This window comes from Protobothrops mucrosquamatus, unplaced genomic scaffold (genome assembly GCF_001527695.2).
Source record: "Protobothrops mucrosquamatus isolate PMUCROS unplaced genomic scaffold, P.Mucros_1.0 scaffold464, whole genome shotgun sequence".
NCBI classification, from domain to species: Eukaryota; Metazoa; Chordata; class Lepidosauria; order Squamata; family Viperidae; genus Protobothrops; species Protobothrops mucrosquamatus.
This window is the reverse complement of record NW_015386785.1, coordinates 892,186-944,318: the sequence shown is the minus strand read 5'-3', so window position 1 is coordinate 944,318 and position 52,133 is coordinate 892,186. Positions and strand designations below refer to the sequence as shown.

The 52,133-nt window shown below is 41.2% G+C and overlaps 1 protein-coding gene across 1 annotated transcript; it reads right to left on the bottom strand.

The window, feature by feature from the left end:
* Positions 1–12,030: 12,030 nt before the first annotated feature.
* LOC107287987 (E3 ubiquitin-protein ligase SH3RF1) lies at positions 12,031–42,258 on the bottom strand. The gene is made up of 7 exons (XM_015816559.1): positions 42,223–42,258; positions 39,308–39,465; positions 37,969–38,139; positions 37,640–37,890; positions 36,321–36,676; positions 21,204–21,538; positions 12,031–12,432 (listed from the first exon to the last, which is right to left on the bottom strand). The coding sequence occupies exons 1-7, from the start codon at positions 42,256–42,258 to the stop codon at positions 12,264–12,266; spliced, it is 1,476 nt and encodes a 491-aa protein (XP_015672045.1). The 3' UTR covers positions 12,031–12,263.
* Positions 42,259–52,133: the final 9,875 nt, after the last annotated feature.

Here is a 52,133-nt window from a genome sequence, read left to right as displayed (position 1 = left end):
ATGAGATATCTCAGTGGATGGGGAGGAGGCCTTGGATGGTCAGAGGCAAGTGGTCTTGTTCCTGCACTAGACCCCTCCTCATCCACCCTTGAGGTACCTCATGTGCACCTATTGACCCATGCATTCAATTAACACATTGGGGAGAGGAGGGATGGGGCTCGTTCATTTAAAGTGATTTAATTCATGTTACTACCATAATGGACAGGCACCATTATGGTCATAACTCGAGGACTACCTGTACTTTAAGTTCATTAAAAATCCTAACTGACATTACGACTCTTTATATTTAATACTATTAAGCCAGAATTTCATTTTTATTCCTAATAAACTCCTCAGGAGTGTGTTTGTGAACGAAATGAAATAATGGACAGCATTGGTTTCCTTCTTAGTATTTCCCATGTTCATCACTGCTACTGTTTTCTTTAAGGTGGTTCATGATGACGAAATAAGAAAATTTAAGAGTGGTTTATAGACCTGTTGCCATTTTCTTAAGGTTTTTGCAACCTTCTGCCTACTCTTAAAATACAGTGGGTCTGGGAGGTATTCATCCCAGAATTTTGAGGAAACATCTAGGTGTGATTGCTGGACTATTAACTGATCTGTTTAACCAATCTCTTCTAAAAGTGAAGTTCCTGAGGACTGACAAAAGCTAATATTGTACCCAAGAAGAGAACAAAGGGAAGAAGCTGGAAACTATAAGCCAGTGAGCTTAACATTTGTAGTAGTAATTAATGGATTAATTACTGAAAAAAAGGATTAACAAACATTTAAAAACACACAATTTGATGACTCAAAGCAGCATGCTTTGAGGGCAGACCATGTCAAACTAATCTGACTTTTTAATGTCAATTTTTAGAGCTGTGGTGGAACAGTGATTAGAATGCTGTATTGCAGGCTAACTCTGCTCACATTGCCAGGAGTTCGATTCCTTTGATCCTGACTGGCTCAAGGTTGACTCAGCCTTCCATCCTTCCAAGGTCAGTAAAATGAAGACCCAGATTGTTGGAGACAATATGCTGACTCTGTAAACTGCTTATACAGGGCTGTAAAGCACTGTGAAGTGGTATATAAGTCTAAGTGCTATTGCTATTTAACTTTGTCACAAATGTATTGGATGAAGGTGGTGTTTTGGACATAGTTTATCTTGATAGTGCTCCACATAATGAGATCATAAAGAAGTTGTACAGGCTAGGGCAGTGATGGCAAACTTTTTGGAGACCGAGTGTCCAAACTGCAACCCAAAACCCACTTATGTATCATCAGGTGCCGGGTGGGCATGGCCCATTGGGTGGGTGTGGCCTATTGGGTGGGCGTGGCTGTGGTGGTAACGGCAGACTGGGTGGAACTAAAAAGTTCAGTCAATTCCAACTTTGCGAGAAGTTGAAATTGATTGATTGAACCTTTTTTTTTGCACATGGCGGCGGAGGCCTAAAGCGAAAAGGTTTTATAAAACCCAGCTGAAGGCCTAGGACTGGGGCGACGGTGTGCGTGCCCACAGAGAGGGCTCTGCGTGCCACCTGTGGCACACGTGCCATAGGTTTGCCACCACGGGGCTAGGGCTTAACCACCGGGTGGTTCAGTGGATATGAAGTTGACTCTGGGATAGATCCCAGTGTGTGATTTTAATAGGGTATTGTGTGAACAGAAACCAATCACAAGCTGTGTACCACAAGGCTGAGTCCTAGGTCCTGTTCAGTGGGTTTGCAAATAATATAACAGAAGGATTGCTAGGTAAAATTTGTCTTTTTGCTGATGATATAAAGGTGTGTAATAGGGTTGATGTTCTTGTTGGTATTCATAACGTGAAAAACGATTTGGCATTGCTGGAAAATTGGTCAAAAATGTAGAAAATGTAGTTCAATGTTTCTAAATGTAAGATCATGCACCCTCTGGTAGGGTACAGTATTGGGAGTATAGTGTTAGACAGAATAACAAAGAAAAGGATTTAAGTGTGCTCATAGTAGATGATTTCAAAATGAGCAAACTGTGGCTAGGCAGTTGTGAAGGCAAACAAAATTCTGGAATGCATTACTAGAGGGATCACCAGCAGGAAAAAAGAGGTCCCTTTATATATGGCTCTAGTCAGACCCCATTTGGAATATGTGGAATACTCCAATTCTGGAGACCTCATTTAAAACAGATATTGATAAGATTGAGTAAGTCCAGAGATGGACAACAAAAATGGTGCAAGGTCTGAAGAACAAAACATATCAGGAGAGATTTGAGGAACTGAATAGGTACAGCGTGGATAACAGAAAGAAAAGGGGGCCATGATTGAAACTTTTCAATATATTAAGGGTATGAACAAAGTTCTAGAAGGCAGTTGTTAAATTCTTCGTTCGCATGTGAATGATGAAGACACATGGTGACAAGTAACAAACACTTTATTCTCCAACACCCAAGCAATCTGCAAAAAGACACGCAGGCCTTTTATAGCTTTCCAACCCCCAGGCAGTCCAGCCAATAGGAATCCTTCTTTCTTCACGCCTTGCACATGCGCACAAAGCTGGCGCCGCTCTGTCTGGTCCCGGGCAGCTTTTAGAATGCCCGGGACCATTTGCAACATTTCTGAGCCTCTTGAGTTTCCTCATCAGGCCCAGCACACAACACCCCTTTCCCCTGGATAGAACACACACAATTCCAATTTTCTTTACAATAATAATAAAAGAAAAGAAAAGAAAATAATATTCTGCTCACATGCAGACAATCTTCTTATAACTAATAGGGTTAGCTAACCAACCCACCCTTTAATGTGGACTTCATGTGTCTATCTTCTACCCAACATAGGTCCCATCTCCTCAACCTAGACCTGTAAGGTCCCTTGTACTGACAGGAACCTCACATATTCGCCTAGATGCTTAGGAGGGGCCTTAGCCCGTTGTGACCTACGCAAGGTTAGGGAGGGTGCCTGGCCTGTCAGCTCACCTGCCCGGCTAGGCAGACCAGGACTTGTACTTAAGGGCGCCTGGCCTACCGGCCCATCTGGTGGGCTCGCTAGACCAGGACTTTTACGCACAAATTTTGCAGGTGACCCGTGGTGAGGCGTGCTGGCAGAGTTGCCAGGGCTCTTCCCAGGCTCTGTTAGAGCAGCTGAAATTCCCCAACCCTCTGAAGTGGCTGAGGATTCCCCAACTACCCTGGATGGCTCCAGGGAACTTAGTCCCTCGAGCCCGCGACCAGTCTCGGACATGACCTGCGTTGCAGGAGTGCCCCAATAGTTCCAGTCCCCTATGGCTGAGGTGCCAGAGTCAGGAGCCGCCTCTATGGCAAACCCCTCCTCAGGTGAATCCCTGTTTGGAGCTCTTGTGGATACGCATGACTCCCTGTTCGGCGCAATAGCTGAACTGTGATAATATCCTTGCTCCACCCCTGGGAAATCCCTAGCGCCCTGCGGTAATTCCCAGGAGCAATGAGGTGGGGTCTCCAAATGTTGACCTGAAGTGCGATCTGGCTCCTGAGCCCCCTCCCCCCGAGAGCGGAGGCAGGGGCGGAAACAACATGGGAAAACCGCCAGCGCAGTTGATCGATGTGACGCCGCAGGACGCAGCCATCTCCCAAGGTCACTTCGTATGATAGAGGTCCAGAGATCTTACAGATGACAGTGGGGACCCAGAGATGTCCAGGACCATAGTTCCTAGCCCAGACCAGATTGCCCACCTGAAGTCTCCTAGGTGCCTGCGGCTGTGACACCTGTGAAGCCACCCGGTCTGGATGCAGTCTATCCAACTTAGTAATGAGGCGGCGACCCCAGCAGAGTTCAGCTGGGCTCTTCCCGGTGGCAGTGCATGGTGTGGTGCGGTGTGCAAGAAGAAAATCTGCTAACCTGTGATGCCAGCTGCCATGATAGTCGTTTGAGTGCATCTTTGGTGGTGCGCACCATTCTTTCCGCTTGCCCATTGGTGGAAGGGTGAAAGGGAGCTGACATTGCATGCCGGATCAGGTTGGCCTGAAGGAAAGCCTGGAACTCACAAGATGTAAATTGAGGACCATTGTCAGAAACAAGAACATCCGGAAGACCATGGGTTGCAAAGATTCGTCTTAGCACCTGGATAGTCCTGGCAGTAGTAGTGGAGGAGACAGGTACAATCTCTAGCCACTTGGAATGGCTATCCACAAGGATAAGGAAGAATTGCCCCTGGAAGGGCCCAGCATAATCTAAATGTACCCTTGACCAAGGTGTGTGTGTCTCCTCCCACTTGTGTACAGGGGCCTGAGGCATTTCAGGCCGTGATTGTTGGCACACTTGGCACCCGTGCACCTGAGCCTCGATAGCTTTATCAAGCCCAGGCCACCAAAGATGGCTACGCGCAAGCGCTTTCATGCGCACAATGCCTGGATGTCCCTCATGCAGAGAGGACCCTAGACCTCAGTGAGGCTGGGATAACTACTCTACTCCCCCATAAAAGGCACCCATTAAAGGTAGACAGTGCATGTCTCCTTTGCCAGAAACTTTGAAATGTCGCATCTGGACACATGTCAGGCCATCCTGACAACACCCATGTCAGCACGCGTGCAAGCGTGTGATCAGTGGCAGTTTCTGCAGCCATGTCCCTAGCATTGAGGGGATATTCAGGCAACTCCTGAATGGAGAGAATATTAATAGCCGGAGCAGGATCTGCCTCTATCTGTTTTAGAGGTAATCTGCTGAGGCCACCCGCATGGCCCATTTCCTCCCAAGGTTTGTGAATTAAAGAGTAGTCATATGCTGACAGGAAAATGGACCATCTCAGCATACGAGGAGAAATGATATGTGGTGTCTGTTTGTTAGTGGTAAACAAACCCAGCAGAGGCTTATGGTCTGTATAGACCGTGAAGTGGCGGCCATATAAGAAATCATGGAATTTCTTTATGCCAGCCACTATGGCCAAGGCTTCTCTGTCAATCTGAGCGTAATTTCGCTCTGCAGATGACAGAGTCCTTGAGTAGTAGGCCACAGGGACTTGTGTCCCATCAGCCTTCAGATGGCTAAGTACTGCTCCCACTCCATAAGGAGATGCATCGCATGCGATGCAAACAGGCAATTGCTCATTGAAATGCGCTAAAACAGCATTAGACGTGGTAAAAATGTAAGAGCCCCAAGAAGGCTTGCAGCTCACTCTTGGACTTAGGGCTTGGGGCCTGCTGAATAGCTTGCAATTTGGTTTCAGCAGGGTGAATGCCTTGGGCATCAATCCTGAAACCTAAGAAGTCAGTGGAAGTGACTCCTATCTTGCATTTATCCTTCTTTAATTTAAGGCCTGCTTTTCAAAAACGAAGCAAGACAGCCCTTAACCTTTCTGCTAAATTTTGAGATGACTCCCCAGCAATGAGGACGTCATCGAAGTAGGGACAGACCCCAGGAATACCTTGAAATGTGCTCTCCATGACACTTTGGAATATTCCAGGGGCTACATTTACCCCAAATTGCAGTCTTTTGACCTTGAAGGCCCCCCTGTGAGTTACAATAGTCTGGGCCTCTGCAGCTGCCTCATCAACAGGTAGCTGTTGATAGGCCTGTGCCAGGTCACGTTTCGCAAAAATGCGCCCCCCCCTTGAGGGAGGCCAGAATGTGGCTTACAACAGGCACTGGATAAGCGTGCTGTTGCAACGTCTTATTCAGTGTGCACTTATAGTCTGCACATATACGTATTTCCCCATTAGCCTTTAGAGGCGTTACTATGGGTGTTTCCCATGGACTAGAATCCACAGGTTCTAAAATGCCCTGCTGGAGCAATTTGTCCAGCTCAGCATCTATCTTACTTTTGAGGGCAAAAGGTACCCTTCTAGGCTTGACCCTGATGGGCTGATAGTTGGGTCTAACCGTAGCGCAATGGGGGGCCCCTTGTAGGATCCTAGCTCTGAACTAAACACATCTGCAAACTCCTTGCAAACTTCTGCAAGGCCCAACGTTTGCAAGTTGTGCAGCCTAGTTACCTGGATTCCCAGAGCCTCGAACCAATCGAGTCCAATAAGACTCATACGTTCACCCCCAACTACCACCACATCCAGGAAACCTTCAAAATCCTTATGCTGTACCTTGAGTGTGGCCTCCCCCTTACACAGACCTTAGAATTTTGAAAATCAGTGAGTATTAGATTCGATGGCCTGAGTTTAACTCGAAGGCCACTACTGCTGCAAATCCTTTTGAAGGTGTTAATTGAAATAGCGGACCCTGTATCCAACTCCATCAATAAGGGAACCCCTTGCAACCTCATGTTAATTGAAAGTTTCTTCTTAAGGGGCTTGTGTGTCCCTGTCCTCAGAATACTCCTGCACAATGCGCAGAAACCCACCCTGTGTTGGCTGGGGACCCTGGTACCTTTCTGAAGCAATTCTTCCCGAGGTTGGACCTTCTGGCGACCCAAACAGACGGAGGCGATGTGGCCTTGCCTGTCACATGCCCTGCAAATGGTGGAGCGGAACCTGCAGTCAGCTCGCTTGTGGCGTCCTCCACACCCAAAGCATTGAAGAAATGCTGGGGCCTTGTCCGATGTCCCTTCGTCCTCCTCTCAGCTGGCTGGTGAAGTCTGTCCACCTCCTCTTCAGGATCCGCTTCTGATTCTTCTCGAGCGTCTTCTTGATGGACGGTAGCTGTGTCTGGAGGGTTCCTGGCGAGCCGCAAGGCCTTCACAGCCCCGACTGCTGCTTCCTCAGCTGCCACCTCTCATAACGCGTCTTGGAGGGGGACATCTTCTTTTGCAAAAATCTTGTTGTAAGTCTCTGCTTCTTAAGACACGTACGAAGCGATCTCGCAGCCTCTCTTCCAGATCCTTGAACTCACAAGGCCTGGCTGCTTGCCTTAAGGCAGCAATAAAGTCCGCAGCAGATTCACCCAGCCTCTGGTCTTTCTGCTCGAACGCATACCTCCAAGCAATAACGGATAACTTCGGCTGGAAGTGTTCCTTCAACATCTTTTTCAAGTCAGCATATGTTACTGAGTCCAGAGGTGCAGGGGCCACCAGATTTTCTGCGATGTCAAAAGCTTCTTGTCCACAGGCACACAAAAGAGTTGCTGCCTTCAGGCCGTCTTCCCTTATCTGATTTACTCTAAAGTAGTTCTCCACCCGTGCTATGTAGGAATTCCATTTCTCTGGGTGGGAGACATCAAAATCAGTCAAGCGGCCAATCTTCGACATCGTAAAGTTTACGACCTTCACCAATCGCCTCCTCTGCAAGCTGATGTTTGGGAAAGGGTCCTTTAGCCGAGCTCACCCCCCAGCGATGCTGTACTGGCAGGCTGAGACGCTGATGCAGACGCCGTCTTCCCCTCGTCAGGACTTCCTGGGTGAGTCCTTAAATCATTTTCTTAGGCTTGCAGAGGATCCCACCCTCGTCACCAGTGTTAAATTCTTCGTTCGCATGCAAATGATGAAGACACATGGTGACAAGTAACAAACACTTTATTCTCTTTCTCCAACACCCAAGCAATCTGCAAACAGGCACGTAGGCCTTTTATAGCTTTCCAACACCCAGGCAGTCCAGCCAATAGGAATCCTTCTTTCTTCGCGCCTTGCGCATGCACACAAGGCTGGCGCTGCTCTGTCTGGTCCCGGGCAGCTTTTAGAATGCCCAGGTCCATTTGCAACATTTCTGGGCCTGCTGAGTTTCCTCATCAGGCCCAGGACACAACAGCAGTCTTTTCAATATTAAGCAAAAATCAAGAACACAGGGGCATAATCTCAAACTGACAGGAGGAAGATTCAAAAGTAATGTGAAAGGTTCAAAAGTAATAAAGTCAAGTTATCTCACTTAGTGATGGTTCAAAGTTACGACCCCCCCACAAAAAAAACTTACAACTAGATCTGGAAGTTATGTATGTTGCAGAACCATGGCAGTCATTTGCTCTTTTGACTGACCCCAGAGACACTGCAACATGCCTCCTACTTATTCCCCCCCCCATCCTACCTTGCCGGGTCTACACAGGCATTGGGTCTGCTTTGCTATTCCACCACATCCCACATGCTCCTCTCCACCCTGTCACCTATTGCTCACTTATCTTTCAAAGATCTCCAGAGCTCCAGAACAGACTGGGCCACATGGCAAAAAGTGGTTCTCTTTTTCTCAAATACTGCCAAAGCTGTTTTCCTTAGATCTTGAGTTCTTACACACATTCATTTTTGTGCAAAGGACAGAATCATCTATAAAAGCGAGATCTATTGTGTCTCTGCAGGCCTTGTCTGGTCCCAGCCTGGGCATTCTCAGTGTGCTGCTGGGAGGTTGGGTCAAATGAACCATTTGGGGGATTGTGGTGTGAAGGCGGTGGTGGTAGGCAATCAACATGGGTCATTTTTCGTGCTGGTTTTGGCTGGAGGAGGTGGGATCACAAGGCAGTTGGGCAGCTGGTCAGGGTGGGAGGAGGCCCTGAGTGGCCGGAGGTAAGTGGACTTGTTCCTGCACTAGGACCTCGATAGCCTTTCCCACTTAACGACCCATGCATTCAATTAACAAATGAATTGGGGGGAACAGGGAGGGGGCTCATTCATTTAACATGATTCACTTAACCTTGCGACCATAATGGGCAGGCTCCATTATGGTCGTAACTCAAGAACTACTTGTATTATTTCACAGAAAGAGTAATGGAAGCTTGGAACCAACTTCCAGCGGAGATAGTGAATCAATCATAACCAAATGAATTTAAACATGCTTGGGATAAATACATGTCTATCACCTGACAAAAAATAAAAATAAATAAATATAATATCAATAAAATAAATAATCAGACATGTCAAACGTGTGACATCACATGACGTTGCGCGATGTATCGGAGCTTTTTTCCCGTTGCCGACAATGGGGTGGGTGTGGTTTTGTCATGACGCGTCCAGCCCGCGGGCCGGAAGTTTGACACCCATGATCTAGATCATCTGCACATTTCATCATATTCTACTGAAAAATAAATTACAGTTGTTTGAATTTTATCTGTGCTAAAATACAGGAGAATGGAGTTTCTCTAGATCTGGGGATCTGATCAGCATGAGCTACATATATAAAAAATTGGAACTAAGCCACTTTCTAGAACCCTGGATCTGCACCTCAGTGAAGATTGTGTGTTCTTTATATTCCTCTACTGTTCACCCCCTAATAACTACAATTCCCGAAATACAACACAGTGCATTTAAGTGCTTTGCTAAGAAAATATTTATTAGAAATGAAATTTAACAGATAAAAACATGTAACATTCACTGGACCTCAAATATAGACATTAAAATTTTCCACAGAATTTCTTTAAGAAAGTATTCCAAAATTAGTGTAAAGGTTTTTTGTTCATAAATTCAATTACATGCAACCCTAAAAACCAACCCAAGTCCCACAAACTGTATAAAGTCACATGACTTGAAAACTGCATTTTAAAAAATTGTTGTATCGCCTATAACAAGCCCTTAAAATAAAAGATGATCCATTTTCTTAAAAAGTTATTAGAAATGTATTATACTGTAAGAACACTATCATATTAATTTATATTTCTCATAGACATTATATAATACAATCTTGAATAGAGGTACCTGTGTCACACAAGTATACTACCATATGGAGAACATTCTTTGTAGTAGTCTCTCACATATAAATCTACTAATACATGAAAATAAGATTGGCACATAAGTGTCAATAGGTGCTGATGAAAGTTGATGCCAGCATTTCCTTATTAAAGTTCATTTCAAATAGTTTGTACATCATATGAATATTCAAGTAAACCAAGCTTTTTAAATTCCACAGAATTGAATTGTTCAGTGTATCATTTAAGGAATGTTTTCAATATATTAAAATAATAATGAAACCATTTGATATTGGAAGAAACCACTTCAGCTACCAATTATTTTCTCTCCATTTACAAATTTTAAAAAATCATTTACATTTTACATGAAAATTATTAGTTAATGATTCAATTAATTTGAATTCTTCACCTTAAAACAACAGGCATTTCCTTTAACAAAGTTTCATTCTTATTGGGAAACAAAGACTTTTAAAACTTGCACTACCTGGTTATTAAAGAAAAGGTATTGAGTTTAAGGTTACCCACTATTTTGGTAACTGAATTCTTAATCTCGAGCAGTTGCACAATAGGCAGAAATTTACAGGTCAATCTTTCCCAAGGGTAGAGTATCTATTTCAAGGTAATTGCCTACAGAATTTCTTCCTGTTATATAATTAAAGAAGAGATCTGCCAAAGTAATCTAAATGTTATACAGAAATTAGGTGAGCTAAATGTAACAAGATTGTCACTGTCAAGCAATGGTATGAAGATAATCTTGTACATAGCATCCCCTGTGCCAATAATAACAGTAATAATAACTTGAATATGCAATACTCTCAAATTGTATTTTCCTGAAGAATCATGTACAGAATAAATTACAGTTCCAAGTCCGCTAAAAGGTCCAATGTAACTATTATAAACTCACTCCCTTCCCAGCAACTAAATCCATGAGATTTGACATTTTTTGTTGGATAAATTCAGTTTGGGAAGGGGTCAAAAGACTTCACAAGAAGATTTTTTTTTTTAAATCTTGCTAATATGCTTCTCTTTTTTAGGACTAACTAGCTTGAAGAGGGAAAGGCAAAGTAATGTCCATAAATGTTAGCAGATCACTGGAGAGTAAGAGATGTCTATTAGTTCACCTCAACATATTCTAAGGTTTAAAAGTTTATAATTTTTAAATATTTTATCAGAAAAGAGAGATGTAATACAAGCCTTAAATCATCAGAATACCATCATTCCCCTCCCCCCATACTTTAGGTCTTGAATATGTGAGAAAATATCCCAAGTCCGATGCCCTGGAAGACTGGTGAACATTACCAATGTACATTGTTTAGGAGGAAATAGCTTCTGAGCAGGATATTCAGCAGAGGATAATAAAAAAGTTATATGGCAGCTTTCCTTCCTTAGAAAATTTATTTCCAAACTAAGATTGCAAAAATAATAAAAGAGGGGAAATTGAATGTTTGAACCTTCTTCAAGGCCTGAAATTAAGTAGAGGATATGCTCCACAAAACTCTTGTGCTTTAAAATATCCATGGCTGGAATTATGCTGAACAGTGAGAATATTCTTTATACAGTGGTATCCAATTACTCACTAGTTTTTGATCAGTGGCTTTCACACTTGCAGGTAACTGGTTATTTAACCTCCAGTTCATTGTAACAGTACAGTATAATAAACATTATAGTCAGTTATGTGCTGTTTTGTACGCCTGTATGAATGTGATAATGCATGCAAGACACTGACAACTTAAGATATATGAAAATAGCAACAGTTACAAAATTTGCAAAAATGTCACAGTGTTCTTACAGCCTTTACTTTAAAAACACAAGTATATCACTTACCACCACTATTGCTCAAACAAGATAATTTGTCTCTCAACCATGCAAATTAGTTTGAAAAGGTAAACAAGCCAACATTTTTGGCATATTTAGACAGTGAGAGCAACCTGAATTTAAAATTTGATCCTATCAATTATTACAATTATTTTCCATTCTTCCAGTTGTTTTGCATTAAATCTATCTTAACACATTTACATTCTGTATATTATGTGCTTAAAAATCTAGCCAAATCTACAAAGGGAAATCTCGACACATATCCAAAAATACTGGACAAACAGATGCTAGTCAAAGTTGATATTCCTCATTTCTGGTATATTTTATATATTCTATTCTCAGCTTGAAAAATGCTAACAATGCTGCACAGCTGTTTCATTGCCTTTTAGAAATATCTGTGACATTAAGACTTATTATTGACAGATAGTTTCTCACCCTAAATAAAACAAATCCATAATTTTACCGCAGTGTGCATGGTTCAATCTGATACCACATCACTATTGTTATAGCCAACATTAACCATTAAAAAAAACGTACTTCACTGTCACAGTTGGAAAAAGGCATCTATCAGACACTATATCTTTTTGTAAGAAAAGAATCCAGCTTCTCCTTATTTTATAAATAACTTGTTAATCATAATCACCAAACTTTAGTTATTAAACAGAATTCAAGTTTAGAAAAATGAATAAATTAGTTACAGCCTTGTAAACAATGAACTTTTATGGTACGTACGTATGTATGTATGTACACACACACTTAAATCCTCTGAAGAATAAATCAGACATTACAAGGCACACATTACACTCAAGAATTCAAAATCATAAAAAAGCAACTATTTTACTCTTCTTTGCTGGCAGAATTGTGCTGTAGGATACTGAAAAACAAATGTAAATTTGTTTATACTACAGCCTTCCATGGCTGCAATCTCTCTCTTTGTTCTATAGTGCTGTGAGACTTGAAATATTTCAAATTAGTTTTCTTAGATACTCTCCACAAAGCTTCCAGGGAAAAGGCCAGTTTTTCCATTTCGCTGCAATGTGCCTTTGAACCAGCCATCTTCATGTTTTTTATGAACAAAAACAACATCTCCTTCTTTAAGTTCAAGTTCAGCTTCACTCTGAGGAGGATAGGATACCACAACTCTGTATCTGCAGAATAAGATTTTTTAAAAACATTTAGACTTTCACTGTTTAGAAAAAAAGGCAAAAGAATCAGAAAGCTTCTTTGAACTATTTATAATTATAAATGAACTATAAATTCAGAATTAATAACAGACAACTTGTACTTTGTATCTTTTATTTTGTATATTTTGTAAATTTCATTATTCATTTTCATTTTGTAAATAAATTTTCTCCATATCAGTTTAGATTCCAATAGGAATCTTCTGCAAATTCTATCATGAATTTGGGATAGAAGAAATAATACTGTGCTAGGCCTGATATTTTGCTATTGAAAGTATGCAGTAAAACCAATCTTTCTTTCTTTAATGAAGGGAACTATTCTTCCTTTTATGCCAGACATTAAAAAAACCCCACAATATCCAGTTTCACAGAATAACAGTGTCAAGCTCTGAAGAATGCCTATGCTGTGTTAGCTATTATTGCTTCTTAGCTTGCCTATAGCAGGGCTTTTCAACCTTTTCACCCATTGTACCACTTTTATGATATGGCAACATTCGAGTACCACCAGTCGCCTAGCACAGGGCTTTTCAACCTTTTCATCCATTGCACCACTTTTATGATATGGCAACATTCGAGTACCACCAGTCGCCTAGCAAGGTGTCAAAAACTTGATGACCAAAAAAAAAAGGAAAAAAGTGATAAAGTACTTACAACAGTTCGCTTAGTGACTGTTTGAAGTTACAATGGCACTGAAAAAAGTGCCCCCCAACCACAGCCGAGCAAGACAGCGCCCGGTGGCGCTCTTCCTCCTGTCCAAGGTTTTCATTGTTGTGAGCATTTCTGTTGAGGATTGGCAACGGGGCTGGGGTGGGGGGTGTTTGGTTTTTATTCCCCCCGTCTGCTGGGTGGTTGCAGCAGGTTTTGGTCACTTCTCATGACCCTGGGACACTGTGACCGTCATAAATATGAATCGGTTGCCAAGCAGCTGAATGTAAATCACCAGACCCTGGAGATGCTGCAACATTCCAGCTGATCGGCGCTTCTTTTGGGCTCAGCAGAAGCGTCAGGATCAGTGCTGCTTTCCAGCTGATTGGTGCTTCTTCAGGGCTCAGCAGAAGCACCAGGATCAGCGCCGAGCTCCAGCTGGAGCCTGGCGTTGATCCTGGTGCTTCCACTGAGCCCTGACAGCCCCGAAGCGCTAATCAGGTGGAAAGCGGCACTGATCCTGGTGCTTCCGCTGAGCCCTGACAGCCCTGCAGCTCCAGCCATCTCTCGCTAAGGCTTGTGCGGTGCTGCCACCGGTTCAGCTCATTCCCCTCCCCCGCTACCACTTTTCTAGGATGGTCGCGTACCACCTGCCATGTGCCAATGTACCACAGGTGGTACCCGTACCACTGGTTGAAAAGCCCTGGCCTATAGGCTCGGGGAAAGGGCAGGAAGAATGGAATTCAGACTTCTGATATCGAGAGGCCAGTCCATGAGAACCAAGGACTTTCAAGATTTGTTTACTGAGAACTAAAGACATTCTCATAATGATTCTGACTTACAGTATAATAGGATAATTTGACCTGCACTAATAAGAGGAGGTAGGTTTTTATATTTTTAATATAGCAATTTAGGTGCGAAATAACCAGAGCTGGCTTTCCTTTCATCTGTGCCAAAATGATGTGCTCAATAAAGTTTTGCCTAAATGTGGAACCTTATTTTTCTCACCACTGAATTTCATTTTGTTAGATAGGGCCCAGCATTCCATTCTGTCAAGATCCTTCTGTATCTTTTTTTTTTAATCAAATTTTTATTAATTTTTTAAATAAACAAATAGATACAATTATGGCATACATTAATACAAAAAAAATATAAGACATAAAAACCTCCTATTCCAAGATGCTCAGCAGCCTCCCAGGACCACATTCACCCTCTCTTAACCTACCTACCTACTTCCCTCCTCCTCCTTCCTTCTTCCTCTCCACCCTCTCAACAACTCTACCCTACACATCCCCCCTCCTTCTCTCCTCCTCTTTCAGATGTGGTCCTGGAGGTCGACTGAGCCTCCTTTCTTCAATAAATACATTATATCTCACTACCATTCTAGTATACCAAAATATAACTATACATAAGAAATCCCTTTCCCCCCTCCCCCCCTGGACTTCCCGGAACCAAATACAGGATTAAAGCTCATCCCATTCCATATCTAAATTACAATTTAACTAAACAAACATAATACAATCAATATTTACATACTTTAACTCTAATGTAAAACAATGAGTAAAAACAATATATCTACTCAAAAACTATATGATATTTATTCATTCCATACTTTCTCTGAGTATAATCTATCCAACATTTAAGCTGTAAACTAAAATACATACAAGACAATTTTTAACGATCTAAATATTATCTATAAAACATCTTATATAAATTTTCTCTTAAATTTTACACTTAAGTTTTTCCTTCACTTTCTTCACTCTTAAGTCAATACTTTCAAAGAAATCTTCTTATCTTTCATTGGATCAGCAACAGCATTCCAGTCTCCAAACATATGGAAAAACCTATAAAATTGTTTTTGTTGTTGTTGCTGATATAGTGCATATAAACCAATGCCTCCTTCTTCAAAGCTGGAGAAATAAGATAAAATCCCAATCTTAAGTTTATCAAATATTATGAATCTTTCAAAGTAATATGAGTTCCTTACAAGCATATAATCCTTTTTATATTATTTCAAATATTAAAATAATTTCTTCCTTTTCCGTTCAGCGCCGTCAACTTAACCATCCTTTGGCTTGTGGAGCTTATTAAGCATTCCCTGCAAATCTGTCGTTACAGATCTCTTTGGCCTCGCCCCTCCCACTGGCTCCGAAGTCGGTGAATATGTTATGGATACAATTTCTTTTTGTTGTTGCTCTCTCTCTTTACGCCTGTAGGCAGCACGGGTCATTCTTTGCTCCTTTGAGTTCACTCCCAACTTTTGTTGATTCTGAGGATCTCCTGCAGATGATGACATGGCCCCAGGCAATTCCACAACAAGTTGCTCCATCAAATCTTCCTTTGCTTTAGATGTCGATGATGATGATAAATCAGCTTTCAGGACCGATAAATAAAAATCTTTAGCTTTTTGAACAGTATTTAATCTATATCTGGTCCCCGCATAATTTACCACAATTCCAAAAGGAATCTCCCATCTAAAAGGCATCTGCCACTTCTTTAACTCCTGAGCCAAAAAAGTAAAATCCTTTCTTCTTCTTAAAATCTTAGAAGGTATTTCTTTTAAAAGTATAATATCTTGTGCAGCAATTTGAAATCTTTGCTGATAAAAAAGCTGTATAATTTCATTACGATGTACTCTTGTGGTAAAGTAAACAACCACATCTCTAGGTATGTTTCTCTGACGTGCAACCCAGGAGTTTACTCTAAAAAAAATTTCTATTTCTCCACAGATCACCTCTGGGTTGCAATCCAAAACCAGGGCCAAAGCTATAACAATTTCTTCCTTAAGTTTCTCTTGTATGTCCTCCTTAAGACCCCTAATCCTCAGAGCAAATTCCATTTCTCTATATTGTGACATTACCATATCATTTTGAAGAATTTCCACACCTTCTTCTACTTTCTCAAGTCTGTCCTCTGTTCCTTCCATTTTCTCCACTAACTCATCCACCCGTCCCTCTATACGATCAACATGAACTGCTAGTCCTTGAAAGATGTGTGATATATTTTCACAAAGTTCCTGATTTTTCTTGTCAAGAAGTTCTTCTGTTTGTTTCACAGTCTGCAATGAGGACTTAGCTAAAGCCTCTTGTAGATCTTTAAGTGTAATGGAAGGAGGAGGTGATGGTGGGGGAGATCTAGGTTTTTGTTGTGAAATTTGCACAACTGGAGAGGAAATAGCTGTTTTAGGCAATGCAGAAACTCCAGTACGTTTTGAAGCCATTCTGCCAAATTTTCCTAAGTATAGTTGTAAAACTCACAACAACTATAAACTCAAAAAAGCTTGACTTAAAAAAAATATCTTTAAAATCCTTTAAAATGTATCATTCCACAACCAGAAGAAGAGTGAAAGTTTTCCTTTTGTTACAAAGAAGCAGCGCTTCCGTGGCCATTTTCTTCTCACTTTCACTTATAGCAAATAGCAAAACTCCCAATAAAATCTTTGAGTTAAAGTCACAATTTAACTAAAGTAAAAATCCCCTGTCTGGTTCCGTCTGTTTAAAAGTTACTCACAAGCAGATACAAAGTAGCAGCAGTGGCAGCGACGTCTAGCTTCGCTCCGAGGAGCGAAGACACTCCGAGCTGTGGAGAGAAGTCTGGACTCTGGGGGAGTTCATCACCTTCATCCCCCCAGGATCGTTCCTGGGGGGACTAGGGAACTCAACCCCTATCCAGACCGAACTCACTTTCTCCCCTTCGCCCGGGGAGAAAGTTCCGAGCCGCAAAACAGCTAATCCGCGCTGTTTTGACAGCTTTGACGCAGTCCCGGGCGGGAAGCTAAGAAAAAAGCCTCCTTCGGCAAAGCCTCGCCACCGGAAGTCCAAGATCCTTCTGTATCTTGACGCTATCTTCTGGAATGTTGACTATTCCTGTCGGCTTGATGTTGTCTGCAGTTTTGATGAGTTCTCCTTCTATTCTCTCATCTAAATTGTTTATGAAGATATTGAAGAGTACTGGGCCTACCCTACTGCATACATTCCTCCATGTAGATGCAGTTCCATTAGTGCAGTTCAAAGTCACTAGACTTTGAGTGCGGTTGGTCAGCCAGTTATGAATCTATCTGGTAATGATGCTGACCACTGAATTTCATTCTGTTAGATAAGGCCCACACTTTTCTGTCTTACTAAATAGGTTGTAGTCAAATGCCTTACTGAAATTCAAGTATATGTCCACAGCATTTCGCTGGTCCACTAATTTCATCACTTTCTCAAAGAACGAAATGAGATTTGTTTGGCATGATCTGTTTAGTAAAGTAAACGTTACTTTTAGTAAAGTAAAATTGTTTTCATTTCATCCATATTGTATACTAAACATACTGTAAATTTGCCTTGGGAGGATTTTGTGAAATAAACAGAATACAGGAAACCCTTAATTTAAAACATCTTCTTTAAACCTTTGATTTAGCTGACCTTAGAGCAATAATGTACACTGAATAGTTCTATGCATTTGTAAAATGCCATTTGCAATTATACATATACATAAAATGCGTAGGAAAAATCCCATTTCCATTTACTTTTTATATATAATGTGATGAAATCCCATTTCTATTTTACATGTCTGTAAATTTTGCTTTAATGGAGAGCCTTTTTCTTCTCCTACCTGTCTTTCTAGCAATGCCACAACTTGCATACTCTTCCATTTCCAGAGACCATGAACAGTTTATAGTATTGCTATAAGATTAAAAACAAAATTAATGCCTTTTTTTGAAATGTAATAAAGAGAGTGCTGGTCCAAGTATCTTAAGGAAAGCTGTTCCAAAGAACGACATCACCAGAACTCAATTTAGTTGAGGGTTTACTGTAGTGTAGAGGAATTGATTCACTGAGTCTTCCCAGTAGCACATGTATGTATGTATGTATGTATGTATGTATGTATGTATGTATGTATGCATGCATGCATGCATGCATGCATGCATGTATACAAGTTGTCTTCATTTAGCAACCACAATTGGGACTGGCAACTGGGTCATTCATTAAATGAACTGGCCACTAAGTGAAATCACAACTGTGTTTATGATCTTACTTCAGCTTTCCATTGTTTTAAGGACTAGCGAAGGTTGTAAATGTGAAGATTGATTATAAAGTGAGTTTTTCATCATTGTTATAATGGAAACAGTTGCTAAATGAAGACCACAGTAATCCTTGAGATACGACCATAATTGAACTTGTCCATTAGGGTTGAAGTCGGGACATTAAATGAATTGCCTCAAGTAACAACCAGTCATCCCTGGAGCTCAGGGATGAGGGAGTGTCAACTGTCCAGTTGGCAGATCCAAAAAAAGAAACTCCTGGGACATTATTTTACCAAGAGTATAAACCATATTGGCACAAATGAAGCGAAACCAGCTCTGGGTTTCCCACGCAAAAGCTAGCATAGTTAATCCCCCCATTCCCTATGGGCCACCCACAGTCCATTACGGCCACCAATCACTTCTGTTCGTTTTGTTATGGGAACCAGCAGCCACGCTAGTCCACCTGCTCGATGTGTCCTTGGTTTGGAGCATTCTCACGAACAGTGGATGCTCAGATACAATTACTCCCACCCTTGCATTCCATATCCCCTCCTTCCTTTTCTTCGTCAAGCTGCAAGCAAAGTGGAATATAGGTGAATGTGCAAATCAGTCTTGACAGGGAGATCCTGGGAGGCCTAGTCCAGGCACAAGTCCACCTACTTCAGGCCTCAAGAGCTTCCCCAGGCCCTTGATGCCCCTTGGATGCCTTGCAAGAGAAAAGTTTGGGACACTTGTTCTGAAGCTCCCACCTTTTATGCAGGGGCCAGTTTTTGCAGAAGAGCTTTGCAGCCTCCCAATGGCCAGCTCATTGGTGCAGAAAGCATTAAAAGCATCTGTCATTTCATTCATAAGAGCGCATGACTACAGGGTTATTGCAGCTGTCAGAACTTTCAAACAGAGTCACATGTAGTTTTGGGCTGTCAGTCGTCTTTGAATCATTAAGTGGCCTGTCATTCCTTGAGGACTACCTGTACACATATACCTAAAACACTGCAAAAAACCATTGTTGAATGAGCTTAAAAAATTGGTAAGTTCCCATCACTATAACTGCATATACAAATAAACTTCACATATTTAAACTGATGTTGCAGTATATCTTAACTGTAACCACATAAGCTTACAATAAAGCAAACAGTTAAAATAGACAGACATAATCTTCTCATATGCTTGCTGGCTGAAATATTACCAATTTAATTATATTGCTATTTCTCTAAAACAACTGGATTATATATATAATTTCTAGGGAAACTGAATAAGAGGCAACTGTTTTCCAGATTGAAAGGGGGACCATTTTTCTCAATTGTAAACACATATTCTGGTTCACCACGAGTGTTCATTTCAGAGATTTTTTTTTTTTACTTTATTTTATTCATGTACATAGCATGGAAATATCTCCATTTTCATTTCACTTTCTAATTTCAAAATCTGTTAAAACTCAGTATAATAAAATTAGTGTAACATTATCACTAGGAATAGCAAATTTAGTTATACAATCCTATACACATAGTTACCCAGTAACTTTGACATGGATCTGATTTCACCTGATCAAAAATTAACAGCAGGAAAAATATGTTACTTTATAACTATCTCTCTCGCTCCCTCCCTCCCTCCATCTCTATCTCTCTGTGTATGTGTATATGTGTGTAGAAATTGAATTAGAAATTGAAAGACAATAATATATTCAAGTTTGATTTTAGAAAATCAAAATAATGTAAAGTTCAGGATTATCTGATTGGCTACATCAGGGGTGTCAAACTCGATTTCATTGAGGGCCCCAGCATTGTGGTTGCCCTCAGGGGCAGGGTGGGCGTGGATGACTGGGTGGGCATGGCCAGGTGGACGTGGTCAGCTTGACGTCGCTCACATTGGGGTTACCTGTGGCGGCTGGGTGGGGCTGTGGGGGAATCCAGGGGTCTCTGGCTGAGGGGGACAAGACTGGGGCAGATGCCAGGGCTTGGTCCACCGGAGGAGCCTTGCCGTCCCTCTCGGGCTACGCGGAGGTCCCCAGATGGTGGCATGGACTTCTCGAGGCCCTGGACGTTGGCAGGTGCCTGGCCCAGCCTTTGATCTCCCAGGGCACCGACATCCTGTGACCCGGCCTGGCATTGCTTCCCAGGAGGAACCTGGCAGCATGTGGGAAACCTCCAGAACTGGGCTCGGGAAGAGTGGAGAGGGGAGTCCCAGCTTGCTTCTGGGGAAGGGGGGATCCTTGCCCTTCCCATTTGCTGGGACCGTCGGGGGTATGGCAGTAGGCAGGAGGCTCGTCCTGCATGTGTGGCAGACCTGGAGGATGAAATTGGATAGCGAGAGTCAAGTGGGCATGGAGGTGATGGCAACTGGCCTTGCTGCGGCCCCACCGTACATCTTTGCTTGCCCGTGCCACAGCTGGGAAGGGCGGGTGGTCACTTGGCCTCCCAGCACATCTGGCATGCAGGATCACATACCTTCTTTCTGCACCTCTGCCTCCACCTGCCATTTGGAGGGCTGGCCTGATGGCCATGGCGTTCGGACCCACCTGCGCTGCAGGGGCTGCGGGATCCTGGGGTACACTGACCAATGGATGGCCGAGGGGCCGGTGGGCTGCGGCTGCTGGCAGGCACTGCCAACCCTCGCACACTCGCTGCCTCCTGTGTATGCACCTGGGGGGGCACCCAACCGGGCTAAGATGAGCCCGGCCAGGGCAGCGGGAGCCATTCCCTCGCTGTCTCCGGATGGCCCCACAGGCCAGATCTGGGCCTCTCGCAGGCCGGATCCAGCCTGTGGGCCTTGAATTTGACATGTCTGGGCTACATCATTCTTCCACCTCAACAGTTTAGGAATCTGCTTTAGGAGTTAACCTGACATGAAAAAGTTATTGGATGTGATCCAAGAATCAATTATATATGGCCTTCTGATCACCGTCCAACAAGCAATATATTAGAAATAACTCCTGTTTTATATAATATATTAGAAATAAATGAACATTTCAAACAGAAATCAATTCAAAGAGAATACTAATAGAAAATTTCTTTCACCATTTTAAAAAAATAGCATTTCTTGATGAAATGTAATAAAGAACACATTTTTATCCAGGAAAATGACTTACCGTTCATAGATTACACATCTGGATTCATTTGACACTGGAGCCAATGATGAGCATGGTTGTCTTGGAGGGGGAACTATAGGGATATTAGAATCCAAAGAACTTGCTTTGCAGTGAATACTCTCCTGCACAATTGTAGGTGATTCACTGTCCATGGGGCAAGGGTCTGCTCTTCCCTGACTAGAAGTTGATGAAATTTCTGGCCCTATAGCACCCTGAAGGGAGAGTTCTGTAGTTGCCAGCTCAACTTCGAGAGTTGGGGATGATGGTGGTGATGCTCTAAGTTTACGCTTAGTAGATGCTCCTGAAAGTAACTTCAGTAACCCCTTTTTTTCTTTCTAAAAAAGAGATATTTTTTTTCAAAAAAAAAAAAAGGAAATATGAATGTGGAATTTTACATTTGACAAACAACTAATCAACATTGTATTTAAAGCCACTGAGGGTAGCTTCAATAGTAATATTGGCAGCATATAAATTTAATAAATAAATAAAATACCATAAATTTAAAGTGCCTCACATATATCGGGACAACAAAGTGGTGGTGTGATTCAATGGAACCATTTGTAAAAAAATATTTTCAAGAAATTAATCTCTCTGTACTATAAACTTCATATAATTTACACACCTACAATCCTTAGGATTATCCTGCAAGGGAAATGAGGTTATAATTTCCACAAAATATGTTATATTTATTATGTGTTTCAACTTAAGCTTTAGCTTAAGTTGAAACACATATGTTAATACTAAATGTATTAATACTGTAGAATACTTTAAAATGTAAAAAACAAGAAAAAAGTTAAGGAAATGATTGGTCCATTAGTGGGAGAAAGTGGCAAGAAGGTGACAAGCAGCACAGACAAAGCAGAACTACAGGTAATCCCAGAGATATGAGCGTTCACTTAATGCTCGTTCGAAGTTACGTGATCAGTGCCCCCTAGTGTTTATGAGCAAGTCCCAAAATTCCAAATATTGCAGCACCACGGCAGTCATTCGCCCTTATGAACAACCGCAGAGGCTCTGCAGTGTTCACCCTATTCCCTCCGCTCCCCACAATTGCTTCCCCCTCCCTTCATGCTGAATCACTCATTTATCTTGCAAAATCTGTCTCTTCTCTGCTGCGGTTTCTTTCTCTTTTAAGGGAGAGGAGAGTCGGCTTGGAAATGCTTTTCGCGCTGACAATGGAAGCTCCTGGGTGCCGTAATATTGCGCGAGTTCAAACACAAATTCTCTGCAAAAGAGATCATGGCCCCTGGAAGTTTCCATTGGGGGGGAAGTGTTTGCTTCGTTTGCATGCCTATCGGGCAAAGCGTGGAATCAGAGTCGACCGAGCACAAGAACTAATGCCATCTGTGGCCCGGGTGTGCTGCTCACGAGTGTGCGCCGGACTTAGTTTGAGGCCAGGAACGAAGCCTTCAACTGAGGGGGGAGGCATCTCAGGGCGAGTCCCTTTGCACCTGTGTTCAAGCTCCTGGAGATGGCATGGCAACAGTCACCTGAGTGGCCACAATCTCCCCTCCCCAACCAGCCAGCCAGCCAGCCCGACCCACTCTTTGCCTGACCGGCCGGTGGTACAAATCCTGACCGGCCGGTGGTACAAATCTTCTCCTTGTCGTCCTCCCTTGTCGTCCTCCCCACTCAAGCGGCAGTAGCTGCTTGAGTTTCTCCGCTGTCTGAAAGGAAGAAAGCGGAGGTGCAGAGCAGGATTGCTCTCAAGAAGAGACGGGTGCGCTGCTCGCTCGCTTGTGTGCGCGCCGGCCTTATTGAGAGCAATCCCACTCTGCGCCTCCGCATCTTTCCACTCAGATGGAGCGGAGAAAATCAAGCCTCTGCTGCTCAAACACTTTTATCCAAAGGAGAACTGAGAGCTGGAAGTTCCGTGTGATTGCTAATGGAGTGCTTCAGAAACAGAGCGTTCCTTTCCGTGCAGTAACACAATGCTTCAAAACGCAGCAAATCATGCTCAGTTTCTGAAGCGCTCCAATGCCAATCACACGGAACTTCCAATCTCTCTCAGCTCTCCTTCAGATAAAAGTGTTTGTGTTCCTATAGGGCTGCCCTCAAACTAAGGCGCACGCGAGCGAGCAGTGCACCTGGCCCATGGATGGCATTGGTTCCTGGTTGTCTCCGATTCCATGCTTCGCCCTATAGGCATGCAAATGAAGCAAACACTTCCCCCCCCCCCAGAATGGAAGCTTCCAGGGGCCATGATCTCTTTTGCAGAGAATTTGTTTTTGAACTCGCATGACATTACGGCATCCAGGAGCTTCCATTGTCGGCACGAAAAGCATTTCCAAGCCTACGCTCCTCTCCCCCAAAAGGAAAGAAACCATGGCAGAGAGAAGACAGATTTTGCAAGGTAAGTGAGTCTGGCACAGGAGGAAGGGAGAGGGAAGCATGAGGTATCTTAGTGGGTCAGGGAGGCCTTGTTGGCCTGTTCCATCACTAGGCCCCCCATGGCCTTCCCCACCCTGAAATACCTCATGTGCACTTAACGAGCTGTGTGCATCTTAATGAGCAATGAGTGATCTCGTTCGAGGTATGAGATTCACTCCCAAGAGTTTTCGAGTTACGAATGGAATGGGCAGGCTCCATTACACTTGTAATTCGAGGACTACCTGTACTTAACTTGTTTTTTGCATCCGTCTTTATACAAAGGGAAAAAACAGTCCAACCTATCAAAAACAGTACCGTAAAAAACAGATTAGAAGCACAAGTTAAAATAGGCAAGAAAATGGTAAGTGAGCACCTGTCCACCCTAGACGAGTTCAAATCACCATGACCAGATGGATTACACCCCAAGGTTCTGAAGGAATTGGCAGACGTGATCTCAGAACCATTGAACTATATCTTTCAAAGATCCTGGAGCACCGGGGAACTACCAGAGGAATGGAAAAGAGCTGATGTAGTACCCATCTTCAAAAAAGGGGGAAAAAAGGGATCCAGGAAACTACAGACCTATCAGCCTGACCTAAGTACCTGGGAAGATTCTGGAAAAGATAATCAAGCAACAAATCAGTGAACACCTAGGGGCAAAAAAGTCATAACCAAAAGCCAACATGGGTTTATCAAAAACAAATCATGCCAGACAAATTTTATTGCATTCTTTGACAAGGTGACAAAATTAGTGGACCAGAAGAATGCTATGGATATCATTTACTTGGACTTCAGTAAGGCATTTGATAAAGTAAACAATAACCTACTGCTTGATAAGAAAAATATTAGATAGCATCACCACCAGATGGATTCGTAGCTGGCTAACTGGCTATACTCAGCGTGTGGTCCTCAATGGAACCGCATCTACATGGAGGAAAGTGTGTAATGGGGTGCCACAGGGGTCTGTTCTGGGCCCAGTGCTCTTCAACATCTTCATCAAGGATTTGGATGAGAGAATAGATGGGGAATTCATCAAATTTGCAGATGACACTAAGCTGGCAGGAATAGCCAATATTACAGAAAATAAGCTTAAGATACAGAAGGATCTTGACAGACTTGAACGTTGGGCGCTATCTAACAAAATAAAATTCAATGGTGAAAAAAGTAAGGTTCTACATTTATGCAAGAAAAACCAAATGCACAACTACAGTATAGGTGGTACTTTGCTCAGTAGTAGTAACAATGAGAGGAATCTCAGAGTCCTAGTGGACAATCACTTAAAAAAGAGCCAGGAGTGTGCTGCAGCTGCCAAAAAAGCCAACACAGTGCTAGGCTGCATTAACAGAGGGATCGAATCAAGATCACGTGAAGTATTAATACCACTTTACAATGCCTTGGTAAGGCCACACTTGGAATACTGCATCCAGTTTTGGTCACCACGATGTAAAAAAGATGCTGAAGCTCTAGAAAGAGTACAGAAAAGAGCAACAAAGATGATTAGGGGACTGGAGACTAAAACATATAAGGAACGGTTGCTGGAATTGGGTATGTCTAGTTTAACGAAGACATACCCAGTTGGAAGGAACTGAGGAAGAGAATAGTAGTAAGGAAGAATTGGAACTCAAAAGCCAGGAGGAACTTAAGGAAAGAGAACAAGGAACAGAAAGTAAGGGAGAAAACAGACAGAAGAAGGAGAAAGGACCAGGACTTAGAACAAGACAAGCTCACAAGTAAAACACACAAGTAGAAAATAGAAAAGGAAATTAGGCTANCTATTTAATAAAAAAAAATATACCCTTTAGATGGTTAATTCCGGAAGGAATGCTGATAACATGGAGAGAGAGAAAGATTAAAATAGATAATTTAGAGAAAGCCCGGGAATTTTTTGATCAGTTGGAAGGAACTGAGGAAGAAAATAGTAGTAAGGAAGAATTGGAACTCAAAAGCCAGGAGGAACTTAAGGAAAGAGAACAAGGAACAGAAAGTAAGGGAGAAAACAGACAGAAAAAGGAGAAAGGACCAGGACTTAGAACAAGACAAGCTCACAAGTAAAACACACAAGTAGAAAATAGAAAAGGAAATTAGGCTATTATCTATTAATATTAATGGATTAAATGCACCAGTAAAGAGAAAACAAATATTAACAAAACTAGTCAAACAACACATAGATACCATCTCCCTTCTTAACCACCTCATCGAGTGCAGTTTGGGGACTGTCCATTCCTTAATCTCCCCTAAGCAGATATAAGTAAAATTCAAATTTTTCTGTCCAGTAAGAAATTTCTGTTCAGGGAGAAAAAAGTACCATTGAAGGTTGTTTAACAATCAAGATTTATAATCTAAAGTGTTCCATATGTTTCTTCTGCAAGAAAATAAATTCACAATACAGTTCTGAAAGTCAACAGCCAGCCAAAGTCTTATCTAGTTCTGGCCTTCAAGCCAGGTTTCTTTTAGGCATAAATAAGTTGTAGTGCCGTAATTCACCACTAGATGCCATCAACACTACTTTCCAGTTTTTAGATCCAAAATTTACATTGTAAACTTTCAGAGTTATTTTTTTAAAAAAAGGTTTTAAAAACACTTTTAGTCCCCAAATTTTCAAGCTGTATGTATATATTAATTCCAGATAAGTCTTATAGGTTTCACCATTTTCCCCAAGTAATTAATTTGCTGCTTTTCTTTTCTGAGGGAATGGGGCGGAAATTCCCTTTCCCTCTTTCATCAGGGGAAGTGCTTTGGGCAGATTTTCAGGAAGAGATCTTAAAATCATAAAGAAAAGATCAGGTCTCACTCAGTTTCATCTACGTTGCTGTAAAGTTGCTTGGTAGTGCTTGTTGACTTCCATTGTCAGCAGCTTTGGACTGGCTACACGAATGCAGCCAGTCTTTCCCCCGCCAGTTTGAAGGGCTTCCTCGGATCAAACAGGAGAGATGCTGCCCCCTCCACAATCAACGAGAGTCTCCTCCTTGCTTGCTGCCTCTATGGGGCAACTTTCGACTCTTTCCAGGGTCCCCCAGCATGTCGAAACCAAACGCGAAAGACGGAGCCCCGTCTTCCTGTGTCTGCATCACTGCGATGTCAAAACCGGAAGTCAAAACATTGTAATAGGCTTTTATGTGTTGTATTTTAAGTATCAGCTTATTATAATTGTTCTACAGAAAGGATTAGCAAATACAGTGTGATTGTTAAATGCAAGGAAAAATCCCTTTCTTTCTCTAGGAAGCATCAACTTTTATTTTCTAAATGGAGGACTGAATATTCATGGACTGGTGTTCTTTTGTCAACTTTTAATATGGACATCAGTTCTCCATCACACAAAGCACAAAGAAAATAGTGGCAACCACATTCATGTATAGTATTTAAATCTGTAGTGGTCATTTAAAAAAAAGGAGTATTTTTGTGCCTGTGTGTTTGTGTATGTGCGTATGTGCATGGGTGAATTTCAGTTTGCTGGAAACAGCATTTTTTTCCAGTGTTTCAAAATTTTCAGAAACACTATATTTTTTGTTATGGCTAAACTCTGGAGCTTCTTCCTCTGAATATGGAATTTAAGACTAATGCATTGTATAGTTTTAGGCAGTTTGTCAAATACTTTCGTTTTGCCAAGTTTCAGGTTAATTACTTCCCCTTTGCCTTCTGTCTGTGCATTCATTGACTGCATGTCTATAAATCAAAAATACTCAATAGCTAAGTACTTAGAGCAGCCTTCTACAACTTGGATTTATCACTCCGTTTCTCTGGACTAAATCCCAGAATTCCTATCAATGGCCTGCTGACTTGGAATTTGGGGAATTAGTCCACTCATGTAAAGGTATTCATGTTGGGAAGGACAGATACTTTGTTTTCTCCTTCAGAAGAAGGGCTAATTCTCTTGTGGATTACATGGTTTGCATATGCCAAGTCCTACTAGCTTTTGAAGTGTTATGTTTTAAAATAACAGTAACTAGGGAAGATCTTTGAAAGAAGCTGTGGTCCCCACAGTTGGAACTGTGCGGGATTATAGAGGTGACATGGTTTAAGCTGCCTCTTTCTGCAAATAATCAAAACCCAGAGAGACTGCTCTTGTCAACTTGGGAACTCAAATCTTTTTTTTAGTCACAATACATGTTTGGGTGGTAGCTATTGTGATTGCTTCTGCTATTTACTTTGACTCTATCTATCTATCTATCTATCTATCTATCTATCTATCTATCTATCTATCTATCTATCTATCTATCTATCTATCTATCTATCTATCTATCTATCTATCTATCTGTTATATTTAAGAGAACCATGATTGTGCAATGGTTAGAATGCAGTATTGCAGGCTAATTCTGCCCACAGTCAGTAATTCAATCCTGACCAGCTCAAGGTTGACTCAGCCTTCCATCCTTCCAAGATCAGTAAAATGAGGATCCAGATTGTTGGGGGCAATATGCTAACACTGCAAACCACTCAAAGATTGGTAAAGCACTATGGAGTGGTATATAATTCTAAGTGTTATTGCTATTGCTATTTAGAGATCACCTATCTCATTCATAGATGGAGATAGCAGAACTTGGTGTAAAGACTTACTTGAATGCTTTGTATGAAAATAGTCCCAATCCTATCCCTGATAGCTGTTGGTAGGGACTAGAAAAGAGAGCCATTGCAATGAGGAGGCAGAAGTGAGGCAGGAAGTGAGCTAGAGAAACTAATAGTTTTACACTACAAGAATATCTTTATTATAAAAATTCTCCTCTGCCTTAGACAGTCAAAAGATATGCATGTCTGTATGTTTCTAAATGTCTGAGACATTTCCATCCTGTCTTTCAAAATACTTTTTCCAAAGGAACTTACAGAAAAAAACCAAGAGTTTAAATTGATTGACAGAGCACAAATTATTTTTGCCCGATTAAAAGGGCAAAAGCAAATATATCACATTTTTTTCTGTCCAAAAATTAATTCCATAAGATTTTTTAAACAAACCATTGAAGAACTAATAGGATTTCATTTTAAAAATAATAAAGGAGTTATATAAAGATTAATTCTATATGACCCACAAGCCTCAGCAGATACTGTAATTGTGATTCTGCATTTAGTGCAAGTATTGGTCATTTGCAGTGAAGTTGGTGTTGAGGAGAGAAGGTACTTGATATGGTGCTTTGCACATACCTCTCGGTTCATGGAATAAAAAACCTAAATGTTGTTCAGTAGTAACTAAACAGCTGATTCTGAAGTTGTGCTACCAGTCTGTTGAGAGATTGTTTGGAGGGAATATTGAATGTAAAAAGAGCTGCTATATCAGTAAAGAAGCCTCAAGGAGATATGACACCAATCATGAATAGGCTGGATGAACTTTAAGAGGAAAGAATAGGCTTGAAATTGGTATTCCTGACAAAATAATTAGACCTATCTTGTTATCTAATTGTAAATACTACATTTGTAGTTGTAGGCAGGTGATGTATCTTGCGATCCATGTAGGAAAAAATACTATTCATTTTTAGTTTTAGTCATATGTTCTCAGTTCCCTTCCCTACATTTTGCAAAGTATAGACAACTAATGTTAGTGTGAAATGTTCAAACTAGACAATAGCTCTTGAGCCTTTGTTGAGGAACTGATCCTTGGAAAATTTTCATTAGATGAAACCACTGACTTTTGTAGATATCTGAAATGATCAATCTGTGGGAAATACTGAGAAAAAATTGTTCTTGGTGATGTGCCCAAGAAGATTAATTGCCATCTCTTTGGTTTAGATTGAAGCTGCATTGTTATGTATATATAAAAAATGGTGTAGTTCATATATCCTTAAGGCTGATTTGTGAACTCAACCATGTGAGTAATCCAATATCTATACTTTGTTTTCCTTTGCCTGAATAACTCTTGTTTAGAATGACAGTGTAGATTTTAGAAAGACCCACAAAGGATGCCAAATTCCTATATGTTCCTTTTCATTGGTAGCAAGTCATACTTTGCAATGAGGTAGCATGAAACTCTCAAAATGCAAGACTATTGCCTTCCAAAAGTTGACTACACTCTAGGAAGGACAAAATTAATTGATTTGCAAAATGAACAAAATTGTGTTATATTCCTACTGTTTTGTCCCACATTCCAATCAAGCAATCCAACCAAATTCTGGTGGAAAGACCTAAGGACGGCATCCCTTTCATATGATTGGTCCTCTGTTATAGGGTTTTCAAACCTTCTGCCGAGAACTTGATGGACTTACGTAAGAGACTAACAGGAAAAAAAGTTTAAATTGAAAGTAGCCAACTGCATTCATAGCACTTTTTTGAAGGTAGAGTATAAATAACAGATTTTTGTCAGCTTCTGTTCATAATGGTTGATTACTCTATATGGGTCCAAGAGGCAGGAGCAAAAGGGATAAAATAGTAGCCATTATTATTATTATTATTATTATTATTCCAATTTGTATCCCGCCCTTCTCCCGAAGGACTCAGGGCGGCCATGATTTTTATCTAGTAAAATATTCAGACACACAGTGTTCTTCCATGAAAAAATGCTACATTCAACATGCATGTCCTGCCATTTGCAAGGACATCCTGTCTTACTCCTACTTCCCCCTTCTTCCCTTGAGCAAGGTAAATGGAGAATTTGGATTGTGCAGTTCAGGTTTATTTTTTTAAATAAATAAATAAATTTATGTCCAACAAGGCTTTGGAAATCCTACATCCTCAGCACAATGGGCTTTTGTACATATTTTCTGTGTGAAGCTCACAAACAGCATATAAGAGCAAATAATGGTTTCCAAGTGGTGTATGGCTAATAAGAGTAATAGCTTCTAATATTTCTGTCTTCTCCAAATTTATTTAAATATGACCTTGTCTTTAACAGGGAAGATCGAAAGACTTCCGGTGGCAGGCGATTTCGCTGGTCGCAGCTGTTTGCTGCCTCCCGCCTGTTTTGCGTAAAAGCCGGTTTGACAGCCAGCATCTGCTGTCAAACGGCTTGATACCTTTCCCCTGGGCATAAGGGGATCGGTGAGCAGCCCGGGGTAGGAGTTGAGTTCCCGAGTCGTCCTATATGGACGATGTAGGCGAGAACTCCGCCGGAGCCCCGAGGATTCTCCGCGATCCAGGACGCCTTCGCTTCGGCGAAGCAAGAAACCGCCGCCGCCGCTGCAACTTGAAGTTAACTTGTGAGTTTACTTGTAAGCAGACGAACCAACTTTGGAAGCTTGCTTTGTATTTTGGACTCTACTTTAACTCTTATAACAAGTTTCTCCCCGTATGTGTGGAGGAATGAGGAAAAGTGAAATTAAAATGGCGTTGGATTGATACTTTTCAGCAAGAAGCGAAAGTGATTTCCGGTTTGAAGTTTTTCTTACTTTGAATTTGCGTATTACTTGTTTTTACTGAACTGCTTAAACTTATTGCTAATATGGTTCTGAGAAAAATCCTGCCTTTAACTTTGAGACCGTCTACATCCCTGATGGCTCAGACATCTCAACTTACTTCTGAAACTTTCCATTTGTCACCTCCGCTTTTNGTAAAAAATTATTGGGAATGGATAAGAGATTGGATACAGGAGATAACTGAGATACAAATGGATTTCAAACCAGAAATATTTCTTTTGGGCATAATAAATTTAAAGATGGAAAAACAACTCCAACACATCATTATACACATATTGACTGCAGCTCGTATAGCATATGCGCAATGTTGGAAGAGTGAAAATATTCCCACAAGTGATATGATTATGTATAAAATTTTGGAATGCGCAGAAATGAACAAACTTACATTAGAACTAAAAGATAAGGAGACGTCAAAATTTTATGAAATTTGGAATAAATGTTATAATTGGCTAGAACAGAGAAAGAAAAAGATATAATTATTGATGTATATAAAATGTAAATAAGATGTAAAGAATATTTAAAATGTAAAGCACTGTTCTGTTAGTAGAAAAGATTTATGTTTATGTAGTTTTGGTGTATGGTGTATGGTGAAAAAAAAAAAAAAAAAAAGAGCCAGGAGTGTGCTGCAACTGCCAAAAAAGCTAACACAGCGCTAAGCTGCATTAACAGAGGGATAGAATCAAGATCACGTGAAGTATTAATACCATTTTATAACACCTTGGTAAGGCCACACTTGGAATACTGCATCCAGTTTTGGTCACCACAATGTAAAAAAGATGTTGAGACTCTAGAAAGAGTGCAGAGAAGATCAACAAAGATGATTAGGGGACTGGAGGCTAAAACATATAAAGAACGGTTGCTGGAATTGGGTATGTCTAGTTTAATGAAGAGAAGGCTAGGCATGAAATTACAGCAGTGTTCCAATATCTCAGGGGTTGCCACAAAGAAGAGGGAATCAAGCTATTCTCCAAAGCACCTGAAGGCAGGACAAGAAGCAACGGATGGAAACTAATCAAAGAGAGAAGCAACCTAAAACTGAGGAGAACTTTCCTGACAGTTAGAACAATTAATCAGTGGAACAACCTGCCTCCAGAAGTTGTGAATGCTCCAACACTGGAGGTTTTTAAGAAGAGACTGGACAACCATTTGTCTGAAATGGTATAGGGTTTCCTGCCTGAGTAGGGGGTTGGCTAGAAGACCTCCAAGATCCCTTCCAACTCTATTATTATTATAAATGTTAATGGAAAAATAAAATCCATAATATAGATTCAAAATGAAAAAAGCCACCAAGATATGGTAGCTTAAATTTGGGGAATATGTAGCAATGTCAGAATTGACAGTATATATTCACATCATAATTTTAATCAAATTTAAGCAAGAATGGTTCCTATATATACAATGTATCACATAACATAGCAAATTCTTGGCTGACAGGACCAAGAATTTATCCCTTGGCTTCTAAGGGGACCTAAATTTCCTTACACATGGCCCTGTGACCTTTCATCTGGACTACTGCAATTTGCTCTGCATGGGGCTGCTCTTGAAGAAAATGTGGAAGCTTCAACTTGTGCAGAATGTGTCTGCATGGGTAATAAAAAGTGTTGGATATTCGACACATGTAACATCACTGTTTCATGAACTGCATTGGTTGCCAGTATGTTCCTGGGTGCAATTCAAGTTGTTGGTTATCACCTTTAAAGCCCTATTATCATGGCCCCATCAGAGCCCAAGTCTGAGAAGGAGGAGATGGAGCAGGGGTGGCGCAGGGGAATGGTGCAGTCTCTATGGCTGGGGGGGGAACGACCTGAGAATGAGGACGAGGCAGTCCCGGGTCCATTAGGCCTCGGAAGAGTAGGCAGAGAGGAAGAGAAGGCTCAGGCTGATCAAGGAAGGGGAGAGGAGACAGAAAGGGCAGGCAGCAGAGTAGAGGAGCTCTGGAACTCTGGAGATGAGCAAATGCCTCCCCCACCCGATCCCCGAATGCGAAGAATGAAAACAAGGCAGATTCAGCACAGGGCGATTCGGGCACCTCACCCCTTCTCACGAGTTTCACCTGGAGAGTAACATTTAAGGAGGGGCTTTTGCCAGGAACAAGTGTTTGTCTTCGGATTACACTCCCTTGGCTGTGACTCAGACTGCTTTGCTTTGAAGATTGCTTTTGCCTTGTTTTGAGGACTGTTCTTGGCTTACTGTAGCCCTGAAGATCCTCCCTTCAGACCTGCCTTGCCTTGGACCCCATCTTGTTTCAAGAAGTGCTCTTGGCTTTTTGGTTTGAACTGTGACCTTGTTTGTGAACTGCATTTGTCTTTTGTTTCACTGTGCCCCTTTGAAAAACTCTTGTCTTGTTGGACTTTTTCCTTGTTCTGAGAACTGCCCTTGCTTTCGATCTGGACTTTTGTCTTGTGGACTTGCTGGGTACTTTATGGCTGTTGTTTGGGGAACTGAGGGTGGAGCCTGACTGGTCAGTGGAGGGTCATTTGTTTAACTCTTTCCAAGAGCAATAAAGAACTCCTTGGAGGCCTGCCTAGTCTTGCCTGTCTGGGTCATAATACCTATATGGCTTGGGGCAGGGTTACCTAAGAGACCGTTTTCTTCCAGTTGTTTCTACCCATCCAATTCAGGCAGGCAGGTTGGACATGCTGTGGATCCTGTCAGTCAAGAATGTTGGTTGGCAGGAGCCAGGAGACGTGCCTTCTCTGCTGTAGCCACTGCCTCTGGAACATTCTTCCTTCAGCTATCAGGATGACCCAACCCTGTAGGCCTTTTGCAAAGCCATGAAGATTTCTCTAGGCCTCCAAGTGTGTTAAAAGCCCCATTTCTCTGGGAATTCCAGGATAGTCAGCAGTTCGGAGCCTTCAAAGAGACACTTTCTTAATCAATTCCACTGTAAATGGCTTTTTGGATATTAAGTACTTTCAGAGGAGAAGTTTTATTACATGGGGAAACATTCCTTCAATCCTCAGTGAAAGAAGTTTTCTGTAAGTTTAAGACTTAAAGAAAAACTTTGCTATTTGGAAATATCGGCATTTAGAACATTAACCTACTGAGAGGTGTGATTGACTGGAAATATGATTACGAAATAATTTTATAAGTACTTCATAAATAATTGTAAGAATATTTTCTGTGATTTAAAATTCTATTAAAATATACGAAGATGTTGAATTTAAGTGAAAGAAATATTTCCCTGGGAAAATGTTGTAGATGAGAAAAAAAACATAAGAGGAAACCTTGAAAGCTGGCTACTAGACACAACCAGAAAGAACAAAAAATTATAATGAAAGAAGAGCATCCCTTAATAGAGAATGGAGAAAAGTATTTTAACTCTAGAAGAATTCAAGGATATTTGGCAACAATGTACTCAGAACTTTCTTTCTAGATTACTATAAAATTGGTTCACAAAAGGAGGATACAATTTAAAATTGACAAGATACAATAATATTTATAAAGATGTTATACAGGATATCCAACTGAAACCAGTTGAAGTTTTAATGGCTAAAACGGGCACACAAATAATAAATCAGAAGAATTACTTGGATGGGTGTTTTCTTGTCAACTTTCTTATCTTTGATTTACAACTGAGATGTGTTATACCAATGAAGAAATTCCTGAGAAAAGATAAAGGAAGAATGAAAAGAAATCTGACTCTGGGACATTACTTAAAAGAAATAAACATCAAGAACTTTAAAGTGAAAAGAATTTTTATAAAGTTGGTTTATTCAACCAAGATTAAAATGTATATGATTTTTTTCTAACAGCTTTTATTTGATTTTTCTCGACCAAGACTGAATGATGAAGCCTTAAAGATTTGTTTATAGAAAAGATGTGAATATATTTTTTTGCACTTTTAGAGAAAGTTATAAGCTACAGTTTTAAGATTGAAGAAAAGCATTAAATTTGCAAAGGGTTTCTAAGAAAGATGAAAAGAACATGATAAGAAATTAATTTGTGTTATCTTATTTGATAAGATTAAATTCCAATGTTATTGTTTCTGGTAGCTTTTCATGGAATCTTTTCTGATTGAATGACGAAGTTTTAAAGATTTAAGACATGAGAAGTTTATTATTTTTTGTATTTTTAGACAAAATGATGTTACTGTCTAAAGTAAATGAAAAGAATATGAACTTGATTCACTTGTTTAAGATTAAAATACATATAGTTATTTTTGATAGCTCTTAATTGCTTTTTGCTGATTAAGATTGAATGATGAGGCTTTATTATTTGCTAATAGATATAAGATGAGATATATGATGAAATTTTCTTAGATTGAAATGTTAGAGAAAGTAACAAGTTACTAAAATTGTTTGTACATTTCTTGATGAAGAGGGAAGTCATTTATTTATATATTTTTCCTTTTACATATTTTTCTCTCTACATTATTTTCTTTTTTTGGTATTTTTCTTAGTTTGTATTAGTTTTTCTTTCTATTTTTAAACTTCAGTGAAATTATTAAAAACATTATCTTGGACTTTTCTCACTTTCTCTTTAACAGATTTTATATTTGAGTGTCACTTTATTATTGAAAAAGCATTGCTAATGCACTTATCATACATACAGAAGATCTCCTATAACAGGGGTGTCAAACTGCCGGCCCGCAGGCCGGACGCATCATCTGGAAGCCACGCCCACCCCATTGCCAGCAATGGCAAAACCAGCCCGATACGTTGCACGACGTCATATGACGTCACGAGTTTGACAAGTCTGTCCTATAATGTTTAAAACACATAAAAATGTTAGTGGCATCATTGCTTTATGGAACAAAAATGCTATCTGTTAAGACATATATTGCATACAGAAATGGAGAAAAATATTAAAGCATGCAATATCTTCTTTGTTTACAACTTGTGGTCAACCACAAAACCCTGAAATATATATTCCAATCATGATCAATCTGCAATACTTTGAAAATAAAATGTGAATATTAAAACAAGCCACTGTAATCTATATGTTTCTCTGATTATTACAAAATTTAACATATTATATTTTATCAAATTTAGAAATTACAACTGATTAGGGAACAGACATCTGATTATTATATAGGTTTAGTAATAATAAATGTTGAATCTGCCACTATGTGATACCAAAGACATGGTTTCAAATGGTAATATTACACCTAATCAAAAATAGTTGAAAATAATAGCAATTACTTTTTCTATCTAAGATTAATAGAGAAGTAATTAACAGAGAACTCTCCTGTGAGAAGATTGAAGGATTCTGCAGAGGACATAAACAGTACCTGCACTGAGCTTGACTCCTAATGATTTCGTAGATGTCCACGACATTTTTGGTAAAAATATGGAAGTATTACCATGAGGTAATTTCTCATGGTTTCCATTCACACATTAACTAAATTTAAACTTGTTTGGGGTTTCAAGGTCAACACAGAGATCATAAAGAACAAAAATATTATGCCTACCTTTCCATCTCTCTCTGTTTTACTCATAATAGGAGTACCTCCAGCAGTCAATGTATTCTCTGGGGAAGCTGGAGCTCCCGTATGGACAGTCACAATTTTCCCACTTGAATCTCCATCTACTGGTACAAAAGTGCTAGGAGAGTTTAATGAAGAAGTTGTGCAAGCCAATGGGACATTTGCTCGGTTGATATTTACAGCTGTGATATAAGCAGCAGCATTTGAAAATTGAGGTTGTAGCTGTTGGGAGGTAACAGAATGGTGTGGAATAATTACAGCAGCAGGAATAAGGCATGCTGAATTTTGAGTCTGAATTGGTGTTACAGTAGCTGTCGGTCTTTCTTGGCTATGAATTGCAACTGCAATGACAAGGGGAAATAGTTCAGATAATTAAAAAGAATATATTTTCAGATTGTGACATGTATACCATAGATCACCTAAAAACCTACTACAATATATTAATCATATATTTATATTACACTCTTCTAAGACAACATACAATATATTTGGAAAAAACAGTATTACCCTTAAAATATAACCGAGCCAAGATCACCAAGTGAATCTGTGCATTATCTCACAAATACTAGATACAGGTAGTTCTCAACATACGACACAATTGAGTCCAAAATTCATATTGTTAAGTGAGAAATTTGTTAAGTGGGTTTTGCCCCATTTTGCAACTTTTCTTGCCACATTTGTTAAGTGAATCACTGCAGTTGTTAAATTAGTAACATGGTTGTTACCCGTGTTTCCCTGAAAATAAGACCGGGTCTTATACTAATTTTTGCTCCAAAAGACGGATTAGGGCTTACTTTCCAGTTAGGTCTTATTTTCGGGGAAATATGGTACTAAATGCATCCGTCTGGCTGATGATCTTAACTGGGGCTTATTTTGGGGGTGGGGCTTACTATATTACGAGTGTCCTGAAAAATCAAGTTAGGGCTTATTTTCCAGTTGGGTCTTATTTTTGGGGAAACACAGTAAATGAATCTGATTTCCCCATTGACTTTGCTTGTCAGAAATTCACAAAAAAGGATCTATGATCTGCAACTGTCATAAATGTGAGTCATTTGTCAAACATCTGAATGTAAATCACATGACCATGGAGATGCTACAATGGTCATAAATGTGAAAAAATGGTCATAAGTCACTTTTTAGTGTGATTATAACTTCAAACAGTTACTTAACGAACTGTTGTAAGTCGAGGACTACCTGTACACTATATTTGCTGCCCCTCCTACCTATATCCATTTTAAGATTTAACAAGATGCAAGGCATTCTTCATATGCATATTGCCTATGTCAAGAAACAAACTATTTTACCTGTTCTAACTGCATTGCGAGCTTGATTCATCGTTATTTGACTGGACATATGCATGATGATCTTGGATTGTGGACTCTTTTGTATGTGTGCAGCAGAGACTACAGCTGTTGGTATTGTATCAGAAGTCACTGTCACACCATTTCCCTGAAGTTTTTGCACTGTTCCTCCAGCAGTGGAAGCATTGACCACTCGCCCTGTCTGGCCAGCAGTAGATACAGGTATTTTTGCTTGGGAGGCACTTGTCATTGGTCTATTAAAAATAATATATAAATTTTCAAAACATGTAATTTCTGCAATTTGTTAAAGAATAACTTATTGAACATCATACCTTGTAACTGGTGCCACATAATTTCCAGGGAATACACCAATTTTGCTGGTATGCATGGAAGTTCCTTTAAACCAGCCATCCTGACAACGCTCAAACACCAAAAACATTTCACCTTTTCTCAATTCCAGTTCATCTTCTTTTCTAGGAGTGTATGGATAAATAGCAATATACCTGGAAAAGGAATCGTTCTTAATGAACTGCAGGCTCAGGAATAGAATGTCAAAATACCTGTTTATGTATTTTAATTTCAAATGTTGCAATTTGCATATTTTATACAATCTTTTCTGCTTGAAAATGAAATGTGTTGGTTTATTCAGCATGAAAAGTTGCTCTTCTGCATAGTCAGAGATATTTCAATCACATAAATTACTATAATCAACAAGAAATATCTAAAATGTTCTGTACAAAACTGCTTATCACCTCGCAAGGCACTTCCCAAGATTTTACTATTTCAAATGTCCAATGAACTAGTGACAGTAACAACTGTTATACCTTTTCGTAATTACATATCTCAAAAACTTGCTTGAGCAGCTACTTCCTGCTGGTTAACTAAGTTGCAAGCAAAAAGAAGTGCTGCCTTTATTTCAGGACCCATCAAAGTACTTTTGGGGTTTTTTTAAAGAGAGGCATTTATGTATGAATGGTCTTAAACAAAACTATTTATTAATGCATGGGCAAGAATGCATGTAGAATAATTTGCAAATTTTGAGTTTGTTAACCAAGCCAAAATTTATTACAATAAAAAATCTGTACTTCATTGAAATTTGATATAAGTTTACTAGAATATGCCAAAATGTTTAGCATCATTTCTAACCCTAACCAGCAAACTGCTGTTGCTTATAATACTATTTCACAATAGTAGATAGATTTCTTTAACTCTTCTCTTTTTATAGAATACAATTTACAAAACTATGGGAAACTGTTGACTGATTAGATAGCAGCACTTAAGTGACCTTGCCTGAACTTAAAAAGCCAATCTTAAAAAGCTAAACATAGTTGGAGCTGATTAATGCTTAGAAAGAGGCCACAACAAAATATGTCTAGGAATTGGAAAAAAAATGGGAAACCACTCCCATATTTTTATTAAGAAAATTATACCGAGATATTCATGAAATCACCAATTTAAAGTGAAGGAAACATAAATGCTATCAGTAATAAGTCTGAGAATGTAATAAAAATTGCAATATATCAAAAACAAACAAGTGGCTTTTCCTAATTAAAGACACCAAATGAGAAGTCAAGCAATTTCAAGATTGTTATAAAAAAACTCTTCAACTCATTATTTTGGCATTTTTAATCATCTTTTCCATTAATTGCCAATAAGTTTAGTTTCACTTACACACTTGGTCTTGTCTGTGGTCTCAAATGTGATATTTGCTCGGTCAATGCAGATGTTGACTTCTGAGCTGATCCCAAAGGCAGGCACATAGAATTAGGGGCAATTATTGTAGCAGATAAGACAGGTGGTGGTGGTGGTGGGAGAGGTGGATTAATACTCTAAAAATAAAATATTTTAAAAGTGAAATTACATTTTAGCATCAATATTTAGATACAATATTCACTGCCATGCACAACATGTATACTCCAGAACTCACCTGCACCCAACAATAACCTTATTTTGCCACTTCTTGACAGATCATACTTGGACAAAGAGTTGCACTGTTTTACTCCAAGAACAACATATGTTATTTTGAGACAAATGAACAAATTCAAAAGGCTAGTATGACCCTAAAATATAAAAACTGCCATTGCCCAGATCCAGGACTCAGATTCTGAAGATGATTCTGTCGAATGCCAGCCTCAGGAGATACCAAGCAAAAAATCACATGAAGCTGATCAGAAAAACAATTCCACAAAAGACCAAAACAATACCTAATTGAGATAGGCTATAATAATAGAAACTTGAACTTTTGATTGTGCTGCACTTCCTTCTCCTTCTTATGGTTCTATGAATTAGGGAGATTTTTGCCTTACATAGATATTTGTGAATATTGTCTTGTTTCCCAGGGCTTAAAGAATCCTTCAACCTCCTTTGCCTAGGTAAAGATGCTTGACTATCTTTGTCAATGTCATATCTCTTAATTTCTATAAGAAGAGAGTACTTAAAAATCCATGAGGCCAGTCAGAAGCTGAGTGGCATGTGAGAAATACTCCCAGCCAGGTCAATCACACTGCAATCTCAAGGTAGTATGGCTGGCACTTGAAATCAAATAGAAAAAATTATAATAAACACATCATTGCATGATTGAAAGGGAAGAGCTATGATGAAAGGCAGGAACTGAGAAATACTGTTCAACCACAGTGAAAATACAGGAAAAGACCCCATTCAAGTAGGGCCCTAATGGGAGAAATCTGAATGGGTGAATGAATTGTTGTCCCACTGGAATATATAGTGTGAATAGCTGGTCAATAGCTGATCAATTGGGGAAATGGGGTACAGACACCCAATGCAGTTGGGATGTTGAGGAGCATATAGCCACAACTGCAAGCTGAAGAAATTGCAGTGGTAGGCATTGGGCAGACCATTAAAAAGGAGAATTGAAAATCAGTACTATTTTCCTGTTCTGGCCAATCTGGCTATTTCCTGAATTCAGGTGGCTAGATTGCTGAATCCTTTGGCTATAAATATTGTTGCTAATGCTAGGTCATATATAATGGTTAGATTTGGTGATAGATGAATGTACAGGCCTGATCTGCTGCAGAATTTGAGCAGTTTTTTTAGCTGACTTAGGAACTCCATACTTAAGAGTGATAGTGACAGAAAACAAAAAGTGAATGTGATTAAACTGATGGCATATCCACATTTGAGAGTATATGGTAACAATACAAGCAGAAAAACAGGATTTTATTTATTTAAAACATTTGTATGTAGTTGCCCATCTTAAAGCAAATGTTGGGCAGCTTACAATTGAAAAGTAAAAAATATATACTGCAATAAAAAAACAAAAGAAACAATACAACCCAAACCAGAAAAATCTGATGCCATAACTATATTTCCCAAGTGCAATTATATTATCATTATATTCATTATCAGATGAGAATATCATTATATTCTTATCTTATTTCTTATCTATCCTGATACTTGGGGGAAGAATCATATCTAATGTTCTCGTGAACATTAAAAAGGTAGGGCTTATCCGATCTCTGAGGGGAAGATGTTCTATGCAGCAGGACTACAATGGAGAAGTGACACTTCCAATGACCACATGACAGCAATGTTATGGGAAGGGATCTGGAGCATGCCCACACTATCTGCTTTGGTGGGACAGGCAAATGCCCTTGGGGAAAGATAGTCCTGTAGGTAAAGTAGCGTTTCCAAGATGATAACCAATGACTTGAATTGCACTTGAGAATTAGTGCAGCCCATACAACAAGGTGTGATGTCTGCCTTGGACAACTCCTCTGACTCTTCTTTGGAGGCCGGCTTGGAGGATGAGCTCATTCCTGGCACATCAGGGACTGGGTTAATTAATGACTTAGAATGGCCAGCCAAAAGAGATTTACAGGAAGCTTTGGCTGAAGACAGTTTGCAGGGGCAAATGGTCAGTGAAGAGGAGGAGGAGGAGGAGCTGCCTTCTGTGGTAGATCTGAGAGAACGCAGGGGAACAAAAAGACAGGAGCAGTGGAGATCTGCCAGATTACTCGAATCCCACCCATCGGATGGGCTGCATCAGCAAGCAGAGAGAGACGTTGCTGGGAAGGTGTTTGATTTATGGCTATGTATTTCTTGCACTTCCAACTTGACTTTGTGCCTTGGAGACTCTAACCTTTGGATACAAATGGATACTTTCCATTTGTTTTATGGACTATTGGTCATTGCTTGGTGGATTAATCTTGGCCTGGATTTATTTGGCACAGTTCTGAAGTTGGGTGAAAGGAATTGCTGGGGAACAGTAATAAACTCTCCAAAACCACACTTTGTGCGTATGTGAGTGAGTGGGTCAGCACAATTTGTCCCCAATCCCATTTTCCCCAGGAGGAAAGCCCTGTTTGTTGGATGTTATGGAGCAACTACGAGCTGACAACACCCAGCTGGTCCAGCAAGTAACTCTCCTTTCCAATGAGTTGGCACAACTGCAGCCATCCGGACCTTCAAGACCCCGCTCTAAGTGCCCAGTTGCTATCCCAGATAAATTTGATGGGAACTCTGCCAAATCCCAGCTTTTTTGGACAATGTCAGTTGTTCATGAGCCTGAGACCAGATGATTTTCAAAATGACTGGGAGAAAGTGGGGGTTCATCATTAGTCTCTTACGGGACCAGCAGCCCGGTGGGCGACCCCACTTCTCATGTAGCCCAGTCAGTTGTTGGATGACTGCGCTAGATTTTTGCCTCTAAATGAAGGCCATGTTCAAAGACTCTGTCAAAGTGCAAACAGCTAACCGGCAGCTGCGGGAAATGAAACAGGGGCATCGCCCGGTAAGCGAATACATCTCTGACTTCCAGCTTATCAGTCAAGATTTGAGATGGAACAAAGAGGCCCTAATGGACCAATTCCAGGAGGGCTTGTCCTCTGAGATTTTGGACAAGGTGGCCCGGACAGACTGCCCTGGCACCCTGAAAGCCTTAATGCACCTGTGCTTGCGCATAGATGGTCAATGAGGGGCGACACACGGCGACGCGGGGCAGCTCCCCCAAACCCGAAGAGTTCACGAGGTCCCTCAACCCACCGAGGAACCCATGCAAGTGGGAGGGGCCCAGACGTACCTCACAGAGGCAGAAAAGAATCTGGGGCACAGAGAAGGCTTGTGCCTGTACTGCAGAGGCCCCGGTCACTTAGCTGCTACATCTTCCGCAAAGAAAACTCTGGCAAAGAGGAGAAACTTCCCCCACCCGACCTAAATGGCTCACTGGAGCAGGCCAGGTGTTAATGCCGAGGTTTATACTGACCCAACACTTGGTAGTGGCCGTGATATTGACTCTGACCAGAAGTGAGGAAGTTCTCACACACACCATGATGGACTCAGGGGCGACCGTGAACTTCATGGACACCGCTTTTGCCATGAAGTGGAAGCTGCTGCAGCATGAGTTAATCCTACCTATTTTGATGGAAACCATTGACGGCCAGCTACTTTGGTCAGGTCCTGTAGCCACATCTACCGAGCCTCAGCAGATGGCAAACCACATGGAGCAATTGAAGTTACACTTGGCGGCTGCTCCAAATTCTCCAATAGAGTTGGGACTCAAATGGCTCCAAGCACTCGACCTGCAAATCGTATGGTTGGATGGGGTCATCCAGCTGAATAATCCTAAGTGTCATTCTCATTGGCTTCATGTATGTATGGCGGAGAAATTCCTCACTTTATTTTTGGATTTTCCCTTGGAAATCGCAGCTTTTGCCGATGTGTTTGGGAAGAAAGAGGCTGAGCAGCTCCCACTGCATCGGCCCTATGATTATCCCATTGATCTGGTTCTGAATGCCAAGCTTCCAGTGGGTCGGCTGTACTCATTGCCGAGACTGAACTTGAGGCTCTCAAGGACTTTATCAAAAAGAAGTTGAAGAAGGGCTTCATCTGTCCATCGACATCCCCTTTAGTGGCCTCAATCCCTTTTGTTAAGAAAAAGTTGGGGGAACTGAGACTGTGTTGTGATTACCATAAGCTCAACCCCATTATGCCATTACCGTAAGCTCAACGCCATTATGTGAGGAACCGGTACCCATTCCAGAACTCATGGAGCGGTTAAGGCATGCACAGATCTTCACAAAGTTGGATTTGCTGGGGGCTTACAATTTGGTGAGAATCTGCAAAGGGGATGAGTGGAAGACGGCTTTCCGCACCCGATATGGACATTTTGAATACACGGTAATGCCATTTGGACTCATCAAGGCTCCCGCTGTGTTCATGCATTTCATGCATGACATGTTTCGGGATCTCTTGGACACCTTTGTGGTGATCTACTTAGATGACATCCTGGTATACTCATCAGCCAAAAAACACTGATCCCATGTGCAAACGGTACTCCAGCGCTTGTGAGAGAACCATCTCTTTGCGAAGCATGAGAAGTGCCAGTTCGCACAAACCACCATTGTCTTTTTGAGCCACCAGATTTCACCTGAGGGCATCGCCATGGACCCAGAAAAGATCAAGATCCTGCAGTCTTGGCAGCCTCCATGACGATTTTGCGAATTATTATCAGACATTTATTTCCTGGTTCGCTGCAATGACCACTCTCTTGACTCGGTTGCTGTGGTAAGGTTCACATGGGGGTTGGTCGACCAGTATGCCTTCAAGTTTATGAAGGTTTTTTCTACAGACACCATTTTTCACCATCCTGACCCGACTGTTCATGGTGGAGACGGACGCATTGGACGTCACGGTGGGGATGGTGTTGCTACAGGCCCACTTGAACTCGAAGCAACTCTTCCCTTGCACTTACTACTCGTGCAAGCTCAATCCTGGGTGAAACTACATGATCTGAGATAAGGAATTTCTGGCGTTTGAGGTATGGCGGCACCACTTAGAAGGTGCTCGGCACCAGATGGAAGTGCAGATGGACCATTGGAATCTGGAGCACCTGCAAAAGGCCAGGAAGCTCAACCAGCAGCAGATCCGATGGTCTCTCCTCTTCACCCACTTCGATTTTCGAGTAACTTATAGTCTAGGAGGCCAGAACCAGAGTGTCTTGTAGCACAAATTGGGAGTATGCAAGGGTGAGGATAAGGTGCCGCTCCAGTAAGTGATCCCAGTGGAAAAGTTTGCAGAGATCCAAGGGCCCATCAACCGGAAGGAGCAGATCAGACTGGCGCAGCATCAAAACTCATTTGCCCAGGCCAGAAAAGGTCAGTGAAGAGGAGGAGGAGGAGCTGCCTTCTGTAGTAGATCCAAGAGCATGCAGGGCAAAAAAAAAAGACAGGAGCAGCGATCTGCCAGATTACTTGGGAGAAAACCCCACCCATCTTGATGGGCTGCATCAGAAAGATATTTATCATGGCAGGCAGAGGGAGGCATTGCTGGGAACAATGTGTTTGTGTATTTTTTGTACTTCCATCTTGACTTTGTGTCTTGGAGACTCTGAACTTCTCTTACCAAGAGAGCTCTTGTGGGTATATTTCAGTTTGGCCTGGTGGAGTTAAGTCTGGTTGGTGGACTTATTTGTTGGAGCAACTTTCCATTTGTTTTATGGACTATTGGCCATTGCTTGGTGGATTAACCTTGGCCTGGATTTATTTGGGACAGTTCTGAGGCTGGGTGAAGGGAATTGCTGGGAAACAATAATAAACTCTCTAAAACCACACTTTGTGCGTATGTGAGTGGGTCAGCACACAAGGATATAATATGACAAAATCAGAATACTGTTCTGTTCTGGACTATCTGTAATGTTTGGTTTTCAAGGTTAGCCCCATGTAGAGCGCATTGCAGTAATACAAAGGGAGAATGATCAAGGTCTGAGGGACCACAGGCAAGGCCTATCCTCTTACTGCATATACAAATTGTGTCCAGCAATTTGCTGGAGAAAAGTAGGGGAGGAAACATTTCTGTAGGCCACTGTAATCCATTCACAAAATTCTTTACAGCTGCTCTGAGCTGCCCTGCCTGTGCATGGGAGAGGGTGTGCAGCGCAATTTGGCATAGCGGCAGAATCAACAATGTGGGTAAAGCAACACCCCAAGTTTGGCCTGGACCTGCCTCTCGTTCCATCTCTCCAGGTGCCTGAAGGTGTTTTCAGCATATTCCAACCAGCCCCCGCCATGCCTGCAGCTCCAGGCAACTTTGCCGCTGAGGACCCCTCTTTTCCGCAGCTTACCTTGTGACTCTGGAGCAGGCAGCAACCACGGTTTGTGCTCCGCCTTTAGTTTCAGCGGCGCTGCTGACAGGCCTGCCTGTCCTGACTACTGGCTGTGTGAGGTGGGCATGGGGCTGCTCCTGGCCACCTTCAGCCTCTATCTCACCTGCGGCTCTTCTGCCAGCGCCTCACCTTCTGCCCAGCCCGCTAAGCCCCAGATCTCTAGTAAGATCTCCGAAGTGTCCCCCCCGCCGCTGGCCTGCCACAGCCAGATGTGAGGCGAGGCAGGTGGCGGGGGGTGGAGCTGCCTCCCTCCACCTGCCAGACACCCGCTGAAGCCGTGCAGTGCAGGGAGCCACCCATCCCGGCCTCTCGGGTGCATGGGACAGCTCCAGATGGAGGTAGTGGAGGCTGCTGGGTAGCATCCAGGAGGGATCCGCATTCTGCATCAAGTAAACTTTAAAGAAAGTTAAACATTCTGGCAGAGAAAATCCAGCAACGGGAGGGAAAACCCGGTCTCACATACGGTGAATCCGCACCACCTGCCTTCCCCCGTGCCACTGCCTGTGTGTGGGCCTGTTAAACCTCACTTCTAGCCAGCTGATCAATTGAGCGAAGTGAAGGCACAGGGGGAGGCGGGCAGTGCAGATTCCCCGTATCTGAGACCAGGGTTTTTTTCCCCCTGCTGCTGGATTTTCACTGCCAAATGTTTAACTTTCTTTAAAGTTTACTTGATGCAAAATGCAGATCCTCCCCATTCAGCAAAAGACTGAAAAAAAAAAGCTCCGGATGAACATTCATGCAATTCTGCTGCTGCTCCTGATTTTCCAAAGGTGTGTTTCTGCGGGGTATCTCCCTCCCTTCCCACCCTCCCATGATGGCCCCCCTCCCCAAAGTCGTACTTGCAAGCAGATGCCCCATTTCAGTTTCTGAGCAGCAGCAGCCCCCATAGCTCTCATCTCTCCTGCAAGTTTTTATGCCAGGCTTTGGGTCATGATTACAGCCCCTGCATTTTCTGCCGTAAGAAGAACCACCGCCCAATTCCTCTTTCTTCCCAAAAGCATTTCTTCACTAACCTGCTTTCCAGGTGTGTCACATTTCTCCGCCGCTGCAGGGAAACAAAAGAAGTTTGTGGAACTACCGGTAAAAAAAGTTCAAGCAGACCTTCCAACTTCTCATGAAAAAAAAAAGATCGTGCGAAGTTGGAAGGTCTGATTGAACTTTTTTTTACCGTAGTTCCACAAACCTCTTTTGGAGAAACATGACAGAGCTGGAAAGAGGGTTAGTGAAGAAATGCTTTTGGAAAAGAGAGGACCTGGCTGTTGGTGCACCAAGGTCTCCAGCTCCGCAGAGAGGTTTTGCATGGAGCCCTTGAGGATTTGTGTGGAAGAGCAGATCCACTTCCCACAGGGCTGGCCTGGGCTGGACTCACACATACACTCAGCTTCTTAGAAAAATCATACCAGTAGCTATCATATCCTTAGCTAATCAGGAGGAAAATGTGTCTGCTCTGGATTTTAAGGCAGAAAAGCAAAGGGGGGGGATTTCTAAGGCCCTGTTTGCCATCCAAAGTGGGTGCCAAGGCCAACTCTTCAGAAAGTGGATCTGCTCTCCATGTAAAACATCAAGGGCTTTGCAGAACCATCAGGGAAGGGGAACCTGGAGCACCACCCCCAGCTGGTGTAGTTTTCCCAGAGCTTAGCATCCTTTCATACGAAGGAGGAACACAGTGTCGGGAGGAAAAGCGGCAGAAAATGGGGCTGCCATTTCTAGAATGGAGAAGGGAAACGCAAGGTGATGCAGGGCAGCAAGAAAGTGCTCTTCTGTGCTCTGGATCGCTGCGTGGAGCTATCTCCTCCCCATTCTCTGTTCTCTCTAGTGGCGGTGACAGAGGGTTGGTGGAGGGAGGTGGCAGGGGAAGCTTGTGCCACCTGGTCACTGTGCAAGCCACGGGAGAGTTGGTGGAGAAGGTTGTGGCGCCAGGCAGGTGATCTGCAGGTCAAAGTGCGAAGAAAGCTCCTCCAGCGGCGCACTGAGGCGGAGCCTTTTGCCCTTATTCCACCCTGGCTCCGAAACGGCGGAGGGGGACCAGGTAAGGTGACTGAGCCTACCCTGCCCATCTTCCATAGCATGGCAGTGCGGCTCAGGAGGGGAATGAAAGGGAAAGTTGCAGAGTGAGGAATGGCCTGGCTAGTGGGGCCCTAAAGTAAGAGGGGCGGGGCACTTTGGGAAGCTCTATCCCCTCATCAACCTCCTCGCCTCGTTGTGGCGGCAGCAGTGCAACATGCACGTTCCTGCCCCATTGCAGCAGCAAGGTGGGACGGAGTGGGGTCTTAACTAGGGCTTATTTGGGGGGTAGGTCTTATTTGCAGGGAAACACGGTATGATGGCATCCTTCTGGGCCAACTATGACAATTGGAAGCACTATTTCACAGTAATTCTGAAACAGGCAATTCTTATCAGTGATTACTGAGGAGGGACATTGAAGCTTATTGTACATCTTCATAAAATTACTGGGGGAAGTTATTCAGTTTGAAATGAAGTATCATTAATGTTCCAGTGATAGTCAATGTATATTATCACTCAAAGCAGGAAATATTGTGGAACTCCTTATTTGCCATTAGAAACAGATGAATTAGATGACATAAAAAAGGTTTAAGTGAATTCCAGCCCGATGGGCATGTTGTTCATAGCAGGACAGCCACCTTTACTCCAATTCCAAGGTTAATTCTGGATAGGGTCACCGTCCCCCTGAAGAAGCAGATCTATTATTTAGGAGTTATCTTGGATTCCCAGCTCCTGTTCAAGCAGTAGGTGATGGCTGATGACAGTGAAGTCAATGTTGTTACCACAGTAACTTGTATCCTTATCATATGCTGCCCAGAGTCACCTTATTAATGAGCGGGGTTGCATATAAAACAAACAAACAGACTATTGTAACACATTCTACATGGAGCAATTTTTGNGGAGGAGGAGGAGGAGGAGGAGGAGGAGGAGGAGGAAGAAGAAGAAGAAGAAGAAGAAGAAGAAGAAGAAGAAGAAGAAGAAGAAGAAGAAGAAGAAGAAGAAGAAGAAGAAGAAGAAGAAGAAGAAGAAGAAGAAGAAGAAGAAGAAGAAGAAGAAGAAGAAGAAGAAGAAGAAGAAGAAGAAGAAGAAGAAGAAGAATCTGGCTGGGATGGGGCAACCAAAAAGCAAGTTCACCATGGAAGAACCAGCCATTTAAAATGGACAATAAAGTCTACCCCTGTGTCTTAGACACTAGCTTTTTGTATTTTACCTTTCGCTTTGAAAGAGGCTCCCTCTGGCTACAGCTCACTTTTCACTTTTTGTTGAAATGTCATTATTTCTGAAGCTTCATGACTTTAAGATGGTGAGGAGGGAAGGAGTTGATGTGTCCAAGCCAAAATAAAGAAGCTGGAAAGTACTGTGGAAACTACTTTTGAAACTTCTGGACTTAAATCTTCTAGAAGATTTTATCATCCTTAACTGACTCTGCTGAACTTCTTTGCTTTCAAAACAAAGACTGCCTAAATGGTGTTTTGACGCTGTTGTGAGGAGGGGGAGAAATGGTTTATTATTTTATTTGTTTCTGATTGGATTAGCCTTGTGGGCTGTTAAAAGAGGTACAGACTTTAAGTTTCTTCTTCATTTATATTGCATTGATGTTGTTTGACCACATGAGGGACCCAAAAGACTGTAGTATTACCAATTCTTATTAACTCCCCAGTTACATTATTTTATATATTAAATCTATTTACAAATGGCCAATTGCAAGAGGAGTGTGGAGAAGACTGGAAGAAGAACATCAGGAGATGCAGAATCTTTTAAGATCTTTTTTGGATGAATATAAAGCTAAATCACATGAATTAATTCAGGTAATGGGAACAAAGCTTGAATCAAAACTTGATATACTTTCAAAGGAACTTCGTGAGGAGATACAATACTTGATTGGAGATATTAAACAGGTGAAGTTAAACAGTGGATGTTATGGAGCATAAATTGGATAAGAAAGAGGTCTTGTACCAAGCTGATTTGAATGAGAAGGTGCTCCAATTAAAATTTCGAGCATTCCTGAACAGTCTGGGGAGGATATTAGAGCAAGGATGATTAAAGCCTTGGCCCGGTTAATTAATTGGGAAGAAAAGACCCTCAACTTTCAAATAGACAAAATTTATAGAGTAAATTCCAGATTTGCTACTACAAGAAAATCACCAAGGGACATCTTAGTCCATTTTGTAAGAAGAACTACAAGAGATCATGTTTTGGACTGCCACTTCAAATCTAAACTAAGAATGGAAAATGTGCATATAATTGTTTTGAAGGAAATTCCTGTCAGATTTTGAGAAAACGAAAAGCTTATTTCTTCCTGAAGAAGAGAAAAATTCCCTTCCACTGGGATAAACTTGAAGGAGTGATATTTACTTATCAAGAGCAAAGATTCAGATTGAATTCTATAGAAAAAGCCATGGACTTCTTGATCAAGCATAAACTAATTTTGGACCCAGCTGAAGAAATGGATACAGACAAGCAACTAGAAGTAGATCAACCTCAAAAAGTCGATACTGAAGAAGAATATGTGGCTGACATGTCCATACTGGAACTTACTACTTTATCCAAGGATGGAGATTAAGTTTATAACATGGAATATTAATGGGACAAATGCCCCATCTAAGCATAAAAAATATTCATTATTTAAGAAAACTTAATGTTGATATAATTTGTTTTCAAGAAACACAGATTAAGAAACAAGACAAGAAGTATTTAATAAATAAAAGATTAGGGGAGGAATTTAACCAATTCATGTGGAATTCAAAAAGGGACTAAGCAAGGATGCCCCTTGTTGTTTATATTGGTACTGGAAGACCTTTTATCACTTATGGTGGACATGCGACAAAGAAAAGAAATTTTGGAGTAGGATTCATATCTTAAAACAGAAGATGCTCAAAGTGAATATAAAGATAAAACCAGAAATGTTTCTTTTGGGTTTAATGGAAAAAGACTTGGAAAAAAATGTGGAACTTTGATGCTATATATGTTGATGGCAGCAAGATTAATTTATGCATAAAAATGGAAGGACACATTGATTCCCACAATAGATGAATGGCTGCAGAAGTTGATGGAGTTAGCAGAGATGGCTAATTGACTGCTTTGCTTAAAGAAAAAAATACAACTACTTTTGTTTCTACTTGGAAGCCATTTCTGGACTTTGTGCTTGAGTTGGAAAAAAATGAAACTTTGATTTTGGGTTTTACTGATTAGTTTTATTATTATAAAAATGGTTGGTTTATACCAGGGGTAGGCAACCTTGGCTCTTTTATGACTCGTGGACTTCAACTCCCAGAATTCCTGAGCCAGCCATGCTGGCTCAGGAATTCTGGGAGTTGAAGTCCACGAGTCATAAAAGAGCCAAGGTTGCCTACCCCTGGTTTACACTCTTATGTAAAAGTAAAAAGTTGAGGTTTTATGTTATTATGTTATTCTACTAAACCAAAGGGAGTCAGAAGTCAACATCTTTTCTCCCCCCCGTTCCCCCTTTTCCCTTCCCTTTTCCCTCCCTTATCTTTCCTACTATTTTCTTTTGTATTTTTGTATCTTATACTATGAATACATAAATAAACTAAATTTATTTGAAAAGAGTTGGTATAAAAATTCCTTTCTGATTACAAAGATTAAAAAGAAAATTGGCAAATTATCATCATTGTATTGTTACATTTTTTTTATTAAAAGTTTTATGAAGATTACAGTATAAACTCCCATACCCACCCCAAAACCCCGCCCTCCCCCTCCCCCACTTCCCAGAACTGAACACAGGGTTACAAATATAATAATCAAAATCTATCTAACATTAACCAACTATTAAAGTAACCAAATCCATAATGCGCTTTAACTCCCCTTTAACAAATTTAAACAAATTAAAATTAAACGTATTCATCACCTAAGTATTAAACAATACAATACTAATATTAAAAATAATAATATCATATAATTAAAACTAACAAAAATTCCATTAAAATAAACTATTAATAATAACAATACTCTAGAGCAGTGGTTCTCAACCTTTCTAATGCCGCGACCCCATAATACAGTTCCCCATGTTGTGGTGACCCCCAACCACTTATACATCGCCGGGTGCCAGGGGCGTGGCCACCAAGTGGGCGTGGCCACCAAGTGGGCGTGGCCACCAACCATAAAATTATTTTCGTTGCTACTTCATAACTGTAATTTTGCTACTGTTATGAATCGTAATGTAAATATCTGATATGCAGGGTGTATTTTCATTGTTACGAATTGAACATAATTAAAGCATAGTGATTAATCACTAAAACAATATAGCAATGCTCGCTGGAGAAGCTTACTCTTCCTTGCTCAAAAATGTTGGGAGGGAGGGAAGGGGAAGGAAGGAAGATTGAAAAGGAAAGGAAGGAGATGGAGAAGGAAGGA

What these genes read in the sequence shown, in the direction of transcription:
- LOC107287987 (XM_015816559.1), bottom strand. Translation starts at nt 42,258, where the DNA reads ATGAGAAGTGGGGTCGCCCACCGGGCTGCTGGTCCC. An exon ending in CCCACCGGGCTGCTGGTCCC is followed by an intron (nt 39,466 to 42,222) that starts GTAAGAGACTAA and finishes TTTTATTTTTAG; the next exon opens with AGTATTAATCCACCTCTCCC. An exon ending in AGATGTGTAATCTATGAACG is followed by an intron (nt 12,433 to 21,203) that starts GTAAGTCATTTT and finishes CTTATTCTGCAG; the next exon opens with ATACAGAGTTGTGGTATCCT.